The sequence below is a fragment of the Puntigrus tetrazona genome, chromosome 10, assembly GCF_018831695.1.
Source record: "Puntigrus tetrazona isolate hp1 chromosome 10, ASM1883169v1, whole genome shotgun sequence".
NCBI classification, from domain to species: Eukaryota; Metazoa; Chordata; class Actinopteri; order Cypriniformes; family Cyprinidae; genus Puntigrus; species Puntigrus tetrazona.
The window spans coordinates 5,508,556-5,580,644 of record NC_056708.1 but is presented as its reverse complement, the minus strand read 5'-3'; the positions used below and the strand labels follow the sequence as shown (position 1 = coordinate 5,580,644).

Here is a 72,089-nt window from a genome sequence, read left to right as displayed (position 1 = left end):
GCACGGACGCAAAACAAATGCATTTTTACATCAGTTTTGCATTTGTTAACACTATCTGGTAGGTTTAGGGTTGTGTTTCGGTGGTGTAGGGCATTTTCCAATATGATGGCGAATTAACTTTTATTAACAGTCTGCATATATTTTAATTCTGAACCACCGCAGTACATATCTATGTTAAAGTAATACAAATGTGCCAGGGTTCACATGTGCTTGAGCACCACTTAGTGGACACTTCTCTTTAAAACTGCGGCAAAATGTGCATTAGTAGTGCATATTTTTATGAGACCAGGTTGTTCTGGGTTTTTGTTTTCATTAATATTGTTTCCTAAGGCAATATCTTAATTTGCTTACCTTACACTTGACTTTTATGCATAATATGGTGCTATTACTTTAAATGATTGTATATATTATTTTCATCTGCAAGACAATATAGATTCCCACAGTCCAAATTTCCCAACCCCGACCAATCGAGATCAGCATGATTTTAGCGGCAATCAAATAACTTGCTTTATAAAGTTGGAAACGTAATTTTCGTGTTCTAAAAAGACCAGAGGGGAGTCCACACAGGAGTTCGGTTGCTCTGTATTTCAAAAGTTTATCTATGTACATATGTCAGACTGGTGTATTGGTCTTTGTCATGTCTTGCAGTTTATTTTTTATCTTGCTCAGTTTAAGATATTGTGTCAAGTTCAAAAACAGTTCAGCTGTGAACATGTGTCTCGAGACCCCTGTGTTCTGTTCCATTCCATTGCGCTTCATCTAACTGGTTCAAATGCAAGAAAGCGTCCTGTGTAAACAGCGGTTTAATAGATCAAAAAGCCATGGCTAAGTACAAATATAGCACTAGTCATAAATAAAGTACTCTGTTGTATCCTGATTTAGGGGCCAGAATATCAGGTGTGTGACATTTAATTGAGAAAAATAAATAAAATAATTTGAATAGAGGTATATCAAGCAGGATTAAAAAATTAATGTAAAAAATGTAATTTAATCTGCTAGGCCACAATTATAATGCAGTTTTTGATGACCAGTTCCAGTTTGTGGAGTATATCTGATTACCAGCTTACATTTTCTTTTAAAAGTGACCCAGATCCAATACCTGCATTTACACGAAACAACCCAGGGTGAATGCACTAACAGGTTGCCAGGTCTGCATGACAAAACCAGCCCAGTTGCTATTTAAAACAGGCCCAATTTTTGCATAGTTTTTCCCCTTTGGAGATGGGAGGGCCTGTTTCCTCTCCGTCTAAATCACTTTAACCTGCAGACTTAAAAACAACCTGGCAACAGTGTAAAAGTAGCACAATTCTATGGGAAAACCACAGATTTGGCAACACTGACTGAAAGCGTCCACCTGAGTCTGTCATCATCATCATCATCGCATTTTCCATTATGTGCAACTCACATTAACAGGGGACTACCCCATGTCTGCTTACATGGAAGAAGCAGATGCAATATAAATAAGACCTGAAAGTGAAATGAGAATATCAGAATCCATGTGATTTTCTTCCTGCTTACACGTTTGTGGGTCATATCCAATCTGTGCCACATGGGAGGAAAATATTTCAGTTGGGTCACTTAAACCATGTAATGAAAATTCAGCCTTAAAATTAATTAAAATGTAAGGAAATTCATGTGACTGTATAATCATTTATTACAAAAGAAAAGATTTTTCAGGAAAAACTGAATGATGGCTTAACAAATTGAAAGTTTTGAGAAAGATAGATAGATATATTTTTCTAATAATTTGTTAGTCTGCACAGCATGAACACCTATTTGAGAAATTACAGCTATTATTTTCCCATTCAAAATAAAAAATCCTTAATTTATGGATGATTTAGGCAGTCACTCCTGACACGTTGTTACTTAGCAGCACAAAAAACAAAACTTTATTCAAATCCTAAATGGACAGGTATGTGCGCTAAAAAGTGTCACTTTAGTTCACGTAATCTCAGAAAGTTCCTTTATAATAAATGAATCTTTTATTTACATTGTGTTAGACAGAGATGATTTGCAAACATGCAGGAGAAGAAAGTCAAAAAAACATTGTAAAGAATCTTCACGCTTTCCAGAGCGCAAAAACAAATGTGAGCAGGAGCCAAATTTGTTTTGCCGATATCCTCTTATTATAGCTTTAACTGAAGGTGCTTTTGATTGCATGGGAAAATCAAAGTGTACCGTGATAATGTGAGAAAAGTGTCAGTTGCATGAGTCTCACAATGAATGCGTGACAGTTGGCAGCCCTACATAGATAGATATGAACATTCTTGACATTGTGATGGTGAATTTTGAATGGACAAGCACCACTTAACATTTCTTTTAAAGCATTACTTCAGTGGTAGATATGGTAACTCCTGCTCTCTCATTCCTGCCCAGCACATACACCAGCTCCAAATTTAGTCTAACTGGAACAGGACAGCAGCAGGAGGGGGATGAATTTCAGGCTGAGATCTAAGAAAGGTTGCAAGAGGTGAGCCAGTCGGTACAGGAATGAAAGTTTTATGGTGAGTAATTAGCGGAGAGGCTGTGAAGCAAATTTTATCGTGAGCCACTCCTTTCATCTAGCTTCAAGTTCTTGTACATGAAAGGCCAAATGTGTTTGCGTCTCTTAGCATTGGTAAACGGTGCACAGGTATCTCAGTGGAATATCAGTTTCCAAGTCTGACATATAACAAGGGTTAGTGTTTGTACCTTGAGAGATGTCAAATATCCCTCTGCGGGCGAATGGGGAAATAGTATTCTGCACCTTGCTCTCTCTCATGGGAGCAAATACACGGCGAGGCCTCCTATTTCAAAAAGAATAAGCAATGATTTCCCTCAAGGAAGCACCTCCTGTGCTCTTCCTTATGGAGGATGCTATGCTAGGAGACATATGGGAGGGGGAATATAAACAGAGGAGAGAGAGCATATGAGTCACTAGCTCACTAGAAGAGAATTCTGTCAGAAGGAGGGACAGGGGAAATGGGAGAGGAAGAGGTGAGGTGAGATGAGGAGAAAATGAAATTGCAAGTAAATCCCTCCCAGGACTGGCATGTCACAGGGCAGAGGAAGAGGAAGGATGGGTGGGACGAAAAAGGAGGATGGGAGGGACAAATAGAAAGGGGAAGGAGGAGGGGTGTGATTGAAAGATGGTGGCGAGACGGTTCCCTGAGCCAGCTGCGGAGTTAATCCGTTTAGGGGCCTGGAGATGGGGGGAATTGCGTAGAGGTGTGTCTGGGTCAGGAAAGGCTTCTATGGCAGTCCTGCAGGTCTCCGACAAGCTCTGGTCTGACACGGACACTCCTACAAATTGATGCCACACTGCCTCCGATCCGAACCGAAGGCCTGGTGAACAGGGGTCTGTGTGTGTTTGTGTGTATGTAGGGCCCTTGACCCTCTTTAGCGGAGTATAATCCAAAACCCTCAGTGGGTCGACTCCTCGACAGCACCAGATGTGAGCCTGAAACCAGGCTGATACTCAACAGCCAGCCCGATAAACACTCACGCGTTGACAGACTCTTAGAGGACATCCAATCAAATGACAACATCTAGTTTAATTCTGCCAGTATCGTATCTGTCAAAATAAGCTGTGTCAGTGAGTTATTGTTATGTGAAGTCCAAGTACACAAGTTGGTACTGACGCAATAAAGGAATAGTTTACAGAAAAAAATAATATTCTGTCATCATTTACACATAAGATGATACTTCAAAGAGTAAAATAAAAGTTGGGGGTCCAACGTACATAAACACTTTTTTGGTCGAAAAAAAAAAGTCTTAACACGTTTGACTCAACAATTGTTTCGTGGTTAGCATGTTAATTTTCAAAGCAAGAAGATCCCCCATTCAACTTCATGCATTTCTGTATGAAGTTTGTGTCTTTCCTTGTGGGTTTCCTTCGGGTGCTTTGGTCTTCCCCCAATCCAAATCTAAAACCTATAGACAAGGACACTGGGATATGCTTCAAGATCCTTGAGACCCAACCTAAGACAAATAGTTTGAAGGTTAGATGGATGAATATATGTTTCCGGCAAATATGTCAGACTGCATCTGTAGGAAAATGAGCTACAAACTACATTTCACATTGACTTTAGGAAAGCTCAGCCCTGTGCTGCAGGATTATGTTAAATCAAAATTTACAGCCGGAAATGTATTTACCACTGAACAGACAAACTTGGCCGCAGAGGACGTCTGCTTAACATAAGAACTGGGGATGAAGCAATCACTTGGGGTAATTGAGAAAACATCTAAGGCCAGTGGTGCTTAATGGACATATGACTCTGCGCATGAAAAAGCTAGCCTTGCTCATTTGCAAAATCTCTCTCTTCTCTGGTTTGCTGTTTACCCCCCAGGTGCCACATCGCTCCCAATCTGGTTGTCTTAGTCTAGGGTAAACCCTATTAAAGGCATTCGGTCCCAGAGGGAATGCAGAGCTCCCTGTGCTCTAACACACAAACTCAAACACAGACACAGCCAGACAGCAGGCTAAATTTCTCGAACACCTCTGCTCACCAGTCGGGCTGCAGCAACACAGCATTCTATTCAGTTGTTTTGACACCGCTGTCAACATACTGTTAGTCCCCCTGTGAAACTTTGACAGTAAATATCGTTACGTGGGTAGCCAAGAGGTCCCAAAACCCATTCCCTATAATTAACTTGTGCTTTGTCTTGGTTAGCGACAGTGGTCCACAAAGAGTAGACTGTGTTAACGGAACCAGTCAACACATATCACATATAAACTGTGCAGAACAGCAGGGAGTGATGAAAGAATTAGTCAGTAGGTGTGGTATTATTCTGATAAAATCTGACGAAAACAGCAGCAATAATAAAAGATTACACGAGGGAGTTGGAGGTCTTTATTCTGGATGGGTTTAAAGCAGGGGCGCAATAACGGGAGGTAGGTTAGGACAGTTCAAGGGGCTATGATTAGAGAGTAGGTCCTGTTGCAGCCCCCCAGAATACGATTTGGAAGAAGGTCAAAGCAATAAACTGTTCAGGGGCTCAAAACTGTAGCGGCACCCATTGGGTTAAAGGAATGGTTTACCTCTAAATAAAAATTCTGTCATCATTTACTCAGTCTTGTCTCATACTAAACCTTCAAAAAGTTTTTAAGAACCATTTTTATCCATGCAATAAAAGTCAATAGGGTCCAGTGTTGTTTTATAACATACTTAAATACCTGGGCAATATCCACATTCATTTAATGGAAAAGAGCAGCACTCTTAGTGAAACCTCTTCTTTTAAGTTTCACAGAAGAAGGTCAGTCATGCAAGAATATGTACACAAAGATTCATAGCTTTTATTGCTGTTTACCTACATTTCCCAAGAAAAGTTGCTTGAGGTGAGTTCTTTTACACATAAGAGGGATGAACTACAAATTTCACAGTCTTTTTCTCCAAGGAAAATGGCTTGTGTGATTGGAAAGAAAACTCATCTCGGCTCACCAGCAGCCCTATGGTGGAAGGTCAGGTCTCAGCCAAAGCAATCCCAAAGACTGCATTTGGCTCATCATCTCGAAACACAATTCTCAAATAAGCAAGGTTCCACTGCTATTGCGGTTTATCTCGGCAATGACCAAAGTCATCATGACGTGGAGCGAAGGAAAAAAAACGTATTTACGAATCCAATTACTCAAAGAATACTTTCTTTCAAGAGGTGAGGGGTTGCAAAAGTGGCCCAGGCTTGTGGCGGAATCAAAGTGGACGATATTCATTCCAAGAGCCAATTGCATTTTCAAGTCAATAGATCTGCGCCAAAGACTGCCGTTGGCCAGGGAGAACAATGACTTGGCATGCTTGTCCTGTGACTGATAGCTATGAATCATTGTCTCCAGTCTTTGGATAGTCAGTGCATTTGTCACACACAATCGCCACACCTAATTGGCCTAGGCTGCTATGCAACAAAACGAGTCATAGCAAATATACTGTATCTGCAACCACTGTGAGTGTACAGTTTGGTTTAAGAACACTGGAGAGACATTACAACCTAGCACACCTTGCATGTATTCGCACTTTCTAGAAGAACATGTCTCACCAGGAAAAAGTCATCATTCAAAAGGTTCACAAGGTAACAGGACTTTCTTTGTACCTTGAAGGACTGATATGTGCTCACAAAAGAGCTCTCTGACAGGAATAACACTAAGTCGAATTTGCTTTCTTTTTCTTATTCTGTACTTTGACTCGCCTCTGCTGTCAGAGTGCATCGATGTACTATGAAGCATGATCAGGTGCTGCCTGATTGCCTGGCTATGGTCGTGATTGGCATGTTAAGGACAACATGCCTCCTTCTGTTAGCTACATAGATCAGGTCTGGTTAACTTTGACAGGTTGCCAATTTTCAATATAAGTCTTAGGACTTTTTTAAATTAGCTGACGGACAAACCAATTCCAGACTGAGCTGTAATCCTTCTTTTCTTGATTGGTGTTGTTGTATGTATTAGGTGTGCACTTTTAAAACTAACTAAAAGTAATTGAAAAAAGCTGGTAACATTTTGGTATATAAAGACCAGTTCTCACTATTAAGCATTGTGCATTAGTATTTATTATTAGTTTATTATTAACATATTATCTGTACTTATAAAGCAAATATTCTGCATGACCATATTATATATTTATAATACCCAATAGCTAAGCTTAAGATTTATCTTACTAACTATTAATAAACAGCAAATTAGCTGTTAATTGAAGGAAACGTCGTAGTTAATGGTTGTTCACAGTAAGAATTGGACATTAAAATAAAATGTGGCATTAAAGGCATTTATAAAAGGTACTCAGAGTCCCTTTAAGATGCTTTTAAGGTTTGTGTCACTCTTAATGTGTCATAAAACTAAATGTGCTTGGTTTGAAAGCACATTTGAAAATAGTTCGACAGGGAACAATTGTGCTTCTAACGCAAAACCTATGCTGAAAAAGTAGGCATCTTGAATGATGCTGAATTTTAAGGCAGAAAATAAGGCCAATGGCAGAAATGTTGATTATGCATATTGAATATACATATTTTATCAGTTTATCACTTTAATCTGTTTATTCTCGTAATTTTTTTATTAAATAAATTATTCGCTTAAATCATTCATTTTCCTTTGGTCAAGGACTGCGGATTAAACATGCATATAGATTATACCAAACTATTGATAAAAATATTGATTTAAAATAATCAAAACTGGGTGTTTTAGCCAATATATTTGTGTTCTGTGTATATTTATGCTAAAATCATGTCGCGTCACACTTAGCTCTTGGCAACACGCAACAGGGATATTTACTCCATGAGCAGTTGTCACTGATATATTTCTTTATTTACTAGGAAACCATTTTGTTTGGAAAACGTACAGGTCCTCTGGCATGCTCTCTGTTTTGGTTTTCTGCAAGAGCCCCTCGTGAAGCTCCTTTAGGAGACTCTTAATGGAGCAACAGCTGTGCTATAGCAGTTCCTCATTTAGATCACTTAGGGCCTGTTCCCTCTCTCGGCCCTCGAGAACAGCACAGCATAACTGTTCTCTCACTGTCTCCTACCCCCTGACCTGATTGCCAAACTTTTGTAAATAGTAGGAAGTACATGATATTCTTCTTCATTTGTCACGTTCTCGCAGTAATGAGGACACCATCTAATACACTCCCAGATAAAGGGCTGGTCAGGCCTGTCCAGTGTGAGTAATTCAGTTCTACTGTAGCTATAGGTTTTGGTTCACATTCAAGGAGGCCATTGAAAACATACAAGGGCCACAAGGTGATTTAAAAATAATCTTTTTAAACAATTTGACTTAAAGTGGAAAAGTTGGTGAGGGGGGGTGCTAAATAGGTTTATGATATTATTTTTCACTCTGTGAAAATACAGTGTTGTCTCTATCAGACCGTTTAAATCTTTTTTACAGCAGAAAGGTCTGTGTTTTATTTTTTTTTTTTTTTCAATTTTTGCAAATCTCATTCCACACCTGCCCACTTCCACCGAGTGGTACACAAGGTCCCTGTTCACAATAAATGTGTTCCTGGCTGAACCTGCTTTTTAGGTCCAATTATTGCAATCCCTTTCCTTCTTTTCAACTGAACAAACCAAATAAATTGTCGAGGGTACATACAAAAGCTGTCGGTGGGGCAGTACTTTTGTATCACGTTTATAACATTTTGCATTTTTTATACCCTTTAAAAGGGTAAAGCTTTTTCTAAGGGGGGTAGATTTACATCGTAGTAATATGTATTGGGGACGATACATTATTTATAGAAATGTGTAGATTAAATGAATACATTAAATCTTAAAATTGCATTTCATGATTAAACAGCAGATTAAATCACATAATTGCAGTGGCAGATACATGTATATATATGATCTATGTTTTTGAAAATTATTTCGGGCTACGTGTCCTGTCCCTTTAAAAAAAACGTCAGAAGAAAATGTAAACCATGCTTACAAACAGTGCACAAAGGATGTCATTACGGAAACCAGTTATCAAGTATTGTTGAAAGCCGTTTTAAGGATTGCACCCGCTCATTGAAAATGAATTGTGTCCTAGACCTGTAGATAGCTCATTCTGAGCATCTCCCTGTGCTATACATCCCCTCTCACTTCTGCAGCTGTCTGCCCATGAGAAAAGCCTCCTCACCTGCTGGAAGTCAGAAGCGAAGGAGGAATGAATGTTAACGTGTGGGGGTGTACAAGGTTTAATTGCAAAACAAAATCCAACCTAATGATCTACTACTCTCGATTATTAAAAAAAAAAAAAAATTAATAAAAATTGAATAAAAAACATGAAGACTATGTTAAAATTAGATTTTATTTATTTTAAGTGGTTATTTATATATGGTTTATCGTAAAAGTGGACCGATTAAACAGTATGTTAAATGCTTATGTATTTATTGGGAATAAAAACACACACACATATATATATATATATATATATATATATATATATATATAACAATGACAAAATTTTCATATGACAATTTATATTATTTATATATTTATTTATTTTATTTTGCTTAGTAATTACACTTACACAATATTAAGAGTGTGTATGCAAATAAAACGATTTATATGTTGTTGGTGTATTTTTAATAAACCAATTAAATATAAATGTGACTTCAACATTTTAAGTTCAATTTTAAAGGTCATACTCCGATGAGAAAATATTACCTCTATTAAAGCATGGAACAAATAAATAAGCAAACAAGCATTTGATTTATCATTTTAAGCTATTTCTTCAGTAAAACAAATGAACAAAAATAATAGTTTGAAAACACCAACACTTAATATGTGTAACTGTTAACATAACATAAATAAACATAAATAATTACATGGAATGTTCATGTCATGGATATATATATATATATATATATATATATATATATATATATATATACCATAACTAACCATATATTAAATGCTGCTCTATTGTAAATATTGTATTAAATGGGATCTCTGTGTATATTTTTATAAGTGATCATTTATTGTAATTTACTGCATGAGAGTATAGGGTTAGAACATAGCCGACCATGAGAGACTTCCAACACCAGTTTGTTCATATCCATATAACTTTAAGTATTAAATAGTTTAAGAAGTCTTGCTTTTTATTACATTGTTGTTAATGAGTCACTGGAATGAGTTCAAAGGAACACGGCCAGCACAAAATAAAATTCAATACCAACATGCAGCAAAGACAAAAATGCTTAGGCAGAATGATTGAAATCTTTTCACAGCGAGAATAAAAATCTAAGTCACAACCAATTTCTTCTGTATCCTCCTCTGCACTCAGCCTTTTTAGCTCGTGTATGAGTGCGGGAGACTCAAGGCCCCTACTGAGGTTCACCTGGACCTTTAGTAACTCTCGGCCGCGGTTTCATTCACAGCCCTTGAACACAACCCTCAGTTAGTACTCAATGGCAGTCACTCAACAGACATAAAGGAAGTGCCTTCAGAAAGAGCTTTCGCACTTTCCTCAAGTAAATGGAAAGAACTTCTGTTCCTTCTTGACTTTTCCTTTGGGTCAATTTTAACCCCAAGTCCATTGAGTGTCTGAAAAACCATTGTAAACACACCAGAAGCTACTCAGTGTGCTCAAAAACCAAGTCCCATACATCTGCCAAAGTCCGATTAGCACATTTCTCACTTCCTCAGCAGCCATATGTTCTCACGCAAATGAATTTATGTATAATATCGGTCCAATGATCTTATAATAAAGATTTGTAAGTGGAGGTTTGCACTGCTGGAAAACAACCCCCGAATGGTTCCTATCGAATTTCAGTTCACAATAAACACTGCTCTCATTTCTCAAGCAATTAAATGCTTCATCGTTTAAAACCGACAGAATGCGATTTCACTGTTATCGTTTAAAAAAAAAACAGATGAAATTTCTGGTCCCTCTGGTTTTGAGATTCATTTTGAGATAATCTCATTACCTGTTCGGAAAAAAAACACTTTGTTTGAAAGCAAAAATTGAAAGATGTTTCTCAGAGGATGAAGAGAAAAGAGTCTGGAAGATGCTAGGCAGTAAAGCTGAAAATAAGTGGTCTTCACAACTAGCAATTGAGGGCTAAGCACTATTTGCCGGGGCGACTTACAGTATACTTATTACAAGGATCGTTCCCTTCAGAGCAACTTGAGGTTAAGTGTGATGCTCGAGGGTTCAACGGTTCATAGATCAACACTTGCCGGATCTGAACCTTCAGCTCTTCCGTTAGATCATTAACTGCTACGCTTTGCTAATTTCTTTGACCTGTCGCTTGTTGGCATCCCTGTGCTGCTGATATTGTACAAAAGGAGACCGGTCAAAGTGATGTAAGATTTCCTTTCAAACAGAAATGATCAAACAGCTGCCAAGGTTTACATAAAGAGTGAGGGCGCAAAATGAGCTGTGATTTCCCAGAGTGCTTCGCTAACATGCTAATGAAGGGCAAATTCCAAATGGCATTTCTTTTTTTCATGCACAGAAAGCACTGTGATTCTCCAACTCAAAGAGCGAACAATGAAGGGTCCTTCGACAAGGCCTTATGGGCATAATTGTTTTTAAGACAAGCTGAGAAGAGCGGTTGTCTTTTCTACTCTGACATTACCTTTTTAAACAGGAAGCCGTGGTGAGGCTTATTGAAAGTGTCACTTAAAAAAAAAATAAAAATCCGACAGAGAATCACATACCATCGTTAATTAAGAAGGTGATATTAGTGGGAGGGGCATATACTTGCACTTGATTGGACAATATATGGACACGCCCCCAAGTGCAGGATGACTTGTCAATATTTGACGAGTATTTGTCTGTTTTCAGGAAAAAAAAAAAACCATTTTAAATGCATTAATAAGTTAATCTGCTTAACTTTTCAGTGTACAATAAGTATTATTGTATTATGAGTGTACAGTAAGTACTATTGTGTTATTGTACACTTTTCAGTGTGCAATAATACAATAGTGCAATAGACACAAACCATAATCATTCATTTAGCTGCTGTTGTCAAGGTAACATTTCAAAATGGAAACGGCAGAATATTTACATAACTATATATCTGAGTAGGGTGTACCAAAAAAAAGTCCGCATCTCATCTTTGGTAAACAATCAGTCTAGATGCAGCACAGCTGTGACCAAGAGAGGCAAGGGATTTCGTTTCAGCATTTCATCGGGTTCAAATCTACCATGGATGCCTCCTGAAATCTTTAATGCCAATTTAATTAAATAAAAACTGCTTTAACCGGCATTTTTAAAGACGTCAGACGCTTTCAGTGTGTCAAGTTCACACAGGTGTGTGACTCACTTGGGAAAATGCAAGGCATCTGTTTGCAGTGGCTACTTATTTAAATCCAATACGTTATGAAATCTGATTCCACGAAGCATAAACTTTCCAGTTGACACTAATCAGGCGTAAATACAACGTAAGCTAACCGCCTTTGTGTTAAATAAGAAAACGGCTAGCTGTATCTTCCAAGACAGTTGGCAATAACGTCTCGCTCTTCAGGTTCTATCTCTTAGTGCTTATTATATCACAGCCGTGAACATCTGAATTCAGCTCATGATGCTTCTGTGAAACACATCTGTGCTGAACCACAAAGATTTGATCCACTTTTCACAGGGTACTGCAATCAATCAACTCATCCATCTGATCTATTCTCTAAAAATGGATCGCGTAGCACAGTTTTCCTATTTTGAGGGAACCTCAGTTTTACGAGCCAGAAAAGAAGCATAGGCTAGCATATTTATTCGTTGATTAAGATGATGGATTTTCCAGGCAGTTGATATTGTGTTTCTCGTACTGCACTGCAGGTTGAAAGTGAACAGGCGCACTTAAATATTATCTGGTGCTTTGCTGCCATCATGTGGTTACACATTGACATTCGTTGGTTGTGAACCAATGAAGATCTTGATGCCCTTATAGATTTCCTCAAAGTATCTGAGCAACAGAAACAATAAAAACTAAAAGATATTAAGCTTAATGAAACGATCCCAAATCTGACCCACTGAGAATTTAAAGTAAACTGATGTGACGCATCCATGTGACACTGGTTGTCGCTATAATGCAAACATCTATGGTCTTGTTTCTAAAGAGCAAGTTGCCCAATCCTGTTTCTTAGGGATCTACCTAACCTGCTAAATTCTGCTCCAGGCTCAAAGGCTGAACTGTTTGGACTTAAAAGTTTCAGTTGTTGAATAAAAAATATACACCATTTAGGCGAATAAAAAAAAGAGCAAACAGAGAGAGAGGGAAAAAGAAAAAGAAACATTTTATCTGTAGTAGTCATAGATCCGGTATGGTGCAAATATAGCATGCTGAACCAAAAACTGATTCATTGATTAGTTTGGCAAATTAATGATTTTTGGGCATAGCCCAGACTGACTAAGTGGCCTGTTTCGTTTCCAACAATCAGTTTTGCAGCAATCAATTTTTTGGACATTTTGAGGACACACAACCAGTTTGCTCAAACTTTTGGCTTAAACTTTGCAGACACTTTATATTCACCACACTTAGAATACACCCTAATACAAATCTAGAAACTGTTCCTAGTAAAAAAAAAAATATACATATTATTATTATTACATTTATTATTCACATTGATCTTACTTGTATGTCGCTTTGGGTAAAAGCATCTGTTAAATGACTAAATATCAGACAGACAGTGTACCTGATGTATACTTGGAATAGTTCCACTTTAGCTCAATCTTATATCTTTAGTTGGCTTTCTTCCGCACATTCAAAATGCATTAAGATCAAAATTAGTTCCAGTTTAGCAGACTTTAAGTATACTGGTTTAGTACACCAACAGTACAGTTGCAGAGTATTTTTATAACCACATACATATTAAAAATGAATTTAGTAGTATACTAAGAATACAATAAACGTATTTCAAATGCATTAAAGTATGTTTTCTTTTCTTACTAGGGGTGGTACTTTTCTCATTTTTTCCCCAGTTTCCCCCAGTGATGTTGTGTTGCAAATATAAAAGAAAGAAAAATCGTTACATAATCTGACCTACAACGCCTTAGACAACCCGTTCTACATAATCATCCACATTCCATATTCAGGAGTGATACGCAATGAACTAGTTGTTCAATTACATAAATTAAGCTGCATATCAAGTCTGCAATAAATAATGGCAAAAAAGTTTTTGTTTCGGTAGAAGAAAGTTTTCAGCGTGGGACATTATGGAACGATGCTAATGTGATGCTAATATGTTTTGTTATTTCAGACCATGAACGCAAGGGAAAGCATTAACCTTCCCGTGGTCTTTCTCCAGTCTAACTGGAAGACTGAAACCGATCAAAGTGTGCACAAAGGTCCAGCATCTGCACAGATCAATGCACAGATTAGTAGCGGAATTGGAGAGCAGAGATGGTGACATTTGCTTTGCCTGCGCTGCCTTTCCAATAAATGAGAATTCCCAGATAACAGTCTACCTGTTGAGGAGAATTGATCACCTGAGTTTGCTGAGGCAATCCTTATTGATTTCGTTCAATCAGCGCACATGCAGTGGTTTTACAGACTAAGATGATAGATTTGGTGAAGTCCACACAGCCAATTACCACTTCGATTTTGTGTGCGTGTGTGTGTGTGTGTGTGTGTGTGTGTGTGTGTGTGTGTACTATATTTTTGTCAGGGAGAGCTGCAGGAAGTTTAAGGCACGTATAGATGCAGAACCGAGAGAATTAATTTTTTTTTGGAGAAATTCAGCTTTACATCGCTTGTTCACCGACGGATCCTCTGCAGTGAATGGGTGCCGTCAGAACGAGAGTACAGCAGCTGATGAAATGCATTACAATTGCATATATTCGATTTCTCAAGGATCATATGACACTGAATTGTTCAAAAGAATACGTTACATTTTTACGTAAAATTAAATGACAAAACAATGATTTAAATTACAATGCTATTTTACAATATTGCTGTTGTTTAGCAAATAAATGCAGTCTAGTTTAGTAGAATGAGAGCACAGCAGCCGATGAAAAATATTACAGTTATCCACAAGTAATCCAATTTAACTTAAAATCGTCATGTTTTTCTCAGCTGTTTGGGCTCTCATTCTGACGGCACCCATTCACTACAGGTGATGCACATCACACAATGCAAAATGTCTCCAAATCTTACAAAACTGTAACTAGGAGTTCTTGGTTGCAAAAACCGCAGATCCACCGTACTGCTTCACCTTATTGTGATGCTATGAAACAAGAATGCACACACCCCTGCCGAAGCCAAAGTTTTTGTTTTGTTGTGAAGGCTTGACTCAAGACAAGTTATGCCAAACATTTTCATTGTGAGTGTGTGAAAAACTGCTTTCAGATATTTAAATTCAAAATCAGCGGTATATGCGGTTGCGCATTTTATGCAAATTGCTTCTTCAACAGTTTTGGATCCTAGACGCTTTTTTTTTTTTTTTTTTTTTAGGAGCACTTTCACATAAGAAACCCCTTTGAAACCTTTACTGCTAAAAAAGAAACAGTCACAGCCACAAAAGGGCTTTGACTGAAACAAGAAGAAAAATTTAACTTTTTATTTGTGATTGTGCATCTTGTTTATCGCGACTATTACAATAATGATAGACATTCGCCACTGCTGGCTTTTATAAATGCTGTTCTTTTCAACTTTCTATTCATTGACGTATCCTGAAAAAGAAAACAGTTTCCACTCTTCACCTCTGGCGCTTGGGCCCCTAATAATAAGAAATGTTTAATGAGCATCAAATCAGAACATATATTTGATTTCTCAAGGATCGTATGACGCTGAATTGTTCAAAAGAATACATAACATTTTTAAATTACAAAACAATGATTTAAATTACAATGCTATTTTACAATATTGCTGTAGTTTAGGAAATAAATGCAGTCTAGTTGACTTTTGACCAGTGTAGTGTAACCTTTAATTAAATTTGCATGCATTTTTGTAGCACTTTACATGATGTACAGTATTTTTTTCACCCATATTGCACCATATCATGCACACCCAATTCTCTTGAAGAAATGCGTCAAGATTTCTGTTTGATTTCACTGATACAATCTCACAGGAGGGTTTCGCCCAGTTCACAGATGATAATATTTACAGTATAAAGTGACGCCTACATTAATCATGGTTTTGTGGAGCAGCAATATCATTTTAGTCAAGCTATCCCAGTTGTTCGATTTTAGCTGCTAATACGTTTAAAATGTAAAATGAAATGCAAATTTAAAAAGACTCTGAGTTTTCGAAAAGTCTAAACATAAGATGTGCCTATATTTATTAGTTTTTATACGTATTAACCGTTTGAATTGCATTTGTACATTAACCCTGCTAGCAATTATTACATAATCTACGCTTGACAACCAGTTTCCACCAACTGCAGATAAACAGTGGAAAACTTTAAGTATAATTAATGTTTAGATCATCAGGCTACATTCATAGTCTATTAGGGAGAGGTTTTTTTCCAGAGCTTTTGGAGATTTGGCTTTTTCACCTGTGCAGGTAACTTCATGACACAAATCGTCCTGCCAGTTTATGACCTCAACTAGGCCTATGTGTTGTATAAACCTCATGATCTCAACTCCAAATATGTAACAGGTCTTATTATGTCTGTGATCTACAGCCGATTTAGTATTTTTAAGTAAATGATAACACATTTGGGACTTTTAGTGACTTACTGTTTTTTTATAACATCGTTCATGCTGTCACTTTTAGAAAACAGCAAGTGTCTTATTTGAATTTTTCAGTGACCTCAAATGTAGCTCATATAATCAGAAATGAATTATCTAATCAAAATGGCATCTATCTGTTTTATATTAATAGTTTCGCTAATCCAAATTATGTAATGTAGTGCAATCACGCATTGTGTGTAAAGATTGCAGGACTATTGTTTATCTGAAAAGTCAAGAGCAGTCATTGTTTTAAATATAGCTAAAGCATTCTTTCACATACTTTGTACATATATGGAAGAGTTCACATTCTTTAACTACACCACTTTTTTTGTCAGAGGGGTAGATCTTTATTAAATTCATTAAATACCGTAAATTCTGGACTATAAAGCGCACCTGCATATAAACCGCATCCGCTCTATTTAAAAGTTTTGCAAGCCACAGATATGTATGTTTTTAGATTAGATATTTACTACAGGAACAGAACGATTTTGAATTGTAAATGTACATGTATGTACCTAAGTAGTACCTAAATTTCCTTACCTGTATTTTAACACGGCAGCAACTTTGCAGATTAAAACGCTCTTCCCGCGGCCTCCTCCAGCGTCTCACCATAGACTCATTGACGCTAAGCTTCTTGTATCGCGAGATCGATGGCCTTCAACTTAAAACTTGCATCATACGAACTTCTTCGTGTGGGTTCCATGATGAAGGGGTGAGGATTTGAAAAGATAGAGTTTGACAGGATTGGTAATTTGTCGTCCTTCTATCCGCTTCTACCGACTTATATCTGCTAAAGAGGAACTAGCGTATTCTTCTTTGCATTTATTTTGTCTTAGTTTTGATTCTAATTCCAGTTAGAGCGCCCCTAGCGGTGGAAAAAAATCTGCAGAATAGCCGCACCTTTGTATGAGCCGCATGGATCAAAACCTATGAAAAAAGTAGCGGCTTATAGTCCAGAATTTACGGTACATCATTTTGAAGCCTTATTATGTTTAGGATTGATTGCAAATTGTTATACACAAATTGGTGTCATTTCCAACGTGGTGTTATTTCCATAACCTATATATATAATCAAATGATTAATCGTAGTTAATCTCATTCAAAATAAAAGTTTTCATTGACACAAGGTGTGTGTGCTGTGTATATTGTGGGATTTATGTTTTAAAGGATTCATGTTTTACAGGTTTTACTCAATAGAAGCACTGTGCCCAGGCCTCATAAAGGCTCTGTGTTTTTCCATTTGATATTATGTGTTTTTCCATTTTGATATTATGTGCTGTACAAAATGTCTTATCTACAGAAACAAGATACAAGATACTGGTCGAGAAGAAACAACTGCACCTGGTTCTGTGAAGGACACCCTGAATGGGAGGAAGACCCAAGCACAAGAATATAAATATTGTGTGAAATGTAGTGTGAGCATACAGGACTGCCCTGCATGCCTTGATGCTGTTGTTCTGTATCCTGAGCTCAGTCTCAATTATTCTGACTTTATTAAACTTATTAAGATTTTAAATTTAAGAGTAGGTCTCATCATTGACAGACCTGAACCTGGGAGGGAAACAACAAAGATTTTTCCCAACAATATTTATTATGTAAAAGACACACACATACAGCATATGTTTACTGGTATATATTTCTATTCATAAAATGTATTTATAATTATATTTAATAATTAATTTTAATATATATATATATATATATAATATATATATATATATATATTAATATATATATATATATATATATATATATATATATATTGTTTTGTTTTGTTGCCTCTTGTTTCTCATTCAATGGGAAACCATTAATCAGAACTAACGGCTGAATTCATTCGTTCGCTCTTCTCGTGTGACGTCACGGCCGGTCCTTTAAAAGCGCGTGAGAAACAGCAGCGCCTCAGAACACGCGCTCGAGTTTGAGCGAGGCTGCGAGGGAAGGCTGGATGGATGGCAAGCAGTAGACTAATGTTTACTTCTCATAACTACTTCTAGCGCGCTTTCGTTTGGCACTGACTACACTTCTGCATTTAAAGTGCAACTGCGATCAATATCAGCGCACCTTTCGTCGCCAGAGGTGAGTAAAAAGCCTAATTCTGCATGTTTTAGGACTGAAGTGTACATGAACTGTAAACATATTCAGTCGCAGGTGTAATATTTTTTCGCGTGACTTATTTCAACTTTTCTTTTTTTTTTCCAATAGACATTTCACCACCAGCAGTCGTCTTCATCAGACGTTCATCTGTTTGCCAAAAATGAGCAACACAAAGTAAGTTCTGTCATTTTTCACCACACTGTCTGAGGCCACAGATAAAATAGTATTTTATAATTGAAATTTTAATTAATTTACCATTGCGTTGTTATTAAAACATACATACTTCTTGTTTAAAACCTTAGTAAAGTAATTAGATTTGCCTAAACTAGATTTTGGGAAAAAACGGGATCTCACGTTCTCTACATTTTCCGACTTGTCTAACATAGCTTCTCCTCCATGTGTTTTCATAGAAGCTTTGGATTCAGCATCTACTCTTTCCCTGATCGTGTAATGCCGGTGGATCTGGCCATGCATGCACAGATTAGCTCACCGCTGTCTCAGCTCCTAGGCATGTCTGCTCTCAGGGCATCTCCACCCAACGTGCCCTCACCAGAGCTCCAACGTGCCAGGCTTACACCCCCTTCACCCACGTCTTCACTATCTTCGTCCAGCTCTGCCAGCTCCCTGTGCTCGTACTCTCCAGGCACCGGCACGTTGCGCAAGAAGAAGCGAGTCGTGTTTGCAGACACTAAAGGTCACGCTCTAACATCCGTGCGCATCTTCACCGCTGACCCCTCGGAGTCCGAACCAGAAGATGCCCCTCAACCTGAGGAGCATGTGAAGCCTAAAGCACCCATGCAGAGCGCTAGACTGCGACTCAAACTTGACTTTCCGCAGCCCGTTGCGGACCGTGCAAGCTTGAAGGAAACCTTGGTGCAACTAGAGAGCTGTAGCCTGAGCGAAAAGGCGCTGAGCGGGACGGTACGGGTCTGCAACATTAAATTCGACAAGACCGTCTTCATCCGCATAACGTTTGACTCGTGGCGAAGCTATAAAGACATTGCGTGCACGTATGTGAGGCAACCAAACGCAGGTTTGGAGACTGATTTGTATTCTTTTAATGTGTCTCTGCCGTCTGATCTGGACCCGAAGGAGCGCCTGGAGTTTGTGCTTGTGTTCCGACCCGGCAACAGCAAACTGCAGCTCGTGGACAACAACAAAGGGAAGAACTACCACGTTCTGGTGGAAAACGTGGCGCCCGAACCTCGTCTGGTGACGAAAAGCAGGCGAACCTTTGTCATACCAAGTCCTCAGCGTTATTCCGCGTGGCCCGGGGTCAGAGGTCATGAACTGCAGAGGACGAGACACCTGGCATGCAAAGGCCTGCCCTACACAGACCACCTGTTAAGCAGGACCTGGGGAAGGATGGCCAATGTTCCTCCGTTATGTTAAGATGGGACTGAGGCGCTTGTGCGGTCGACATTTCTACAGTACTTGACTTAATTGATTTTCTGCCCCGTTTTATACACAAAACTTGAATAGACAGTGCTTGCTGGTTTGCACATGCTGCTGAAGCGGTGAAATGTGAATGTTTACTTTGTTTTGTACATTTATATATATATATATATATATATATATATTATATATAATATATATATATATATATATATATATATATATATATATATATATATATATGGGATTTAATTTGCACATTATGCATTATCTCTACAGCTAAAATATGTATATGTGTATATGTGTGTATATATATGAATATATATATATATATATATATATATATATATATATATATATATATATAGGCTTGTAAAAGTGGTGTAAACAATGAATCCTTGTGTATATGTATATATGATTATGTATTTATTTTGAACTCTTTCATTAAAAAGAATCCGCTTTCCATGAACTCTTGCATGATTTACTCGTGCTGCTGGAACTGTGTCACTCTGTCAAGTGCTACTGAACAACACTGAAGCAATAACAAGCACTGGGTGTAAGTCAGTACATGCCAGAGGCTTTTTTCATGCCTGAACCGGTCTCATAACTTAATGTATTATATCAAGGCACTCCTCGGGTCCATTATTTAACTCAAACCACACCTAGCAACCAGCAAAACAATTAGTGCGCAAGAATGTTCCAGATGTTCGAATGGAGAAGAACATTTCATACCTGCAGCTTTTTGAGAATGTGAACAACACCGTGACATTATTTCCCAGACACGACAGCTGAAAAATCGAAATTTGATAATAACACGGTAATATACAAAACTAAAAATAGTAATATTGTGAAATGCTTTTTTTTTCTATGAATGTAATTTATTTACAGTATCCATTATTGCAGAATATATATATATATATATATATATATATATATATATATATATATATATATATATATATATATATATATATATGTAGTAAATGAGTTAAATGTTTATTCAGTGACCGCTCTGTTGCATCCAATGTGTACATAATTTCTACGCTGATTCAAAATTAGTTTGTCAGTCTTTTGACAAATTTAACAGTGTTTAATTAGCCATAAAACATACAGTTGGATCAACATCTTTGTTGTTTCTGGAACAGCATTCTCATGCATTCGTTGCCTTAGGGATGAAGTGAGAGTTTATAATAGGTTTAAAGTTGAAAGAATGTTGTGTGGGTTTAGATAAGAAAAAATAAATCATGTTTAACATGGTAGTTATTGCCTCTGTCCTTACTTATATCACAGTGAAAATATGACAAGGGTGTTAATGTATATAATATTTATATGATCTAATATTACAATATTATTTATTTAGTACACTTCAAAAGTGTTAATGTGTACCTTTAAAGTAAGTAATATACCATTTAGGGGTAAATAAGGTGCAAAAGTACTCTTTTAGCTTTAGGGTAACTGCCCAAGTGACAACTTTGTACTTTTTTTTCTCAGGGCGTATCACTTTCACAACATGTTTCTGTTAACATTATTGACATCTAACTGTCAGTCAAGCACATCTCCTGGCATCTACTTGTCATGAGTCAATTTGGCCAAACGCTGCCTAAGCCTACGCTTGGCCCTGTTAAGCGGCGGCTGTCCCGAGGATACCTCTGCTGTGAGTCTTCCTCAGTCGCATTCTTTCCTCTCCCGCATGTTCTGCGCTTAGGCAATACTGAGAATTAGAGGTTTCATGCACCGACCGACACAAGCGTTAGGAGGTGAACACCCCTCTCTGTTCTCCACCTCAACTCTGCAGCGTTCATTCCATGAGTTCTGACTTTATGGTGATTTGTCCGGCCCAGAGAAGTGAGACGAACACGCTGGAATGCTGTAGGCGTGAGAGTCCGTCATGCAAACCTATCCCTAGTAGTCTCTTATGAAAACCGGTTCACAAGCTTAATGATGTAAGAAGCTAACCTGTTCTATCTGTGAACAACCTCATCCCACCCCTGAACACATGATCTCTCCTACTCACAGCATGGAGAGGAAGGTGGGAATATTTCTGGGACTTGTGAGTGTCTTGAAGGAAAGTGCAATGGAAATGCTTCATCCCTTCACAAAGGGCCGTCTTCAAGCCTGTTAAAAACAGACAGGGATGCTCTGTGGCGTCTCGCGATGAGGAGGTTCTCCATTGGGCCTGCAGGAGTTAAGATCCGTTTAATCAATTTTGGAAATGTATTTGTAAATAACAGTTCATTAAAAATATTTGTATATTCTTATAAATGTATTTCTCTCCGATAATGTTGCGCAAACAAGTACGCTAATAACTCTTGAATGTAAAAAATGTAAATTAATTTTTTTTTAAAAATACAGAAATCGATCCAGCTTATTTCAGTTATTATTATTAATCATAATTTTAATTGTGATGAATTGCTTCCAAATGATTTTTTACATAATATGTGTACTGCGTACATTTATGATGTACATATAAATACAGACACATGCATGTATGGAATTAGGTAAATATTATGGTTTTTATATCTGTGTGTGTGTGTGTGTGTGTGTGTGTGTGTGTGTGTGAAATCAAATAAATGCAGCCATGGCAAAAGGCATTAAATAACTACACTCTGAATAATAAGACTGCTCATCACCGAACAGAGGTTTGTGGATTTTGGCGAGAAATCAAATCTCATAACACTCTGTATAACCTCATGGTCTCATACCACGTCTCTGAGTATGACATGATTCACATGATGATATCTGAGCTGATGAAATATGAAGCGCGTCACCGTGTTTTTCTTCAGCGGGGAACCAGGGTAAATACAAGGACGGGGGAAATGCTATCTTTAAGACATGATCACATATTTTCATTTTTAGTCCTGAGGTACAACAGGCATGCCGGGAAAGCCTCCCTAAACTTTGCTTTCACCGAAACGTTTTTTCTCCACTCTAGTGAATGAAGCAACAGACCGGAATGTCCTAGTGCGAGAGTTTATCACACTGTTCCTCTCCCTTGCCGTCTTGAGGTGATTTATGTAATTCAAAGGTGTTTCCCCTCCAAACTGTAGCTTGCATTTTCGATATCCCACCTCTTAGTGGACCGAATGAATGAATATTACGTGATTCATGATTATATGACGGTGTGTTAGCACCAGCGGCACAACGCAGATTCTTCCTTACAAACGTCTTGTCTCCTGTCTTTATGTGTAGGGCTGTTCTTAGACAGCGCTTCGTTCTGACAGAACGACGTGTTATTATGCGACGTCTTCTGGGGAGAGGAAGTAATGCTGACGTTCATCATAAATACGTGCTGGGATGTCGGCGTCCCTTGGGTTTAGCCCGAGCGCCAGATCTTCTTGTTCTTGGCACATGTGATTCTTTGAATGAGCTTTAAGAATTTCTATGAAAAGAAGAGACGCTCTCAGGGTTTTTGGTGCAGTAAGTTGATAGCACCGGGGGAATCGGGGGCTTTGTTGCAAACAGGAAAGGAGAGGGGCCGGGGAAAGGGACGGTGAAAGCAAAGCTGTTTTTGTTAGCATGTCCTGTAGGCTACACATGTTCTGTAACGCAGGACGTAATGTATTATATGACACTATAACATAAAATGTGTCACGTTTAAAGACCTAAATGTTTTGAATTATTGAAACGCTGGTGACTGAACCAAGCAGATATGGTTGGTTATGTTTTTTTTTTATATATATATACATTTTATTCAGTCTCCATATGAAAAGCATAATAAAAATATTAATTAAAATGATTATATAAAATAGGTTCTAAAATAAAAATAAGTTATATCAAATATCTATAGCATAATACAATCTTTTTTTCACACACAATTACTATTTTAACTTTTTATTATTTTACATTGACCTTTTTCAGATTTTATTATAGAGATTAAAATGGCAATATAATTATGCTACATTATAGTAATTATAATTTAGATATTTAAAAAAGTTTGTTTATATATACATACATAAATGCATTAACATTTATATATTTTTTACATAATAAAGCATTTTATTTAAAAAATATGTTTCTTTTAAAATGAATTGAATTGTAAAGTAAGAAATCAAAATGTAAAAAAATCCATAGTGTTATGTTTAAAATATGTGTGCGCACGTATGAAATTACTAATAAATGTATGAAAAATAGTAGTATAACTGCATTGTAATAGTTATAATAACGTGTAGCTATAAAAAGTATTTTGTGTATACATAAATACAATAACTGTTTAGCTGAGATTTTTCTGTTCATTTTTATGGCTTAAAATATTAAAGGTTTATATTCTAAAATCTAAATTACAAAAATGAAAAGTGTATGTTATCAGAAAGAGGTTAATACGCGTGAATAAAATATTTTTGTCAAATGAATGACAGTAAGACTTTAATTCCGCAAGGATGCATTAAACTGATCAATGCATATCATATTATATTTATCGAAGCAAGGATTTTGTCATACTCGCCCGTGGCCGACCTGAAGGAGAGTCACGTGACTCAGTGACAATGCATTTTTCCTCTCTGATAAATCTGCCTTACCTTCTCCTTTTGTTTACGGGACGGTATCAATTCTATTTTCCGTCTGTTGTCAGAGAACGGTCTCCTCTCCACCTTTTATATTACAAACTCATGCATTCACCCTGCTTTGGAATGCCATTGACGCAGTTGGAAAGGTTATTCATAAATTCAAATTCTTTTTAAGGTCAGGACATTTACTTCTGGACAGTATGCTAATGCGCGTAAAATGGCAGAACATCTGGCTGATGCTACTATAATCAAACCACGGTTATAATACCAACAGAGATTAAATATCATGCAATAACCTAATATCGGTTTTCTTGCAATGACGAGGTATTACTTTTATCATTTAAACTGTGCTGAAACTTGAGAGTTGCATTGATGTTGGGATCATAATCAGCGTCGATGCATAAATCGACAAAGAAAACTAAATATGCCACAATCTGTCAACTCATTTTGGAGATATTTCCCCTCCGGTCAAAAGAATTCCTGTCGTTTTTTTGAAAGCGGATGTCTTACGGGAGAATAACCCCAAACAAGAGTTAAAAGTCATCTTACTGTCAGCATGAGCTCAAGCATAATCTCAACAAATACAATCAATCAAATCACTTAAAATCGCCCCCCAAAAAAATAAAAAAAAGACAGCATCAGACAGTCTTCCTCCCAATTTAAACATAATTTAGTTTAGAAAGTCCTGTTGATTTTAAAACAATGTATTTTTTCAATTATAAACGATTAAATCAGACCTTTAGTAGAATATCAGTGCACATTATTTATTACTTAGATTAAATGAAATAACTACGTTCATCGTTTTTTTCAATATAGGCCTAAATATTGCATCAGGTTGTAAACCTCATTTAAAACATGAGGATAAAGTTGATTATAGCGCCTCCTAGTGGTGGATTTAAAAAAATGAGACTATTTAACCTGAGAAGTGAAAACTTGCCAACCTTGTTTTTACACACACACACACACACACACACACACACACACACACACACACACACAAAGGCAAGGTAATGTAAATACATCTGAAGAAATGTCTTTAACAGGCATGCAGAAATAAAAATCTATACACATTTTCCAAATGCCCAACCGCTGACCTACTTAAACCTGTTTAACTCAGGAAAAGGGATAAAATCCACGAACGAGACCTCAAAGTACACCAGTTTCAAATGACTCACAAACAATTGCATTATGTTCTTGGCACTTGACGCTTTCACTTCTGCAAAAGCCGCGTTGCAAGAAACTTGGAATGTTCGGGAATCCGAACATTCTTGCTTTTTAGATCTTTGACGTCCGTGTTTGTTTCTTCTTTAGAGACCATTCTAGAACAATCGCGTGCCTTTCTGGGCTCATTATGCTTGTAATGAGGAAATGTGTCCAATTTAGCCGTTAAACCTCAAGCAGTTTTATTGAATAATTAGGGCTATGGTTTGTCCTTTGTCTTAGGTTCTTAGAAAATAGAGGACAAGGGCATCCAATCGGGTCATTCTGTGACCGGACGTTGTGTATTAATCCTTTCTAGTTGTGAGGAACAACAAAAAAGATTAATCAAAATATAAAAGTAAAAGCATTCAAACAACATATCCAGCGTGAAATGCATTTTTTAAAATCATGAGCAAAAAGCATTGATTGCTTGTCAAAGAAATATATGAATCAATGAATCGAAAAGCACTATTTAATGACACACCACCAGTTAAAAGTTTGGAAACCACTGGCTAAATTTATACAGTAATTCTCATTACTTTAACAACCTTTTGATAAAATATTATAATATACATTTTACAACATACACACCCCTTTTTTCGATTTGAATTGCTTAATATATTTTTATTAATTTATTACAATATTTTTTGATACAATAATTAGCTACAATTTGTTCATTCGCAGCATTAGACGTACATTAAATATTTATTCATCTGTATTAACACGTGTAAATAAAAGCGCTATTGGTAATTGCTAGCTCTTGATGGATCAGGTTTCATTCAAAATATAAATGGAAGCAAGTTTGGATTTTAATCATGTTCATGTAGATGTTTCAATTAAATTAGTTTCTATAAATGCATCAAACATTGCATGAACCACGCAAGCCTTGCATAAAAGACATACATTTTACATTTTTAACTTTTTTATGATTCCATTTATTGGTGTAATTATATATATATATATATATATATATATATATATATATATATTTTTTTTTTTTTTTATTACTATTATTATTAAGCCACGTAATTGACAACACGTCAAAGACACCAAACAGAACTTTAAATGCACAATGGTATTCACGTGGCCTGATTGGATGATTTGTACTGGCTCTGCTGATCATAAAACCATTTTACGCTTTTTAACTGCAATTTTCATTTTTGAATTACACCTATATTGTAGACAGACCTGTCTGTACTGCACAACTTGCGTCATGAGTGACCTAAATATGAGTATTTTAAATCCATCTACTGTGCTAATAGTCCAGAACACTTTATGGTTGTCATTTTCTTAAGCCTACATACGACTGTGTAATTACATGAGTAACTACTGAGTAATAGCATAAATTGTTCTCACTTTTTTCACTAATCTAGCAACGTGATGCTGTAAGTAGGCCAGGACGTACTGCGCCTTCTTTCCCGGCTTTGCAGGACATGTTGTATGGATGGTTTTACACGGGCTAGCGTGTATATATTTCATAATATTGTGATAAACTCGGCAGCATCTGTAGAGGAATATGACAAACTGTTAGCTTGCTTATTAGCCATTTAGCATTACCCAGCAGTTTACGCAATAACAGATTAAGTCTAATCCTTCAAAGTCAACCTGATCCTGTGTGATATGACTATAATCCTCAAAATCATCATGGGCAGAGATTATGTACAGCTGCCCGAGGTATTTCACGCATCTCGAACGCTAAAATGCATTTATTTCAGCATTAGATATAAAATATAACGGCATCTGGGAACAACTGATGCTTTATCGGAACTAACTTCACTTTTCTGTGCAGAAATTAATTTTAATTAGATTTTGAGGTCGTTTCAGTGGATCTTCTACTGTTTGACAACCTGAAGTGCGCAAATACGTCGATTTTTGTACTTTTCAGACACTCTCAGGTGAATTACAGGAGCTCTATCACTTCTAACAATGACAGATCCATTATTATGCCACAATATAAACAATCAAGGACGATATAACGGTCAACTTGCGCATATCGCAAGGATTTCAAAACATCAAGATGATTTTCGAATCACTTTTGAAGGCCCAAGGACTGTTAATACGATACATTCGAATAAAACTTAAAATCGGGTGAATCGTTTATTCAAAGTAACAACTTCAAATAATTTCAAATCACCGTAACGGATATTAAGAGTTACATAAAGTTCCGTTCTAATAAAAATGCAGAACATAACAGACATTACAATCTTTTTCCAAAAAAAAATCTAATAAAATGGAATCAGTTTCTCAAGTAAATCGCAGTCTCTTAAACACTCTTTATATTTGGCCCCCCAAAAAACTGGCCATTTATATTAATATTTATCTACACACACACATATAATTATTTAAACATTAAATTCACGCTTTATTTACACTATTCAAGAACACAACTGATTTGGCCCAGGATTTAAAACTGTACCAACCTCTAAAAGAGCAGATATGTGCTTAACTGTCCAGAGCTAATACTACGTGTATGCTTAGTTTATACCCCTTAAGGTGGGATTTGCCTATAAAGTGCATCTCTGTACATTTCTATTTACAGTAGTACGTACTATATAAAACAGCCAAATCAGACGGAGGTCGCGTGAGTTGAGTGTTGAGATGGCCATGTCTCTCAGATCGGTTTGTACAGCAGAGTTGTGACATATTTCTTCTTGTACCGATGCGTGGCGCTCAGGACCATAACACCGTCCTGTCAGAGAGCCAGAGGAGATACAGTCCTCAGAACGGACCTGAAATCAATAACAGCTCACTCGTAGAGCCTTTACGTCGGTTTCTTACCTTAATGGAGAGAGCGTAGAGATGATTAAGCATGACGTGATTGGGCTCAGGGAGCAGAGCTGGATCGCACTGTGAGGAAAGAGCGGTTTTTCCATTAGCCCGGACTCTATTTTGGGCCTTAGAATGTAATTATTCAAATGAAACGCTCGAAGTGAAAAAAATGAAACAGTTATTCTATTTAGATCAAAGCTCAGAGTCTGGGTGTCTCTGTCCCCAAAAGAAGTCATATGGCCGACGTTATTTTTATACATTCTGATTCTATTATTTAAATTGAAATCAATTCATTAGAAACCAGTTGACCGATTCACTCACACACACACACACACACACACACACACACACACACACACACACACACACACACACACACACACACACACACACACACAAAAGAATGACTCATTCACAAATCAAGCATCGTTATTCCTTGCTAGAACGTTGTACTTGATAAAAGGGAAATATTATTAAATCAAGCAATATACATTACAATAACACTTGTTATTATCATTGTAACACATATAATAGATGATACATGTGTTTTTGTCCTTTCCTAACAAACCATAAACGGAGAAAGAACTCAGTTACCCTTATGACCAGGGTCACATATTTTTGAGCAATATGAAATATGAAATACAACTAAATTGTTGTTCCCCCAAAATTAAATTTTATTCGAATTCCAGCTCTTGCGATAAAGTTCATGTGAACCTCATATTGTGAGATGAATTTTTGCAGTTTAATAATCTCAGACATTAGTCCAAATATAATAATTCGATTTTTTTTTTTTTATAAAACTTACTTCTGTGCCATTCCATATAGAAAATTCCATTCAACCATCCCTTCTGCATTTTCCACATTTGGGAAATCATAGGGTCCCATACATAAATAATTTACTAAAACGCTAATCAACATGAATGCGATGTCTTCCGTAGATACTCACAGAGATGCCCGTGTCCTTATTTAAGATGACCTGCAGGAGATGTGGAGGCAGAATGGGTGGAGATTTGAACTTCTCCTCCTGTTTAGGTACATAAGCGTCCTGATGGTACGGCCCAGGAGGAGAGCTGGACAGGTCTATAATCAATAAAAACAAGGTGTCACAGCAACCCATAACTGACTATTAAAACCAAATGTTTTAATAGCTTGCGATTAAATGGCTGTAGAAAAGATGACAAGATATGTTGCTTGTGTTTCTACCTGACATGTCAGAACATTTCTGTGAATCCACCATGAGCGCGTCGAACACCTCAAAGTCCGTCTTCTTCACCTGGATGATGTTGTTGACCGTGCCGAGCTGGTTGGTCACCACAGGCTAAAGAGAAGAAAAGGTCAGTGTTGTTACGGTTTTAAAGTACCGATGGAGGACGGTGATGATTGATGTCTCCGTCACCTCTGTTGGGTCATGGGTCCACTGTCCATCCACAAAGAATTTATACTGGTGCTCACCCTCAGGCAAATCCACAATCGCCACAAAGTTGTTTTGACTATTGAAAAAGAAACAAGTAAAAATAACCTGTGAACTGGATTTTAGGTATATATTATATATAAATATTATATAAAATATATACTATATTTTTTCCTTCATTTATTTTTATTATTATTTAGTAGGGCTGTCAAATTTAACACATTGATTAGGTGTGATTATTTAAGGAAATCGTGCATTTAAAATGATTAACATATTTATTGAATTCAATGCTTTTCTCGTTTACCACAATAACGACTTTAGGTTTTTTTTTGGGGGTAGTTTCTCAATCAGAATAGATGTGTGATTGATTCATGATGAATCATTTCATTAATTCCATTTTTAAATTGTAAATGTCTGACAACCCTAGTATTTAGGTAATATTTATTTCTGTTTATCTTCACTTTTACTTCATTTATTTATTCTCAGCTAGTCATTTTAGTGCTCCAGTTGTTTCATTTCTCATTTTCATGTCGTCTTCAAAATTTCTTTCATTTACTTAATAGTTTTAGTTAACCTTAACGCTTGCGTACCTCCTTATCAAAGGAATCTTATTGGTCCAATTATTAAAAGAGCCCGAAATATAGACTTCTCTTCCAGCTCCTGTCCACCGAAATACAGTGGGTCGATCTAAAGCGTCGACCTTTTCGCTGGTCTCCAGGTCTGGTCTCCACTCAATGAACTCCTCTTTTTCTAATGGTGCCTGATATAAGATATGAAGGACAGAACGCATTACCATCAATCATATTCTTAATAAACGAATATCTAATGTGAGCCAACACACACTTTGATGTCCTCGCCGTGAAAAATATCAGCATCCTCTGGGCTGTCCATCAGGATTTTAGGACGGTCTCCTTCCTTGGTTCCTCGACTATCCCTCCTGTGGGCCTTTTCCTGGCCCATGCCGGCCCTCTCACTGCTTGTGTTCCCCATAGTGCTCCTGACAAGCCTTTCCAGAGGTCACACAGTGTGAGCGGCCAGCTGGCTGAGCTTAAAATTATCTGTAAAACAAAACAAACACCACAACAGTGAAAGAAACATTGCGATCTCAAAGTGGATTGCACAAAGCTGAATCTGAAAGTCCAGCATGATTTTGAACTCACTCGTTATTTTCTTTTTCTTTGTATTTCATCTTCAGACTCCAATCAGTCTGGCCTCATTAAATGATTTGACAGAAATAAAAAAAATAAAATAATAATAATAATCTGGGCGTACTGCTTTTTAAAACCATAAGCTACTTGCTAACACTGTTGCCGACTACTTTCAATGAAAAGCAGCTAAAGCCTGCTTGCTAAATGTTACTAGGCTTGTCCAAGAAAACTCTAGAGCCATTTATTTTTTTAATTTATTCACTAAAGGGGTCTGAAAAGTTGCTAATGTTGGCAACAGTGGCGGGTGATGCTTGTAAATTTGGGAAAGAAACGTTTCCATTCAATTGGATAGTTTTATTTTCTAAACATTTTGTGTATGCTTATGAATGCTAAACATCATAAACCGCATCAAATACGAGGTTTCAAACTAATATTTTAGGTCCATTTTGAAAGAAGAGAAAGAACAAGCCATGCTTAGCCATGCTAAGGTTTATTTGGATTTTGAAACATTAGCATATAGTTTTAATCTTCACTGACTAATAGTTGAACGGAACCTCTAGCCGTCTGTTGTTGTGATATTTGCATACTAAACAGTCTCCCAAACATCTTAGTTTGTAATTCAATTGGTTCGAAAGTATTGTAGGTCATTTATCTTCAAGCAGTGGCATTTATTTTGAAATTATGCGAGTCTAATTTACACGTACTCAAAAAAAAAACATTTAAAAGCGTCGTGAGCTCCATTAATTTAACTGCGCGTTTCTTTCCTAAAGCCTGAGACCTCAGCAACCTCAAGGCACAGTTTCCACAGCTGTATTTTTCCACATGGTTTTAGAAAACCGTACTCCACTGCAAGGTCAAGAGATCTCAAAGGACGCCTGACAAGAAAAGATAGCGGACAGCCGTAACAGCTTCAAGTTCAGACGTCTTAAAGGAGGTCGTTCTGATAACGCAGATCTATTCATTTTTAATGACAGCAGACGTCATGTCAATTTTAATAAACGTCTTCAATATGATGTGAAAATGTTGCAATCGGTTTGACCGTGCACCAATGCACAACCTTAATAAACAACCTTAATATGCTACCGCGCCAGGCTGCAACAACATACTGTATGGCGCTAACGTTATATAGTTAGCCGCATCGAACATTCTTATCTACTGCAAGATTGTTACTATTTTGTCGTGTTTGAAATAAATTATTTTCGGGTGCACGTTGTCTTAATGTGACAAAACTTACATTTGCGCAGTGCCGTATGAATTCGCGACCGCTACTTGCCCCAGATCACAGATATTTCGTCATTTTTCTTTTTTTTAATTCACGTTGCTTATCGTCATAAACTCAACATCCTCGCATCCACTCCGCCCACCGCCGACTTCAACTCCGCTGCGCATGCGCGTCTTCAACTACTACTCCCGTTAGGGGGAGACAAACCGGTGTTTCTCTGCGCATGCGCACGAAAACCTTTTCGAACGCGTTATAAAACGATGTCAGGTTGAAAAAGAACACCCTTGAAAGGGTAAGTTCATAAATGTGCAGCAATTACAACCTTTATCTTCCACGCGTTGCCTTTGTGTTGTTTTAAACGATGTGACGATGGGAATATGTGCAGTGTCCATTAACCGCCACGCGATGGCGACATTTATCCGTCACTCCAACGCCACTTTTCCCAAACAAAAGCTTAGAAGATATGTTTGTCTCAGGAATTAAATGGGCCGCATGCTCTTTGTAATTGTTTTTTGGTTTTTTTTGGAGATCCCAATGATATTGTTGTCTGTTTGTGCATTCATTAACAACCATTTAAAGTGGAGTGTGCACATGTATCTGAGCTTTTCACCGTTAATGCTTTTCCTCAGTCACAGTGTGTCATCAAATTCATTGTGTGTGTCATGCAAAGTGCAATTACTCCCCCACTGGTTTTCCCTCTGTCATAGCCAGTGTTACAGACCAACCACCTCAAACACACACTCGTCCTTTCTCCTCTTTCTCACCCACCCACTTAAACATTCGGCGATAAAAATGTGTTTTGAGTGCATTAAAAAGGAACACTGCAGTGCAAGAACAAGAATACATAACATCTTATGCTTTGCGATGCTTTCTCTGTGCTTGTCTGTTGAGCGGCCGGCTTACGATCTGACATGGCAACATTTGAATATCAGAATTTGCATTTGTGATCCCCTTCAAGTTCATCCTATTAGACAGCACACAGTTTTGCTTTATATGCGTACACACAAGACATAAAAACCGGGGGAAGATAGTGGGAGACTAGCTGTGTGCGATCAAACAAACAGGACTTGAAAGTCAGGAAATGAAGCATTTTTTAAATATAAATGTTATTTAATTTCATGCAAATCTTCATTGACAATCGCCGTAAGCACTATAACTTTATTTCTTAATGCTGCCTAATAGCAAAAGCAGATTGTTAATATTGAAACTGCAGTGCAGACTCTCTATGTCTGATTTCTTTATAGACTTGCACTACTGGATCTGCAGTAGCCTACTATTTATATTATTTATGATGATAACCAAGGTATACCTCAGTATATACTGATTGCTCCTCTTTGTTTTAGCAATACGATAACAACCTGACTGGTAAGAGTTTGGGATGATAAATGGTCTATTGCAACTTCTAAGATAAAAGAGGTATTGCATGCTTCTGTCCAAAGAAGGAAATTAAAGAAAACTCTGTGGTGCTGAATTCATGATCAGCATGTGAAGGTGAAGAGCATTTTTGAGGTTACTGTGTTTGTCTGCTGCATAGACAAAAGGAGGTCATGAGAGTGCATTATAGCTGAAATGCTAAAAGAACTGGTTGAATATTTCATGAAATGTGGTTTTAAAAATAAAGACAGTGATGTGAGGCTAGACCACGTAGACTCCATCTTGAAACCAAATGTATTGTTGAAGAACATATCAAAAACATTGGCATATTACATCCTAAAATCAAAAGCAAAAAAAAATATTTTGCACAAATTAAATTTATATTTTACATCATAACTGATGCGTAATAGATTTTATGTTGAATCAAAAAAATATTTAAAAAGTGGTTTAAATTTATTTTGAAATTAATTGCAGTTCATTTAGATGAATTAACCAAAATATAATTTACATAATTAATTTGATTAATATTTTAATCGCCTGACAACCCAGTTATCATTTTAGTTGTTTTTTGCTTTTTTGTTTTCTTTATTAAAAAAGCTAACTGCAGTTTGACTGAGATTAACTGGAATGCACAATGAAGAAAAAAACATTAATTTCGAGAATTTTGAAAAACCAAGTTATCCGTTTTTTGCAAATAAACTCTTCATTAGTTTCTTTAGTAATAAAAAAAAAATGGCATAACTGTCATCAAAACAATGCAAAATATCGGAATGTTCCTAACTTCTCGAAAAGTGTTTGCAAAATATGGTTTCACGTTGATTAGTTGATTTTCTTTCTTTTTTTTCCCTCTTGGTCTTTTGCTCCTTCGAAAGTAAGCGTGACAAGTGTACAGCTGCCCACATTTTCCCTCTCTTTACTAGGATTTACACTAACGACAAATTGGCTTCCGCTCTTGAATCTACTTCGCCCAGTGACGTTCCAAGCTGGTGCATGAGAGCGTCAGATGAGCGCGACCTTACAGAGCGACGAGGCTCGGCGTCCTTCCAGACCGTCCTCCTTCTCATCGCCTGAGCGGCTGATGAGTGATGCCATGCACCGCGCTGAGGCGTCTTCATCTCAGTGGATCGCCGCTCGTGATTCAACCTCCCACGGAAACCTCAGGTGTTCTCAGGTGCCGGATTCCAGACTGACGTCAGCGTGATAACGCGTTTACAGTACTTGATGTGGAAAACCTAAATATCCAGACATAAGAGTGGACTGACCTCATAACATACGCTAAGTGTCGTACAGGATAATGCAAATAAGCACGGTAAACGCAAAGTGTTTACTTGGAGTTCTTCAGCATAGCGTGTGGTGTTTCCAAGCGATCGTCAGATGCGGGACAGGTCCCATGGGGCCGTGCGTAGGCAGTGGTGCCGTGCATTCACAGATGTGTAAAAAGCTCCCTGCCGGGGGCTATGTCTGGCACACCTGCTACTGCAACTTCTCTTTCTGCTCTGAGCTCAACTTTTATTAGTTTTATCAGGGCCGTCACCAGATCCAGCTGTTCCGTTACAACGAATACTCCGCGTGTCACGAGGGACGGCGTCGCACATCGCAGTTTTTAATGGCATTTCACATGATTGAAATTGTGAATGTGTTTTGAACTCCCTGTGGTAAAGAGCATACAGAGGGAAAATGGGAAATTAGCTGAGCAATTTGTGTCCCAATTGTTCAGTCTAGAGTGTGAGGTTGTTTAGGGTGCTATGAATGGTTTTATAGATTGGATGGACGGATGGACGGAAAGAAAAAAAGACAGACAGACAGATAGATAGATAGATAGATAGATAGATAGATAGATAGATAGATAGATAGATAGATAGATAGTAAATGACTCAGATGCACACACCTTGAGCGTAATTTTTGAAGTTAACATCATGCATTTATTTTCAGCACTACCAGCAAAACTCAGAGTATTGCACAGTCCCTTCAAATAACCGCCTTGAGCAATCCAACCCAACACAAACGTTCTATAAGCAAATACAGTACAGTGGATATGACCACATAAACAAGAGCGGACATGTTTCATATCCCTCATACAGTTTGATATAATGAGTGTAAAGCCAGGTGGCATTTTACCGAAGTGTGCATGATTAACAACTATGAATAAAAGGTTTTAGATATTAGAAAGTGTTTTCATCTGCACCAGATCTAAGAACAAATTCAACATAAATAAAAACAAGGGAGGAAGGTCTCTGGGTCAGCTTTGTTTAGACAGTCAGTCCTAAACACGGTTATCAACATTTTGAGGCCTTTAAATTAGAATTTGAGTGTGTGTTTGGGAAGGTTATATGTTTGCATCAGCTGTTTTAGCTCAACACTGAATAATGTCACTTCTACAGGTGTTACATTTTTTTTACAGACCCAGTAAAGTGTAATAACAAGCAAGTTAAAAAAAAATAAAATGAAAATAAAACAACAGGTCATGACACAAGGTATGCAAGGATGGATTATGGACCTACTAGCCCCACTTTGTTACCTTTTCCCCAGGGATTAAAGAAATACTAAATGAGATCTTATTTATTGTAATAGCAGCTTTGCATTCCAAAATTGCTACTTTAATACTTTATTATTTTTTTTATTTCAGCCCAGTGAGCTGCTTTAAGACATAATTCTGACATGATACCTTAAAAGTGACCAATCTGACTTTATTTTCAATCATGATTGAATTTATTTTCAATTATGAATAATGAAGCACGTAGGATTTAGACGACTCGGTTGATTTTAGAGTTTGGCATTAGCATGATGCTATGTTAACAACACTTAGGTAGAAAAATATACAACAAATATTTGGGCAATCCATACTTATCCATACTTGAAGGTCAAAATGAGTTATCATAGAAAGAAGATAATTATGCAGAAACTTGATTCAAAATCAATTTTAATAGTTTTGCAACATAGTTTTAGCAACATGCTAAGCTAATGAAACAGCACTCTAAAACGCAAAAAAACACTCATATTGGGTGAAATAATAAATAAGTTAGATATTTAATTCGATTTTAAAATAGTGTTAATCAAAATAAAGTACCTTAAAAGTATCAGAATTATGACTCGATTGAATTAGTTTCAATAGAAATTGGTTTGTAATTAAAATGTAGCTTATGCTAACAATGCAACTCTCTAATAACCCCATACACACAAACAAATATGGGTTAACATAATTAATTTTAATTATGTTTAATTAAAGTCATTTTATTTAATTAATCATAAGTATTATAAGTTAAAATGATTTACCTTAAAGAGTATGATAATTATAATAAGACCTATCTCAGTTAAATTTCAATGGAATTTGGAATTAACGTTTGCTAGCTAACAAATCAAAACTCAACTAGCTATAAATATACAAATACTGGGTAAAATCGCATTTTTAAAATTACATACAAATATTTTTTATACGATTTTCACTATTAATTTGCTAATATATGCTGCCTATACAGATTTTGCATCAGAAACATTCCCACGTTGCCTTGAAATACTGCCTAAACTGGCAGCTCACTGAATTTTAGAAATGAAGATCGTACTTCACAATCTAGCTAAAATTAAGTTCCGCCTCCTTATCATGTTTCACATAGAAATACAATATAAAATACAATATAAAAAAAAAAATTACAGCTTCTGATAATTCTGACACGCACGTTGTCAAGTGAAAATTCAAACTGATGCAAACCTTTTTAGTATATCCAGTATCTTAGTTAGTGGTAGTGGTTGTCTGTCAACAATTTCAATTGTTTTCCTATGTCACAGCTTTAGGCCCCTGGCAGTCTGGAAGCTCCTTGGCCTAGTCCATAATCCATCCCTGAAAGTATGGGAATAAATACATTTTGTATGTATATAGACTGTATATAGTATATCATAGCATCTCACTTTAATTCCTGTATGGCACAACTGCTGCCCACTATATTATATTCATATTTTGTGGTGACTGAAATTAGATCAGCAATGATTCAACCACTGCTCTCGCATGGATCCATCGATCGCAACTCACCCAACTCAAAAATGATACAACACGTTAACATCAAAAACACAATGCTTGACGGTGTTTCTTGCAGCAGCTTCTCTGATCAAAACAGTTACTTTGTCACAAAAACGGAAACCATACAAGCTCGTAAAAAGCTCAAGAAGTGGTGACAGATGTGCTATTCAGTAGCGTTGAATTTGTCAGTGTCGCTATTAGATTGTGTCGTTAGAGGAAGAATCCGTCGATGCCTTGTACAGTCTTAGCGTGTGGTGGCGTACTCTTTAGCGTTTGACTCTCGTGTGACTTTCAGTTTAGTCCTCAGCGCCGCTCTCTTGTGAATCTGGACCCGGGAAGCCCCTCTGGAAGTCTCAGGCTATGTGGCCAGGGTTAGAGTGGTAAGCGGATGTGCATGGCTGGGCTGTTGGGCCTCGCAGCAAGGATGTAGATGGCGCTCTCCCGCAGGAAGTTGGCCCAGGTAACGGGTCTGGAAAACGTTACCGTAAGATATCAACCCACAAAGTCAAATTATAAACAGCCACAAGACGTGTGTTATAAGTATTTACCTAAAGCTGTTTCACGCCATGTCGTAATTAGCAAAATTTCTAAATTTAGCTGCGTGAATGCCGGTCTGAGAGCTCCACTCCAGAACTGTCAGAACTATTGTTGCTACGCTGTTACTAGATGGTTGCTGGGACATTGCTAGATGACTACTGGAGAGTTTGGCAGGGCATTGTTATCCGAGTTTACTGAGTGGTTTCTATGCTGTTACTTAGCAGTTGGTAGGGTGTTCTGGATGGTTGGTAGTGTGATTCTAGGTGATGCCTAGAGTATTCTAGGTGGATACTAAGATATTGCTAGGTAATAACTACAGAGTTCTGGTTGATTTACAGGGCATTATTTAGTGTATGGTGTTTTGGGTGGTTTTTATGCCATATTTGCTATTTGTTAGCTAATGGCAAGCTAACACATGATTTAAAGACTTGCCGAATCATTGAGTTGCTCACACTACACAACAAGATTTCTTCTTATCTGTCATTGTCTTTTCATAGCTGCGCTCATACTACACAACACAACTCATGTAGTATGTAACCTGCAGTTGGTAGGATGCGCCTACATGGCTCAAATCTCTTCTTTATTGTATGTGATTTTTTTATTTTATCACATACTTCATTGTATGAGATTGAGCAACACATTTGTAGTTTACAAGCAAACACACACACACCCACCAACCTGTTATCATTTTCCAAGGCTTTATCTCTGCTTCGCTCGCTGCTGGAACTGGCAGGACTGCTCTCAGATATTGGACCTACATGGCTGATACTGCAGATGAAGAAAGCAAGCTGAAACACACGCGATTTCATTCAGTTTCTCCCACACAGACATACACACACTAACGGACAGCTCACAGCAGGCGGCACTTCTACAGTCTCTGGGATTTCAAACTCTAATTCGTCGTTCTCATGACACCTCACAGCCCCAAGAGATGACACCCAAGCACTGGCAAGACAAAACTAGTTCACTCATGAGCAGAAACATGCATTCAGGACTTGAATTGGAATTAGAAATGCATTCTCAATTCAATTCTGAATGGCCCACAACCCTTGTATGGTATATATACAGTTGTCTCACAAATATTGCATGCCATTCTGTACACTGAAATGATCTGACAAACTTTGCTGACTGAAATAAATTCATTTGAAACAAGAACTTCCTGCAATTAAGTTCAATGGCATGTGAAGCAAAACTGAGTGCAACCGTGACCAGAGCACTGAACGGCGACCCAAACATGTTGTCCAGAACTGGGACCGCTCAGAGTCGAGACTGTCTGCTTTGATCTCAAGCCCTCAGTTGATTTTAATGAGCGTAAATTAGGATGCAAGCTTAGTCATGCCATAAAAGCACCAAAACATACACACAAACACCCACAACCCCATGCACCCGCACACTCAGGCGCTCATTTAACCTGCTGTGCTCCTTAAAACTGATGAAAAAAATCCTTAAGGGCTTCTCTAAGGGGAATGAAAGCCCCTCTTTTTGATCTTGATAATGGGAGGGCAAGATCTCATTTAATACGGCAATAGCGGCTGAGAGAACGGCCATTACAGTCAAAAACTACCCAATTCTGCTCTGATATTTTTAGCCTCTGATTCCTTGGCCTCCATTATGGAATATTTAGCAATTGAGGTGATAATGAATATAATGAGTATAATGATGATGGCAGGGAACGGTGTGAGATGTTTCCAGGGGAGGCCCATGCAGATCGAGTGACTTACCCCATACTGAACAAAGGGGAACACAATCCCATGAGTCTGCAGGGCAAATGGACATTCAGCAGTGGTGAAAAGGATGGGATGATTGGTTAAAAAAAAGAAAAAAACAATAGCATGGAGGATGACGTCAAAAAAAGACTGTCCAAATATTGAATTCAGAAATATGTTGATAAGTCAGTCAATCAAACCATTTATATATTTAAAGCTTTGGGGTATGTATGATTTTTTTAAAGAAATTGCATTAAAATTATTTTAAAATTACATTCTTTACATCTTTATTTTGGATGTGATTAATCACAATTATCAAAATAAATCAAGCATATTTCTTTCTAACACTTTTTTTCATTTACCAGTATATTTCCCAGAAGTTGTTACTTATAGCTCATGAATTTAAAAGAAACAATTATGAGAATTCTAGAAATGTCAGATTTATCTGTTTCTCCTAAATTCATTAGGATAAACAAAAATAGACACAAGTAAGGCAACTGTTGACATAAAACATATGCACATAATGTTTCTAATTCTTTAATAATGAATTTAGTTAAATAGAAATATACATAAACACAAGTTAGTGATTAAATGAAATATTAAAACGTATATAAATGAAAGATTTAACTTAAGGTCCCCATTTAAACTCACTGCTATCTAGGAGAAAGATTTGATCTATTAAAGCCATCACATTTGTGACATTTCTTTCTGGGTGATGGTGCTTGAGGAATGAAGGATTCAGAAGGACAAATGATCCATTCGAAGTACCTGGCTCAATTTTACACCACAAATCACTGCAAAAATACATCATTCTGACTTTTGGGCTCTCGGAGCAAGGTTTGAATTATGATATTACTGGCATAGAGCGCTTTGTCAAAGTCAGTACTTGTCCCTGATTTTAGCCTGTCATTGAGAAACTTTCCTCTTCCCTTCCACAGATGACTTACCCCACCAGTTATATCATCTCATTTACGTTATGCATTAATCCCATAGTCAGAACTGTCAGCAAATGGACTGCGTAAATGATTTATACTCTCTCGGCAGAGTTCCTGAATGCAAAGTTAGCCAGTAATTCATGAGAAGAGATGAGGGATACATGCTAATAAAGTGATGGCGGTTAGCATTGGCTAGCGGCTCGTGGAGGCATTGGCAGCTAGACATGGCTATAAAAACTGCCAAGCTCGATCCGATTTGTTGCTCCCAGAGGCCAGGCAAATTGGACGAGTCTCTGAAATGGTTTTCAAGTGTCTGAAGTTTATTGTTGATTATGTAAGTGGCTGTGATTGAGAATCGTTCAGAAATGTCGCGCTAACTATGATTAGCCTCAATAGCTCTCATATATTCAGCTCACCTGACACTGCAGGACTGGGATTCTTTGTTAATCTTGTGGAACCAGGAGGTTTGGGCTTTTCTGGCTTCTCCAGCAGTAATGATCCCATCTTTGTCCTGGTCTATACTCTGAAACACGGCCCGTGCTCGATCCTTCTCCTTCGCTGTGAGGATTCTCACCAGCGAATTCTGGATTGAAGAAAAAACGGAATCATTTCCACTGTGTTTTTGAACAATTTCAATAGTTACACAATTAGTTGTATAAAGCCTTCCTTTAGTGTGTACTGTAATAAAATGCTGTTTCCAAAAACACAACAAGCTAAATTTGTTCATGTCCCACATTACCTCGGTCCGGAACTTCTGCAGCACTGAAAGTGACTCGTGGTAGAGGAAGTCCGACCACTCGATCTGACCCTTCTTGTCTGGATCCAGAGCTGCAAACTGGGCCAGAACCTCCTCTTCCTCCTCATCGGTCAAATCTCTTTCGAAGAGCTGCTTGGTCACAAAGTGCCTGTACTGCAGGAGTTCATCTGACACCAGGCACGACTCTGAGCAGAAAGTAGGTGAGAAGAGAGTTGCTGCATCATCAATCAATGAAAACAGGTCAGGCTTAATTACAGTACTGACGTGATGAATTAGTAAATCTAGCTTCCTTAATTTACTGCACAAAGACATATTTAAACACCTGGGATGATCTTGCACTGCTTGAAGGTTTCCATCAGACTGTACATCTCTTCTTCGGTAAGCAGCAGGTTCACATTATCCTGAGGGAGGAAGAGGAAGAGTCTTTTGCTTCTGGTAGAACAGACACTTCACTTTAAAGAGAATATTTGATTATAACTGCTTCCTTGCTATCGAAACAACTGTATCAACGGGAAATTCATTTTCAGTATTGGTACAAATACAGGAAGATGCATTGTGCATTAACACAAATATAGGATAATAAAACATAATTGAAAATCGTGAAAAGATTAAAAAGCCATCTGCCTATATCAGCTGAATGTCCTGTGGACAGATGAGACAAAAATCGAAGTTTTTGTGACCTGTGTTGCATATCAAGAAAAGAAAGTCTTTACCACTGTTGCCGTGGGTTGAAGCAGTCCTGATTAACATGATATTTAGCCCCTTATTTAGGTAAACAACGTTTTATTTTAGGTACCCATAGAATTCTGGGTATAGAATGAGCAACTGGGCTAGATTTTGAGTAGCAATTGGGTGGGTTTTGTTGTGAAAACCTGGCAACCCTGCCAGTGACTTGTATATTAGTTTGTTTGTTCAATTGTAAACATTTTTCATTTGTTTGTTTGTTTAACGAGTGTAATACCTACATTAAATATTTAAGATTTTTTATTGATTCAAATCACTATTATCCAGCACCAGAACATATCATTTAGACTAAGAACTAGATTTAAAAAAACATTTATTCAATCTCAAAAATGTTAATGTTCAGTTAGAGACATAGTTGTCAATCACTACTATTCACAATATTTACTGCGTAATCCAATTCTCAGTCACATTAATATTTGAAGAGAAAAGCCCTTTCTTATAATTGCAAAAAAAAACATTATTCCGATGAATAAATCATAGAATGGATATTGCAAAACGTGGCCTGTTTCTTGATAATGTTTCTAAATGAACACACTGACAACCCTAATAAAAAGATGTAAGAAAAAAAGGCTTAATGAGAAAAACATCCTGCACAAAGCCTCAGGGCCCTTCAGACTGAGCCTTAAAACACAGTTACATTAATTATCTCCAGCAGCAGGTGTTTCAATCTCTCTCTCCCTCCTTTATCTTTCTAAAAAGGCTAACAATCTCTAAACCAAGGGTAATGAACGACCTGACTAACTCGGCTTTTAAGGAAACCTAATGAGTTTGAGGTGTAAGAAGTGCAGGAAGAAGCTCTCACAGATCAAATGACGGCTTGTCCTTTCATATCAAATTCAGAGCGAGATTTCTTTCCTGGCTCAAGCTCTGCCTTCAAATGAACGCTGTCAGAGCCCAGCAGCGTTGGGAATAGCTGTATTTTCAATCAGCTTTCCCCAGCCTGATGAGAACTCATCTGAACAATGGCGCTAGAGCAGATGGGAAGGGTACATCTCAGAGGTACCTCCATTTCCTGTCAGTGGGGACTGTGGGAACCACCCCCTTCTAAAGATGTTCATTGAAATGAGATTTTATGTACGTTGCGTTATCCACGAGCCATTCTCATCAGGTCAGAGACCCCAAAATGAGGAACAGGTGTTATAAACAACGCTTAGCGTGTGGTGGGATACATGGTGGTCTCTGCAGGTACACAGATGCAATGTCTTGCCTTCGCATCTCAGTTGTAGCTTCTCTGATGTCCTGGAGGGATGTGATTTGAAATCTGCTATCTTTGTTCACGGGTGCATGGTTATGGGCACTTTTTTGGAGCCAGTAAACACCATGTGACTATGCAGCCTCAGGAAAATTACATCATGTCGACATAAATTTGCTGATGGCACCACAACAATGTCCAGTCCTAAATCATGAAATGAAATGCACAAATTTGCGTCATCTTGAAATGTGTCGCAATGCAAAATACCGTACAGCCTTTCAGTGAAATTCTCAATCAAATTCCTGTTAAAGTAACTTGTGAAAATTCACCAAATAATTATAAATCTGACCTTTGTTTCACCATGACAGTATGGTTAGGTTCAGAAAAATGTAGTTACTAGTGTGCAATACCTGGTTTTAAGCTAGCAATCTATTCTAAACACACAACTTAAAGATTCTACCAAAAGTAGTTCTACCAAAAATGAACATTCTGTCAATAATTATTTAATTCTCATGTCGTTCCAAATCTGTAAGACCTTCGTTGATCTTCAAAACACAAATTTTCCGATCCTGCATAAACAGCAACACAGCTGAAATGTTCCCAGACCCAGAAATACAGTAAGTAAATATACACATGCTTTGCGCTTTGTTTACATGCAGTGGATCATGCTTCATTCTCTTTAATGGAGGAATATGCGATTTGTAACAGAAAAAGAAAAAGGTTATATATTGACAGTCAACTTTCTACTAACTATAAATAACTTTGCAGTAGAATAAGTTGATATAAGTTAAAGCTTGTGTAAATGTTTTGGGTCATTTTGTACCACAAGGATGACTAAATGACGCCAGAACTTTCAGTTTTAAATGGACTATCCCTTTAAGTTTCAGTTTGCTGAAACTCCAAGAGATTTGAATTTTCACAGGAAATCCAAAAGATGAAACTAGCATAAAGAACACAAGCACAGTTGGAGAAGCAAGAGACCAGACAGAGAAAACAACACCGCAGTTTCCACACAAAGCTTCGCTGCTGGGTGACATTTTCGAACCACAAACCTTGAAAGATGTCAGAACAAGACAGGGAGAAAATCACCTAATTATCTTCACACGAATAGTACAGCTAGCTAGCTATTTAGCAAAACAATACACAGCATATCCCTATTGGCTGTATCTATGTTGCCTTAGCACAATTATCATTGTTGACGTTCCCCATCATCCATGGCATCATCTTTATGAGCGTATCTTCACACCAGGTGCATGTCATATCAGTTTGAGCTCTTTTATTGTTGTTTTTGGATGGGTAAGGTCTGCAATTATCTAAATTGTCACATGGCTAATCACAGTGCTGATTCCATTGAATGGCAAAGCCTGCGTTTGACGCCAAGTGCCAAAATCAGTTTGACAACCTGGCCTGGACTCTTAATTAATTTTACACCACGGTCTTCTCGCTAACACTCACTGATGCTAAATTTCATGCTTACAGTTCTCCATGCCGACTATAATTTCCAATTAAGTCTTAGCTCGTCCCAATGCGCCGAAATACACTTGAAGATATCGAATGGTTTTACATAAAACAAAACATCAGTGTCCCTTGAAAGCATTATTCTACAGTGCAATTCCCAGCTTGAACATACACACGCTTACGCGCACATGTGGATTAGGTCGTAGCGAGGGCAGAGTGAGAAAAACAGACACATAAGCTGTGAATGAACCCTCCAAGGAAACGCGAGCCAGACAACAACCGGGTGCTTCCCATATTGTTTCAAGGGATGTGTCCACAGCTGTTAACGTTTGCAATGCAGCATGGGATGCAACCAATTTGAGGGGTGCGAGTCTAGCTGGAAACCAGCGAGGGCATCTGGAGCGCGTGTGGCAGCAGCAGCCTCGAAAAATGTCTTACACTCTCGACAAATGATTTAAGCATCAGCAGCCTGCACGACTGAGATAAGCGCTCTACTTCACTTTGAAGGACGCTCGTATGCTTTGACAGCCCACTCTGTAATTTTAGTGCCAGACTCCTCTGACGCAGAGAGAAAGAGCACTTCGAACAGAGCCCAGACTCTCTAGCATAACACAATCATCTTGACATGCTCATCTTCACCCTGACCTTTGGGAGGAGCTCTGTGGGGTAAGGATCTGTGGATATACGCTAACCAACAGGTGGTCTATATACTGGTGATTACTCTGTCAGCACTTCTTGCTGTATAGGTATATAAAAAAAGAGGAAAACCTGCAGATATTTAGTTAAGAAAATGTTACAAATACGTTCATTTCATCAAAAATCCATAGCCAATTTTGCACCTTCGTGCCAAGCGGTAACTGTAAGCTATGTTTCGGCTTGAGTTTGGTTCGGCGCCGCATGATTACAACCGTCTCGGCCCAGAATTCTCAGAGTGGCAAGGACTGGAGTATTTGTATTGCAAGCTCTGTTATCAGCCCAACAGTGGAAAATTAAACCATACCCGCTGGGCTGGATTGGCTTGTAGTGGCACGGTTAAGAAATTAGAAAAGTTTGGGCCGAAGGTGGAAAGGGGCTCATGCGATAGGGAATTTTGCATGGGGCTAAAACATTTCCCCTTGTAGATGCACAAACGGGTTCAAGTTGGTCACGCTAATTCGTCACGTTGGCCGACATAAAACCGATTATACATTTATTGACATTTTTGCTCACAAAACTTTTGCATGAGTTTGCAGGAAGAGAAGAAATTGTTGAATACCTTATAAAAGGTGCACAGTGTCATTCACGCAAACCCTAAATAACAACATGGTAAGATATTAAAATGAAATAAACATTAATTGAACAAGATGTAACATACAACCCTAATAAACTGCTAAGAAAAACTAAGAGGAATCATGAAACTGCAAAAGAAATTAAACGTAACATCAGTTTACTTTTTCCCTGTAAATTCTGTTACATTCTTTTGCGCTTCCAAAAATGGTATTTTACTGTAAAATTGTCCGAAATGTCTCTTGAAGAGTTTTTACTGTAGAATTTTCAGTTGTTTTACAGTTAAAATTCTTTTTAACCGTGTAGGTCACTGCAATTTCTGTTTCTTTAAGCCAGCCACACAGATAAATATAAATAAAGCCGCTCTTCCCGCTCTTATCTTTGCCGCGGACTGAAAGACATTTATTGTAATAACTAGGAGACAGCTGCACACAGCTAGTAATTGGAAATGTGCTTGTAAGTATATCTGTATGCACGTATTCGTGAAGGAGGGCACTCACGCAGTAATAGCAGCTCCAGCCGGTGGTGGTGTGGGCCGTCTCTCTCATTTCCTGCAGGGCTTCAGAGCTCAGGTAACCCATCTCCCGCAGACAGCCGTCGTGGAAGACCCTCGTGCACGTTCGGCAGGGAAACAGATCGTCTGCCGTCCAAACCTCACACACCTCGCACATCTCGTCGTTCACGGGCTGGCGGCAGAACACAGATAAATCACCCTAACTCTGAAAATGCAAACATGTGACAGGAAGTGTGGTGACTCAACACCTCTACAATCAAACTTCTATACCTCCCTCTATTAGCTGTTTTCCCTTAAAGGTCACCAAATATAGCAATAATCTCCCTTGACATTCCCTGCTCATTTAAAGTCTCCTATGGTGCAGCTGAATCTGCATGTGGTTTACTTTTATGTCATGATATGTGGATGTCATGCTGCTTGGATGAATGCAGCTCAAGAAAAGGTTCTACTGATGGCACAAGGGAAATTAATCGCAAGTTTCATAAATACTAAACTGTGACAGAATCAAACCGTATAGGCAGAATTAACATCTACCTCTTTTTCATAGGATAATGTATTTATTTATTCATGCTTTTCTTTTTTTGAACCATTATAATCACAAGCTAATAACAAAATGTGACCTACATTGAAGCTACTTATATATAAATACATTCTGATCAAATGTTAATTTAATCAAAATTAATTTACAGCAAATAGCAAATAAAATATGGCATCATTTATAAACATTAATGTGCAGCAATAACTTTAAAATAAAATAAAAATAAAATCGAATCTCATTCCTACAAAGATCATGCCACAGGACAAGTCAAATTGATGTTGTTAAAATAAAATAAAAATTAAATTATTTAATGGGAAGACAATTTGGTTGTTGTTATTGTATTATTTTTTTATTTAAATAAAATACAAAATAAATGTAGAAAATTAAATAATAAAAAAATTGATAGATACATTTAAAAAATGGTTTAAAGGGAAGTCAAACTGATGACTAAAATAATATAAATACAAAAAATAAACTAAGATAAAAAAAAAAGGTTTTAAATGGAAGACAAACTGATTTCTTCTTGTTGTTATTGTAATCTATTTAAATAAAATAAAAAATAATGTTTGAAAATATGTACAAAAAATAAACAGAAATTAAAAACAGGTAACTAATTTTTTATTAAATTCAATTATGAAATTAAATTAAATTAAATGAAGAAACTAGAGAACTAAAGAACTATTGAAGAACTAAAATCACCAAAAATGCCAAAAAACGTATAGAAGCATTTATAAAAATTAAATTGAAATATATTTTTAATTTAATGCAAATATTGCATAACAAAATAACTAAAATGTAAGCTAAATATAAAATGAGAACTGAAAAAATATAAAAATAAAAGCTTACTCAATATATGAATGAATATAATTGTTTACAAATAATACTAAAATAACAATATTATATAAATATTATATAAAAAAGTTTTTGATGCTACAAATGAGAGAATTTAGAAAGTTAGCTTGGCTAGGATATCATAAAAAAAAAAACTTGTTTACACTATTTCCAAAACAACACTGCTAAAATATTACTAGCATTGCTCCTTTTTACTTAGTTAGTTAGTGTTTAACAAACGTGGTCCATCACGGATGGAGTCTACTGTCTAACAAACTCATCTCATTCCGTGCTGTTCTTCCTCTCTGTCCGACAGAGGCAGACCGTGGAGACCGAACATAACTATTGACGAGCTGTCACATTAATGCAACTCAGGGTCAGACATTTTAAAGCCCCGTAAACGCGCAGATACAAAACTGTAGTTTAGTTTAGATCATTTCCGAGGACTTTTGTTGCAGTCCCGAGCGTCTCTACAGGAGCTGTGATGACTCACGGACGGTTGCTTCTCCTGGAGTGGGTGACGCAAACTCACAATCACAGCTAAAAATTCAAATGTGAAAGTACGTGGAACGTGGAAACCGAGCGTTAAAATTAGCTTTAGCTCCAGAACCACTGCTGCCTAATCAGCTTGAAGTAACTCGCTAATTTGCTTCTTAAATTGGATTTTTAAACATCTCTTTTAAGGATCGTGTGCACTAGGAAAGCAGGAATCAAACGCTTGTCAGATATTCCAGATGAATAATTCACCCTATTCTGGCGTAGGCACCAGACACACTCAGTCTTTGCTCTTCAGATTGTGACATGTGTCTCTGAGGAGGGTGAGGACTGTGATATGAGCACGGGGGAGAGCTGCTGTATTTAGAAGCGGGACGATCACAAGAGCCAAAGGACGTCACCTTGCTACTGAGCCTCTGAATCTGAATCAGTACGACCCATTGGTATTTAACTGCTGCATTGGAAGTGAACCTCTACTGTCTGTGAACGATAAAAATAGCTCTTTGGCATTTATGGATTGCCTTATTATTTTGAAATTATTTTTTAAATGTTTTTTTTAGAAATCTTGCCTTGGCAACTTTTGAAAAAGATTTAAACTGAAAAACTATATTTTAACACACTTTTTTAACACCCTAGCAACCAGTCCAAAATTTAGCAACTGATTACAATGAAGAGAAAATATTTTTGGACCGACAAATACTTAATTATGGCCAAATTAATTAGTTTTCCGAAATTATATCTATGGTTTGGTTCAAACTTATTTATTATCATTCAAAAATATTTATTGATAATAATAATTGTTATTTGTAAACACAAATTTAAAAAAATTATTAACATACAATAAATATAAAAATTATTATTTAATTTAATTGTAAATATAATTTAAATTAATTATTAAAATAAATAATATTTAATTATAAGTCATACAATACCTAATATATTTTCTTTAGATATTAAAATGTTAAATAATGTAGCCCAATAAAAGAATATTTTAAATTATTTTAAAATATTTTAAATATTTAAAAGAGTATAAAAAGTAGAAAATAAAAAGTGGAATTTTAAAACTTATAAATAATATACTCTCTCTCTCTGTCTCACTCTCATATATATCTGTGTGTGTAACAAAAAATACTCTTTGAAAAGCCTTAATATTTATTATGATGCATTTACAAAAAGCATTTTAAATAAATTGCAAGTTCATTTCACTTATTTCAGTAACAGCGACCACAATTTACAATGCTACCATTCTATCTCTCCATTCCTGTAATCTCAACATTTTCTTAAAATGTGCTCAATTTCTTCCCAAAATCAAACTGATGCTAAGTAGCATTATAGTTCTTGACGTTCTCCTACTCTTGATGGATGGTAAAACCAAATCAATTTGGTTTCGATAAAACCTAAATTTTTATTTCTACTCAATCTAAGAAAATCTAAGATGAAGTGTATTCCCCTTTGCTTTTTTTTTTCTTTCTTTCTCACAATTATATTCACCGGCTGTTCAATTTTTTATTCATGTCAGTGCTGCCTGTTGGTTTATTCGTTTTCCTGAACCATATTTCAACGTCGGCAAATGCATCTAGACATAACTCGCAAAGATGAGCCAAATTGCATCTCATTCTGCCTGCTCTTATGTCTTTTATTTCCGCTGAGAGAGAGAGACTGCAGGTAAACAAAAGCATTCTGTTGAGTGGAGTTGTGTGGAGAGGCTCTTCTACAGCTTGCGATGAGGCCTGGCCCCGTCACCGCAAGCTTCGGTGACCCCAATTAATTTCGGACTGATCCCAGACGCCAGCGCAGCTCGCCCAGCCGGGTTTCTCCAGCACTGCCTATACCCGCTGCCCACGCACTGTCAACAAACCTGAGCTGCCATTTAGGCTGAGCTGGGATCAGCTTGCTGACATTTTCTCACATATGTGCAACACAGAGCTCAGAATGAAAGGATAACCTCCAAACGGAACCACTCCACTTTCTGACAGAAGGATAGCCAGACTATTTTGTTAATATTTTAGGTGAGCTATTCAATCTCAGGTACGATATAGTACAGTTATGGTATAAGTATAGGGTTTTTTTTGTTTGTTTGTTTGTTTGTTTTTTATAAATGACCAGATATGAAGACTAAGAGAGTTGATTTGTTGCTATAATATCTTTTTGAGATCTGGTGTATACAGAATAGAATAATAGTAATTATAATAAATGTACAGTATATTTAACTAAGACAATAATTAAATGTAATAATGATAATAATGATTGTTATTATACTCCACCAAATTCCAAAAAAAATTATGTTAATATATACCCCTCCCAAAAACTATAAAACTTATACATTTCTAAATTATAACATTAAATTATGCTGTCAGAAAAAGAATTCCATTCTACAGTAAACCCACTCATGATGGGCTGCAATGTGTACAAAGCAAATTGTTCAAATAATTTTATTTCAGCCATATTACCTGCTCTCTTTGCCCAAGCGGCACGTCTACTGGTTGGTCGTCATTGACCTCTCTCTTTGGCCTCACAAAGGCGGGAGGAGTGAGCTGATGTGCCTTCTTTAGATCCTCGGGCTCCACCCCCTTCCCATCGCGGAGCCGCCCCCAAGCCTCCTGATTGGCCTTCTGCTCCTCTCTGAGCGGAGCTGAGGCCTGTTGATTTGGTAATGAGCCTGCTTTGCTGTCCTTGTCTTTCTGTTCAGTACGCTCCTTGTTCGCCTGTTGGGATCCTTCGGCAGATTCGTCCCCGTTCTCAGCTACGACCTCTTCGGCCGCCGGGGCCGCCCGGTCCTTCAGACCGTCTTTAAACGCCGACACCACCGCGCTGCACTTCTGCACCTTCTCCACCTGCTGCTTCTTGGACATCAGCACACCCATGGCTGCAATATAGTAACACAACAAAGGCTATTTTTACCATAAGACATTATTGATTCATCTCAGGCTAAGCAATCAGCAGTGCTGCTGTTTTCAGCGGGTTAAGCTTCAAATCCTACATTATATTAATATAGCAAAGGGAGGCAGTTCTCGTGCTTGTGCGTCGGTGTTAGCACCCCATTGCATAACAAATATTAAGGTTGAAAACAAGACATGTTCTATCGACTTTGTCTCTAAATCACTGCTCTGGCAAAATACGCCCACATGCTGGATCAAGCAGATTTCGTGAACCACAGCAAATGTGTTGCAAACCACCTCGCTAGCGTTTTCTTCACACAGATCTCTGATATGATTGATCACTGGAAGGCTTGGTGTGTCTCGTATTGGTCTGCTGCCATCACAGATCATCAATCTTAACTAATGGAAACATGTGGTGACTTGAGATTGCGGCAGAACCAATGCAGACTTGTTCGATCGCTAGGTTTTGTGATTCACGAGCAGGGCTGTTTGACGTTCAAAACTCTTTAGAATTTAATTCCTAAAACGTTTTGCAATTTTTAGACCAATTCCTAGAACACAGAATAATAGTTTGATTTTAGGAAAGTAGAATTAAAACTTCAAATAAATTCATATAATAGCCATATTGGCAGTTTTTATGAATACAAAATAACTTTCAGTATTAATTAACTATTATTAATATCTATTTGTAAATAAATAAATTATACATTTAATGAAATACAATAATTACACTACAACAAATGCGTTCTTGGCTTAGGACAAGTTTGTTGAACTTTTTTGATCCACTTGTTGACTACTGCATTGTGAATAATATTATTACAATTTAAAATAACCATTCATTATTAATTATATATTAAATTCTAATTTCTTCCTATGATGATCAGCATCATAACTCCAGTCTTCAGAATTACATGACCTTTCAAAAATATTTATATTTATCAATGTTTAAAATAGTTGTGCTGCTTCATAGAAACCATATATTTCCATATATTTTCTTTCAAGATTTTCTGATGAATAGAAAGTTTAAAGCATTTATTTGAAATATTTTTTCCTAAAAATTTAATAGCATTTACTGTCATTGCGTATCAATCTAATGCATCCTTGCTGAATTTAATAATTGTAATAATGTCATTTAATTTTAATTGTTATATACAAATAAGTGCCGTCAATCAATTAAAAAGAAATGAATCATGATTAATCTCAATGAATCCCACCTTACGTTGAAGTTTTTACTTATATAATTTCACATTCAAATGAAAGTGTAAACCACGGCAGACGCTATATTTTTACTATCTGTTTAATGACATCTTTTTTATTACATCAGTGCTACTGATGTCTTTAGGAAATTGTCTTTGACCAAATATCAATAAAACACTACTGGCTGTTTTAAGAGGGCGAGCTTTTCAAAATGTCCCACCCCATCTTCCATCGAACAACGCTGTGGCTTTCAGGGTGCTTCAGGGGACCTCTAGCACTCATTAACTACAGGCAAGACAATTCTCGAATTCAACTTTTTCCGACCCTGTTCGAAACACACAAAAAAGGAAAATCTGATGCATTTGATTTGGTCCAATCCATCTTCTCCTGAAGATGTGGTTTAGCCTGTCCAGACATCAGATAATCTCGAATGCTCGCCCCATCCATTCAGCCTTTAATCAGGGTAATGGTGTGAAACTGCTTCCGTTGGCATTCTCTCGCCTTCTTAACGCAAAGCACAGCATGCTTCTGAATTTCAATGGATATTTCCTTTCCCCATTTACTCTTAACCATCAACCCAAGCTTTGACCCATCGCGTTCTCTCTCTCTCTGCACCCTCCTAAACAAGCCACGCTGTAATATTGCTTTTGTCCCTATAGGCAGCGTCTGAGAATGAACTTTAATTATGAGGGAAATCAAGGAGGTGGCGCTGAGCCTCGTCTCATCAAAGGCCTGGGTGTGACACAGATTTCTGCAGTAATTACCCCAGGCTGTACGATGTATTTTACCCTGTTACAGCTCGGCGTGTTCTGATAGATGTCACATCAGCTGGCTGAGGGAGGTGTGGTTTAATGTCTTGTCACCGAATTAATTAATGCGTATCTTTGAGGCACAAACTCAAAGCCGGCAAGCAAACTGCATATATTACTGTCTGGGAACAGCATTATATCTCTATTAAATCGATGAAAAGAAATTGCAATCTATGTGGAAAAGCTACTTTAAAGCTACTTTAAAAGGGTAGCTTGGCAAAATGATCATTTTTAGCTAAATTACAGTCAGGCAACCGTTCAGAAAACAGTCAGGATTTAGGGTGATAGAATAAACATTCAAAAATATTTATTTAAATCGGGTACCAACTAAAAGTGGAATTTCACTCATTTTATTGGTTGTGTTGTGAACAGAAATATAAATGCACTATTCTGATGAATCAGACGTCAGAATTAAAGGATAAAATTATTTTATTGTTATTCCATGGTGGAAACCAGCTTCTGTAGCAACGTAAATATCTATATTCCATAATCCAGTCAATCCAAATGGATAAAACACTTTAATATTTAAGCTTGTCATGCAAATAATAATTTTATGCTCAAGCAATCTCTCAGAAAAAAATCAGGATTGCCATTTATGATGACAGAAGAAAAACATATTTTTTAATTGCCATTTAAATTGTAATGTTAATAATGTCATATTATGTCGTCTTAAAATTATTGTAACAAATGCATATAAATAAAAGAATCTTATCTCTATCTTTTTTGATTCTTAAAATCAACATATCAACATATATCTGATTTATTTCTAAACTGATTTCTTTATTTTTAATCATGTTAGATAGCTGATTTATTTAGCGCTGGTTGATTTAAATAAACTGAACGAGACCACTGACTGTCAAACTTCGCAAAGCTTCATACGCGGCTGTAATCTGTGTGTTCAAGTAATGTTACCAAAATACCCATTTTTGATATTACAAAAATCTTACAATGTTACAAAGTCTCCATGAAGCCTGGTCCACTTTGGCAGCTTATGCAACAACACTGACCACAGGTTATTTTTGGTGATTCTCACAGGTGAATCTGAAAGCATGCATTCCTCATTGGAAGAGCTCATTGCATCAGCCTGGAAAAAGTGTGAGCGCAATATTTTTTCCCAGCAGACCTGAACACCCAAGGGGAGGTAACTGCGAGAAGCCAGACAATCGGTTCACAGAACTGGTGATTTCAGACAGCAATATGCATCAGACCATGCGTGAACAGACTGATGCTAGAACTAAAACTGTGACACAGAAGTAAAACTGTGACTATACAGTGATGGATGAAGAGTCCTCAGAGTCAAGAGGCAAAGGAAGAACGAGAGGTCATCACGGGTCGCCTCGAGGAGAATAAAAGATGAGAATCTCTTCCCCTGTAATAACGTCTGAGTCAATCCCTTCGTGAAACCCTTATGAAAATGACTTCTGGCTAGAAATCCCACTGCACCCTAAATTCTCAGCACAGATTATAACATGCTCATTCCATTGATGCCCAATGCTTTCAGACGCATGGGAAGCAATTACTGCCGAACAGTGGAATTACTCAATGAAAATAATTGACAAAACTGAGAACTAGACTTTTTATTTATATATTTAGCGTTTTCATGCAAATACATCATTTTAAAATAAATTAAACGCTTTTGGGCTCTCTTTATAATGCCAGTGTCGCGTGCCACTTTTGAAGAAAAAAAAAATAGGCTCATTTTCCAACTTACCTAGAGTTAACCATTTGAGTTTTGCCATTTTAAATCCATTTCGAGACTATATCGAGACTTCTGTAATTACATCGTGTTCCAAGATCCACAAGAAATGAAAAGTTGAGATTTTCTAGGCTGATATGGCTTTTCATTTTCCGTCCGTCTTAGTACACAATGTTACTACAGAAGAGTTGAGTTTAAATAGGAAAAATGTAATTTTAGAGCTAGATGGTACTGGTCTGATTGGATTCAATGATCTATGCTAAGCTACGCTAAAAGTGTTATTGCCAGACCCAAAGATCAGCTGAATGTATTCGATAAAACTGAACTGTTTAACTCTGCGTTGAAAAATAGTAGTAGTTGGAAAATTAACCTATTTAAAAAAAAAAAAAGTGGTGTGTTCCTTCCTGTTTAATATTGTGTATGATATAAAGTAAAGTTGCCTATAGCAAAAAAAAAAAATTATTAAGTTAATTATATGTATTACGGCAGAAAAAGAACCAAAAATAAATACAAAATAAAATAATTACAAAAATAAAATTTTGAAGCAAAATGTCCAATAAACAATCAGATACTGACTATTTTCTCTTCTTAAAGGATAGTTCACTCAAAATTAAAATTGCCTCATAACTTATGTTATATATGCCTACGTCAACCATTTTTTACGATGATGGAAGTACTTTTTGGGGCTTCAAAATCCCGACCACTGTCATCATAAGAGCTTAGAAGAGCCAGGCCAGCCTGGTCTCATTTTTATAAGTAGGTATTAATTTACAAGCATAAAACATACATTTTCATCATTTTATCAATAAGCTATTTAGATTTTTAGACCCCTTAAAGCAATAGCTCACCCAAAAATGAAAATTACGGCATATTTTACTCCAAACAATCCTAGGTGTATACGACTTTCTTCTTTCAGACGACAATCAGAGTTTTTAAGAATTTATGACTTATGACTCGACTTATGACATGACTTACGTCGTATGTCGTATGTTGAGTCTGAAGTCATCCAAGAAACGGAACTCGGCACTCGCACAGAAAAAAAATAATGAAAGTCGGTTATTTCTGTAATAATTTTAAAACTAGAAATATTTTTCTGTCACAAACCCATTGATCTATTCAGAGGACATATGATAAGCCCCAGAATACGCACAGGTTAGTTTCATGACAGATATATCCAATTTATGGAGCTTCAAAATAACGGCCTCTATCCACAAGCATTACCAAGTAACCCAAATGACAATGTTTTGCAGCCGTAGTCCTCTCTGGCAGAACACATTAGGTTTGTGTAAGGTGCAGAGCAGAATTTATGTTGTTAATCTGTGAAAATATTATCCAGATTATTTTCCCAATCCTCTCTTTGTGAACTCATGCATCATTTGTACACCTCACCGGAAACGACAAGTAAAGGATAAACTTTTGCAGAAATATCATTTAAGGGCTTAAAGCGAAGTCTTGTTTAACAATATAAAGGTCTATTTTTGGAAACGAGCTGGAAGCGGAAATCACACAGAATGAAATGTTATCATTTCACATTAAGTAAACAGTTTAATAATGCAGTTGCAAACAGGATCATTGGTTTGACAACAAATATATTTGAAATATTTGAAAACTAAAAACAACAAATATAATTAAATCAATGCCCCAATTGCAATATTCATAAGGATCTATTTCAAATGATCAACATGTCAGATCTGTACGTTGAAGCGCTGAAAATATTCGCATGTTTAGGCGCTGGAAGCATATCAGTATTATATGCGTTTTAGTGCCTGTAAATAGTAAGTAATCGTACATTTTATATAACAACATTTTGCGTAAAATGCTTATGAATGATCATGAATTCACTTTGGTCAGGCAGGACATTTTTTTAAATGACTACGATCGTATTCATTTGAAAGAAGAAAGTCATATATACCTAAGATGGCGTTTTCATTTCTGTGACTATCACTTTAAATCTCTGCAAGGATGTTGCCTCTGGAAATAGAAAGAACGCTATTTGTATTCCGAACCACACTTGCGAATTGTAAATGAAAGATTCGCTAATGTTTTATTACGTGGCGAGTTTGACACAAAAGCTGTAACCACTTAGTCAGAACTGAGGAGAACTAAATGTAATAATTAGAGAATCAGCCACCGAAAAAGCCCACATTGGTCGATCGCTCATTTGAATATGGAGATGGAGGTCTGTAGCGATTGGCACCTGAGGAAGTGCTTTTTCAGTAACAGATGGGCTCCTCGAGGTTAGTGATTCACAGAATGGATTTTATTAAACTGACGTAAATGCTGTCCTACATCCACTGGTAAAGTAACTTGTCATTGTACTCTTCTACATTATACTGTACAGTGCTTTGATGCAACTTGTGTTGTTAAAAGCGCTATATAAATAAAAATGATTGATTGATTGAAAGATTTCAATTGTATCCGCTGAATATCAAGATACCGTACTACCAATTAAAATAAAGCATCACGATAGTTCATGAAGGTTGAGTAAAAAGCCTTACAGGTGGAGACCTCTAAGAAAACATCAAATACATTTTTCTTTATTAAAATGCCTACACAAGAAAATACAATATTCACTGAACTGAATTCATACATAAGGCTGTCTATTTTTATTCCTCAGGGGAAAATCGAGGTCCCTGCGCTAAAGGTTGCACCAAGTCAGCAAATCTCACAGAAATAAAAGAGTGGGTATATCTTTCCCATGAGCTCAAAGGATGCAGCGTATTTTGGGCAGCGGCTGTCTCACTAACGCAGCTCGCTAACAGGCCAGCTATATTTCCCTGAAACATTTAGACGACTCTCCTGAAAAAGAAATGAATTAGGGGGCTGAGGGGAGACGCGTATGTACACGGCTCCGTCTCTCTACTTGGCTTTTGACTCAGACTCGGCACGTCCCATCACATGGTCCTGAACTTAAGCAGAGATAGTTTGCGTCAATGAATAACTGATTTTACCTATATACTATTTTTTTTTTAAATGTGTAGTGTTTTTGATACGTAGATTGTGTCGGTGTTCGAAATATACAGTGTGGCCCATCTGTAGACAGATTACTCTTTTATGATAATTAAATCGCATTCATCCTGAGAAGCGCCGGTTATTATATCTGCGCTTGTTTTCAATATCAGCTTGACGTATACGTGTGCTGTGTGAAATCGCGTCTCGTAAAGCGAAGCTGCGAATTGGAGTTTATAGGCAATTTATGTGAGGACACCGGGGACACTGTGGCGTCTAATTATCATTCTGTGTGAGGCATCTGTCTGTACAGATGTTCAGTAGAATATGCTTTAGCGCATTTACGTATGAAAGTAACCATTGCTTCTTCTAAGAGTTCAATTAAATTAATGCATATGTTTTTTTTATTCCTTAAATATTCACTCACCCTCTTATATAATATAAAAATATCATAAACTTTGATTTAGTGAGCCATCTTATTTAGAAAAGCTCATTTAAATTAAGAATCTTACTTAAATCTATATATCTGTCGTTCCATCGTTCTAATGTTCTATCATTCTGTTGATCTATCTATCATTCTGTCTTTCATTCTATTATTCTATTTATCATTCTATCTATCTCTGCACAGATATCGGTGCGTCATTTGCCAATATACCAAAAATGTCAACAAAAAATAAAAAAGAAAGAATAACATCTACAATACATCATTTTATTAGTAGCTTATAAGCTAAATATTTTGTCAACGTGGCAGCGAGCTGATTTGCGAGCAAATAACTCCTTTGAGTCAGTTTTTTTTTTTTTTAAATTTGGTTCGGAAAGGCAATCGGAATAAATAATTCATGAATCTGAATAATCCTCACATGCTTACACAGTTTTAAATATGGGAGGAAATCACGTACATGCGTGAAAACATCTCCTTTGTCGAAGAAAGGAATGCTGCAAGACAAAGATGACTAAATTAACACAGAAAGTTGAACTATCCGTTTAAATGATTAATTAGTTGTAGTCTTTCAACAACTGAAACATTTCAGAAGCTTGTTTCCTACAGCAAAACTTCTGAATGCTAATGTTTCGGATGCTTTGCACCTACACGTTCGCCAGCCGTTGTTTTTTCCTTTAATATTATTGTAATGCCATGTTTCACAAATCGGCTTCGCACTGTCAAGCTGTCCCTGACTTGAATCCCAACAAACCCTGTCTTTCATGCGCTGCTCCTGTGGGGAACCGTTCCGTGAATAGGACAGCGACAAAGCATTCTTTTTTTTCCATGGGAATGCTTCCCATTGACGTGAATATCCCATCCCCAAAAGCCTGGAACTAATCACACTAACGAGTTCACTAAGGCCACCTTCTGCCAGTGATTGGAATCACAAACACCCACCGAGGAGGAAAAAAAAACAGCCAAACTTCAAAAATGAAATCGCCAACGCTCTTTGCAAACACTAATGAGCAACGAAGTGATAAAACACATAATCTGCGCAATGTTGGCTTGTGCACTTCGGGGACATTGATGAACGCATATATGCAATCGCATCTTATAAAGCGTAACATTGGACACTCGGTGGCCCAAAAGCAAAGTACGCTGGCCCGACTATGAGTACGGGGAGTTGAGATTCCTCTCGCACACTGGCCTATGGGCACGGAGGCGTTGCAATGTGGAGGAATTTGAATGTAAATGCCTCTAGAGAGAGGAGCCCCCACGTTGGCATTCAGTTCCTGTCAGGCACTGAGTCTGTGCCAGGCACTCTTCTGAGAGGAGGTGACAATGAGCGCTGTGAGAGAGACGAGGGAACCTGGAGTGTCTGCTGGGTTCCAGAGCTGACACTCATGGTGCATTGTGGGTAGGAGGGCAGACAGGAGAGAACTGAGCACCGAAAGGTGGAGAAGTAGGACAAGGCTAATAGTGGGGGTTCGTGTCAAATAGATTTACTGAGCAATGGTAATATTGCACCATAGTGATTAACAAGCGTGTATGGTACTAGAAAGGCCAAGAATAGAATATGATGAAATATTTCAAATGTGAAATAACAGAGAAAGTGTCATAAACATGCAAAGTGTGATTTTGAAAAGGTTCAAAAGATAAAATGCAGAATGATCAAATTCAGTCACCCCTGGATTATACCAGCTTTATTTTCATTATGTTTTTATTATTATTATTATTATTATTATTAGCATAAGCATTAGCATTATCATCACTGTCATCAAGTGCTGGTTAAATCCGCTTTAAATTCATAAAACAAAGTATTATTATTGTTATTATTATTAATATTATAAATGATATTCAACTCAAGATGTTAAATACAAATCATTAACTAATTAACTGATATGAATAGCTTGTTCATAATATCAAAAATATTATTATTGTTATTGTGGTTGTTGCTGTTGCTGTTGTTGATGATAGTATAGCAGTAAGACTAGTATAATCTAATTCATTGCTATTAATATTATTATTATTATTTTGCAGGAAGTAATATTTACAAAACTATTTAAATCTGCAATAATATTATTTATTTATAAAACAATGTTACATTTGGTAATACAAAATATTTAAAATCAGATTATTAATTATTAAAAACGATTGTTTGTTGTTGTTATTGTTGATGATGATGATAATGATGCAATTGTTATTATTTATTACTATTATGCAGGTATTATATATATATATATATATATATATATATATATATATATATATATATATTAATATTAATATTAATGATTAAAATGCGGTAATAAAGAAAATTTGACAGTTTCAATTCTATGGAATCTATAAAATTTATATAAATGATGTTGGGAAATATTACTTGATTTTCCCCAAGTGTGCGAGTTTCCTGGACGCAGGCACCTGACTTCCTCTCCTCAATGACTACTACATAACACCCTGCTCGTTCCTGGACTGTGACGTCAGAAGTGATGCACAAGGGTCTCACAAAGAGACTGCAATTGATCCAGAAAAACTTACCTCTGCAGTACTGCTCAGAGGAGCGCGCACAAGTTACCGCGCGAAACATTTGACCGCGCATCCAGCGTTCTAAATACGTCACGTGCGACATTCGGTGTCAGCGTAACAAAAGTTACCGCGTAAAGTCTGGCACCTGGCTATCAGACCCCAGCCTCGTTACATTTCACAGTGGGAAATGATGCAATATAATGCACGGCTCTCATCCACGCCCGCCAAAACGGCGCTGACCTAGATCGGGTGTTACAGACGGGGGGTATTTTTCTACACCCACACGAAACTGATGCGTGAATGATCCGTCTCGTGAAATTTACGTCCGTGCAAGTTGCGCGCGTTCACGTCAAGCGATCTAAACGCGCGTTGCGTTCGACACGCGTCCCGCAAGACTGCAAAAACCACGTCTTGATTTAGTTAGTACTCACAGTTAGAATAGAACTAAGACCAACCTGAAGGAAATGGGATGGTGCTCCGGTACTCGGGACTCGATTTCTTCTTCTCCCCTCACGCGCTGCCGGCGGTCATTTCAAGGCTCGCTTCCGTCAATGAACGCTATGCGCGTAGTGTGATCGCGGCGGTCAGTGTGTGCACGGTGTGTGTAACCCAGTCAAACAAATATTCCGCAGCCGAGAAAACAGCGTCGTTTTGAGGCGCGAGCTGAGAAGCTGGACAGCTCCGGTGCTGAATTCTGGAGCGTAAACTTCGCTCTGGGCGCCGTACAGCTCGCGTAAATAAACACAAGCCTGGGGGGAAAAAAAGTTGCGCCTGCTGCTTCAGCTGACCAGCCCGCTAGATTCGCGAGAATCCAATATTCTTCGATCCTCTTCGTGGAACTTGTTTTCAGCCTGCGAAAGGAGACGTTTCATTGGTCTGTTCAAATGACGTTGGCGCTGGGAAACGAGACGAGCCAATACACTGAATATGGAAGCAAAACTGCTTTAATGTGCATACATCGTCTAGTTGATTTCAGGGTTGTGATCATTACATTGCAATATTTTCACTAATCGACTAAGAATATCTAAGAAAACAGGATGTGCACGAGCTTATATTAAATCACTATACCGATTTGGCTACAAAAACGAGTCCCATTATATATTGTTCATTTGACATACTTGCATTTGACATGCAGTCGAAGCTGTCTTATAGAACTTAGTCAGAACTTAGTCATACATTATATATGTGTAATTAGTACGCCAAATAAAAAGTGAAAATCTAAATTCTAGGCCTAAACTACGCATAATTTGACTTTGACGTGTGCATATAATACATAATACACAACCCTTGTCCTACCAGTTGAGTATTATATGCACGCCAAAGTACATTTCTGCGGGCCAAATCAAAACAAAAACCTCGTCCTATTGATACGCACTTAAATTAATGTGGCGTCTAACCTAATTACCCCTTTTTAATTTAAAAATAAAAACAAAAACAAAAAAAAATGGTCAAACAGACATTGCAAATAATTAGTTACGTGCATTCACACAACAAATAAAACTGTTCAACTCAGTTCTCAGAATTTCTCAAAGGACCAATCGGAATCAAGTATTCCAGAGAGCTCGATACTTAATAAAAGTTAATATCATATAAAATATATTTAACGTTTATTTGACAAAACTCGCTTTTTGATATTCAAAGTTTTTGGCCAATAGGGGAAACCTAATGTTGATGTTTATAATTAAAAATGATCAAGGTGGGAAGTGAAGCAATTAATACATTTCTACCCCTTACAATTATGCAATAACAATAGTTACTTTTTTATACTGTTGTATTATTGTTGTACATAGCATGACAAAAAAAAAATATGCTGTATTGATGCGCACATGCCCAGTAGTTTTAGCTGTAATCTTAATCCTTCCTGTCTAAATTAAATGAGGTCATACAATCTGTATGTAATAACAATTCAGTCTGCATATCAATAATAATAAGCGGAAAAAAACACGTTTATCACTAATAATTCTCATGTGCAGAATTAGGCTTTACCAAATGAAGCTTAAATAATTAATGATCCCCTAATTTGCCACATGTTGTTTTTGTTTGTACGGGTTATAATTATGACCACCAAAATTTCATGGGATTCTTTTTAAACCAATAAATATTTCCATACACCTTCATCAAGATCGCAAATACTTACGCACACGTAATACTGCGTAGGCAGTCATGTTCAACAGTTCCCAGTATGAGGTCCCAGTGCATGCTGGGTCAAATGGAGACACATTCATAATTAATGCTGAGGTAAATGCGCATTGAACGATGGATACCCTAGGGTCCACTGCACCTTACTGTCAAAAAGGAAATGAAAGAGAAGATTGTGCGCTTATAAATTAGACCCTGTAGCAAGCCCAGACTCATGTACAAATGAACATTACCGTTATTGATATTACAGGCAAAACAGGGCATTTTTAGCTGATAATTAAAAGGCCTCTAGGGTTATTTTTGGCCCTGTTTAAAAAATAAATAAATAAAACAATACACCTTAGTTAGGGTAGTGCCGTATTTAAATTTTGACAGGAATGAAAATGAGGCTGTGAGAGACTGAAATACAGAGTGTTCAATGGGCTATACTGGTGTTTAACAACAAACTGATCGTATTTTTAAAAAAAACAACTTTTTTGTTGTTTTGAAAAGTTCTGAAAGTTGTGAATTGTGCATATTTTAATGGTTTAGGACCTTAAAACAGAAGGATGTCAATGATACAAATACAATGATCCAAATCTAGTTGAATGGTAAAGTGTATTGGCGTCAAACTGTCTTCGGTCAAACCGTCTTTTGTCCAAATCCTGGGGTACTGCCTGAGGACGAAGACAGGGAACGACCCTATCATTGTTGGACGCACAAGGTCCAATGGAGGGGATCATCGGCACTGTCAACTAAACGCCTGTAATATGTTAATATTAACACTTTTTACACACTCCAAGTGTCAAGCAGTGATTACCCAAAGCCAGCTGTTCTGAATAAATAACGTGACTTCCTGGTAGAGCCTTCACTGAAGCTTTTATATCCTGTCATCCCTGATTTTCTTTAAAAACACAGTAAAAAAAAATGCAATTACGAGGCACTTAGAATGGAAATTAATAGGGGGGCGATTTCGGAGGATTAATAAGCACTTACATGAATTCTTCTCATAAAATGTGTGCTTTTTGTTCTTGTGTTGTAAATTTGTTCTTTTCATTTTTCTTTCAGCAGTTTTAGGAGATAAGTTCTTGTGTCAATGGAATTTAACATTTGAATATTAACCGATTTTTCCTACTGGCATCATGTTAGACGTGCGGTATGTAATAATGATAACCGCTGGTTGAAATAAGCATACAGCATACGATTGCTAAGTACTTGTAATCAATCTAAATATTCATATGGGTTGTCAGATTAAGGACGTGAATAAGCGCAACTGACAATGGAAGGCTATAAAACTATACGGATGAGTTGATTTATCTGATTTATATTTGTATAAATATTTCTAAATATTATTGATGACAACTTTTTAAAAATATATGCTCATATACATATTTATATATTTATAAATATGATTCATTATAAATGATTAAAACAAATATTTATATCTCTATCATATAAGCTCTATCGTACTGTGAAGCATAATCTGTGGAGCTTGCTTTAGGATGTGTAATAAAATTGAAGTCATTGTCAAATCTTTAAGTTTTTATATAGTTGGTATTGTATGTTTCTAATAAGTTACTAGGTAAGATAGTTTGGTGATTGTGTGACGTTCATATTGCTGTGTTGTTTAAAACCCAATTACAAAAACACCAGAACAAACCTGCGGAAAATATTTGTTTCCCGGGTTATACCATAATATACCTATATACCTATACCATCCTATTATCCCTATTTAAAATAAAAATCATCATCTATGTTTTTCAACATGTGCTTTTAGCTGTTTGTTGTCATTCTACGCGTCTAAATTTGATCGGTGTCTTTGTATTTGCTTTGCTTTAGAACGATCGCATTCATTTTAGACAAACAATCGATAGCTGGTTATGTTTTTGTGTTGTCTCGTGGCAAAAAAAGCTACATCACTGCCAAGTTCATATAGGGTGAAAAGATATCATAAACACTTCAAGGGCAGCCAAACTTCATTCTTTCAACGAGCGCTTCGTGAACCCTTTAACATAGACGAATGTTCCTGACAAGAGCGCGGGCACAGTGGAGCCAGACTCTGTGCTTTCACGTCCAATCGCAGGGAAGACAGCCGTTGCACTAGCTCCATCACCATTAGCAGCCCGTCCACAGCGTGATCTCTCGGCCATTAGTGTTCATTTGGCGGGACTCTGGGGAGGAGCTCGCCATCAGCCTCTCTGCTAAAAATCAGATGAACGAGAATGCAGTGCTGACTGACTCTAGTAATGGAGACTTCTGTTTGGCTGGCAGTTGTTGTGGACTGTATGTGACATGGTTCTGACCCAAAGGATGCATAGGACACTGTTTTAAACATTCATCTGCAGCACTGTGCTAATGAGAATCTAAGTGAACTAAATCTCCTCTAATAGGAGTTTATTAATGTTAGAAAGCAGAATTTTTTTTATATAACTTTACAAATAACCAACATTAACGTTTTTAACCTTTAAATGTAAAGCCTGAATTTGTCAAAATTCATCATGTCAGAAATGTTATGTCAAATCATGATCTGGCTTTGTTAACAGGACACAGGAAATAACAGGAAAGAGGTCCGGGTGCCCATAGATGATCTGCTTTCGCGCTTTAGCTTTGTGTACGAGCAGATCATCTACAGGACAAGCAGGAATCCACCAAAGCTTTACGAGGGCTGAAGAGCATATATCTAGGCAAGTTGCACAGCTAGAAACTTGATGAATTGCATTCAATGGGGTTATAGCTTTATTAACAGCTTTCATACTCGGTATCGTTACATGAGATACCTGTCTGTGATGCTCCATTTCTGTGTAATATTTATGGTTTCTATAGCCGTGGCATCATTATGCATTTATGTAGGACGGCCTAGGTGGAAAATGCACGGCCCACCACTGATATATACAGCAGATTTTAAATATGAATATCATCACTGTATTCAGCTTTTTTTATTTATATTATACTTTCTGTGCCATTTAAATTTCATCTGGATATATTACCATAAAAGAATCGATAAGCAGACATTCAGTGACATTCAGTCTTCACTGTACAGAAAAATCTACGTGCATAATTGAGATATTGATGCTTAATACTGCTCTGCACAGTTCCACGAAACATCAATACGATTTTCAGGCAAAATATCACATCGTGCATTCGTTAACCTGTAGAGTATATCGGTGCAATTATCAGATCTCTGGCTGAACGACATCTACAGGTCCTAGAGTATAAAACCCTAGCATGAGGGAATTTGTGCTTCGCCTAGTGTTTGTTTTGAATACTAACACCCAGCAGCGAGTGAAGGGGTTAAAGGCTATTTCACTTCACTGCCCCGTGTTTTTATCGATTTCATGAAGTGACATCATGGACGCCGTCTGTGATTACGGCGAATTGTGGCACACACAGCTTCGGCCGAGTTAAAGTAACAGAGAACAGCATCAACATAAACAAAATGCAATCTAATGTTTGCAGCATCTAAAAAAAACACATCTGCTTTTTTAAAATATTTAAAAATGCAATTGTTTACTTGTTTGGTCGCAATGTATTCATCCTATTTTTATTCTTCTAAGGTATTGAGCCAAATCCGCCTTGCATTAATTTTTCCTCCAACAAAAATATTGCTGTAAGGGTTTTAGTCTACCACCACAAAGAATACGAGCAAAACTGTAACGAAAAATGAATGAATTTAGATCTGGCACACTGTGAGGCACTGCTGCAAAAAAAAAAATCTGATGCCAAGTTTGTTGCCTAGCAACTTTCTCTCTTTCTCTCTTTTTTGCCTGGTTTAGTTCTGTCCCATTTGTGAAAATAAAGCAGATGAAAAATAAAAGTTTCACGTAGAAACAAATCTTATAAACATTAACTGGTTGACCAGTCCCTATCTTTGTTATAAAAAACTGGTAGCTGGTTTGAGAGCAGCTATAAACCAGCTACCATCGAAAATGAATGCCACACGTTGATATTCTCTGCCTCTACCAATAAAAGTGCAATTAAATTCTCCAAATGTCATTTGTTTTCTAGCACTTTATGCAGTATTTATATGCTGTGCAGTTTCCCTGCATTTTCAGAAGCAGGATATGCCTTCCTATTGCGCGTAATCGAATGGCGTCGTAATTGTATTACAGCGGCAATGCTGAAATTTGATAGAGACCATGTAATATTTCCTCCTTTCCTCTCCATCCTGATTCCTGCCACAGCAGTCGGGGCAGTACAAAAACTCTTGCGTGCTTTGTCCAGGCCACAAATTTTCTACATAGCCAGAGGTATGCTGTTTTGCTTACGTCATCAGGGACATTAAGACAATAACTAGAGAATATTAAATAATGACTGTGCTCTTGTTATGATCAGCAGATATGTCCGCTAGGCAGGGCAAGAGACCGTTCGTTTTAATGTGCACAGATACTGAAGACACACATGTCAATCATTTCAGTCATTTTTATTTATATAGCCAACTTAGCTGTCTTAGAAAGCTTTGCCATCACTTGCCACCAACATTTTTGGTCACTAATATCATGGCAGCACATTATACTATCATGTTTCTCAGGGAACTTTTCCAACAGTTAATTCAAAGACCGTCTTGGGAGCGAAAAAACCAAAGTTGTTCTGTGAGTGGGCGTTTGTCAGTGACTCATTCCAGAGATAACAACCAGAAAACCTTTAGCATTTATTTATTTAAATATGCTGTTGACTTTGTGTTTATGAGGTGTTATGTGGCACATTATTTTCCTTGGAGTAATTGGGGGCAGATGGTCGCAACGGTTACGAGTCCAGTCTCTAATTAAGACCTTTCCATAAGGTTTATAATCATTGAGAAAAGTTTACAGGACGTCGATTCATGGAAAAGGTGGAAATGGAAACAAATATCAACATTTAGCAATTTCCTTGAGCTGGTAGACTCCCCACTCCCCCCAGTTCAATCCAGCAAAGTGTTTTATTTGCACCTCTGGAGGTGGAAAGCTGTTTATAAACTCTCCGGCACAACTGCCTCCGTCATACGCTATACATCAAACCCAACGGATCTGTCTGCACTGATTTGATTGGAATGGTGACGTAAGCTGTATTTGGGAATGCATGACCTTGACTGCATTGTATGCAGAGCTTAAATGCAAGACAGTTCGGCAAGATGACCTGACATTCAGCCAGTGCCGAGCACAGATATCCATTAGAGGTGTTAAAAAGAGTGGCAGGCTAAGTCTTTGACAGCAGCAAGACTCTGTTCTTCCTTTAATTAAATGTCTGCAAAGGCCTCACAGCCTTGTAGGGCTGGAACATATAGCAGGATAGCTTTTTAAATCAGAAAATAAGGTACAATAGGTAAGGGCAATAAAAAATATGACTGTATATCGATTCCAAAGAAACAAAGAAAAAGAAAATATATTCCAGCTGTGGTAGGAAACAACACGAAGCGGATTAACCATCGCATCTCAGGGGCGCTTAAAGTAGATTTATTAGGTTTCAAAGAAGTTTAGAAATGCCTGCATTACATGAAAATGCGTTTGACCAAAAGCCTTTTAAAGACTAAGTAATACATGGTTAATAACCTACTGAGTGAAGAATTAAATGAAAATGAATGTGTTCATCGGCAGTTGATGCAATTCAGTCGATTTTGTAAATCAAGTGGTCAAATGCTGTGCCGCCTGACTGGTCTTTTTGTGAATCTCTCCAAAACTGAAAGACTTTCCAAATTCATATGCAGTAGGTTATTTTAGAACGAGTCTTTTAAAAGATAAAAAAGAGGAATTAGGGAGAAACTAAAGAGATTTTTTTCCACCTTCACTTTAACGCTAATCAATAGGTTCTTTTTTTGCCATTAAAGTAAAAATACCCAAACATAAAACAACCTGTTCTCATTAAAAAAATATGTACTATGCATTGTGCAACGCCGTTTTTACGTGCCTTACTGCACGTTTTGCTGCAATTTCAAAGTCTAATGAGTCACATTTTTATTATGTTGATGTAGTAATTGCTGTGATTCAGAATAGAAATATCCGTAGACTGCTGCTTAAAGTTCTATCATGCTGGAAATATTCCCTACACACCAAATCCAACCCTAAACCTATGTTAACAAATACCAAACTGATGTGTATGTTGATCTTGATGCCATTTCAACTCATTGATACAAAGACAGCACTTGCTGGTACGTATTTAGCGGCTTGCTAAAAAGCCATGAGACCGAGCAAACATAATAATAGAAGCCTGAGAAAAATTAGCATTTTAGAAGAACAATAGTAGTAGTACTTTGCAGTATGCTTCAGAAACCCTCCACCTTCCCCAGCTCCACCTGTATAGATCTGCTACAAGGTGATTCATGTATGCCGTGGGGGGGTTATTTCATGTATGTTATATTTCCAGCAGCAATATATTTTGTTATGCACACAGCAGCGTTCTGTGGTTGTATGGGAAGTCTCGATACTTGCGTAGCAGATCTATATCGCAAAGACCAAGTGCATTAACATCGTAGTGTACATTACCATGCCAATCCCTCCAAGAGCTGTCACGACAGAAATATGGGTCGTGACTTTTTGCAATATGGTTAACATAATAAAGCTAATAAAACAAAGAGAGAGTCCAAATTAATTTAAGAAATAACTGAGTTAAATCATTTAAAGCTGACAAAATATACATTAGGTTTCGCATTACAAAGCCTCTCCGATGCATTCGCAAAGCTGTTTATAACAGAATCAATAAAAGTTAATATGGAAATATAATTGGCCAATTTCAGCGCTGTCTGCAAATTGATTCCAATCATTAGGGACAGCACATTTGAAAGCAGAGAACCGAACAGTTTTTATTCGGGTGTTGGATGTGGGTTTGATGTGTGGCGATATAGTTTGTTTATGTTTCTGTTTGTGTGTGCATGTGTGTGTGCGCGTGTTTTTGTGACAAATCAGGACATGGATTTGTATAATGACACAGGTATTGCATAGGTATTATAAGGTATTATGCTTATAAAACACATAAAGTGATGGCTGAAAATGGCTGTAGTTTCCTGTAAGGGATAGGTTTAGGTGTAGGGCTAATAGCACATACAGTTTGTACAGCATAAAAACCATTGCACCTCTGGGATAAAACAAATGTGTGTGTGTGTGTGTGTATTACATGTATATATAACTGCATGTACTATACATAGGCTATATGACATTAATATAATGAATGGTTCACATAACCAAACATGTCTTGCATGTCTCCACATTTTCACAGTGGATGGTCATGCTGGTGTTGGGGGTGTATCAAAGCATTTCTGCAGGATTTTAGATGACTGCCTCAGGCTTAGACTGCATCAAACATAGTCATGCTCTGGATGTTTTCACAATCCTTACTTAGAGGCAGATATGTGGTTTTCAGCTCATATTTAAATGCATGGGCTTTTAAATGTATGTTTGGTTTCACTCACTGCCACTGAAATCAGATAGGGAGATAGGGCAGTGTAAGCTGTGTTGCCTCCTTAATGTATTTTTGCCATAACACATATATGATAATAATAATTAGGAAGTTACTTATTTTTCATGCATTCCTTAGTTTATAGTAGACAAATACAATTAGCTTAGATTTTTTTCTAAAGCCACATCCATCCAGATTAAACCAGATGTATATTGAAAAGCCATCCGGCACCGAAGTTTGTTTTTCTTAACTGCTTCAAAATGACCTTTGATGATACCGAGATATTATGTGACCCTGGACTACGAAACCAGTCACAAGTGTGTTTGCAAGAATGATAAAGACAATATTTGGCTGAGATACGACTACTTGTGGAAACTGAGGGTGCCAAAAAAAATGTTATATTGAGAAAACTGCCTTTAAAGTTATCCAAATGAAGTTCTTAGTAATGCATATTGCTAGAATAAGAGCAAAGATTAAGTTTTAATATACAGTTAATGTAAAAAAGATATCCCCTTTCAGAAACACCAAAATAATAACAAGATAAGATAAATAATAAAATTATAAGAGAGATCATACAAAATGCATGTTATTGTTTATTTAGTACTAACCTGAATAATATATTTCACGTAATATATGTGTACAGTCCACAAGAGAAAATAATACTTGAATAGTAGAACTGCGAACAATTACATGCTTTTTGTCTGATCCCTCTTATTTTGGTAAAATAATGAACATTTTGCCGATTCTGAAAGGAGATGTAAACTTTTAACCTCCACTGTATTTACGGTAGAAAATTAACTAAATAACTTAATGGAACATAATCTTTACTTAACATGATTTGTTGGATATTGCTATAAATATACCTGTTCAACCTGTATTTTGTGGTCCAGGGTCACATGTAAAGTTCTCACATTATTCTTCTATTATTAGTCACCATTTATTAGTGTGTCCAGGTCACAAGCTTGGTCTTATGCCTTCTATAAACTGCGCAATTTCAAAAATCGATTAAGATCATTACAAATCATAAGCGTATGATAAGCGTATATGTACCACATTTTTAAAGCCTGTATGATGATGACACCTATTAAATCATAGGCTATGACGCAAATTAGTACAACAGCCTAAACCATTAGTATTAGTACACTATTAGAAAACAAAACAAATAAAGCAAAGTGAACCAATTGTGGTTTTTTACATTCGTTTCCATGGTTTGAATACAGTGTAGACAATGTATAATGGGCATACAACACGATCTTCTGCCACATGTCAGCATTGACCTTCGAGTGGGACTGACAGGAGGTCTGACCGATAATAACACTGAAATAAAATATACACATTTGCTCCTAAAGATTAGTTCTGATTTCAACCAGCATGTCACAAAAGGTGTCTCTCAGCCGCACGGGGTGAAGAGACAGACACTGACATAACCTACTTGTGCAACCCGGGCCTCTGAAGACCTGCATGAGCTGATTAATTAGAAATGAACTGACGAGGAAGACAAACCCGCTCTCATCCGTGTTAGCCTGAGGAAGGGCTCCTGCATTGTCTCTGGCTGAACGGAACCGGAGCTTGTACATAAATCAAAACGCAATCGATGTTTTAATCTCAGGGAAATAAGAATTTGTAAAACTGCTTTTCTCATCCTTTTAGGTATTTTGCATAAAAATCACGCTGTCTGCATCTTTAATTTATCGTGACGGTGCTTCACGAAGGTTACAGTTTTAAAGCATGAGGTGCTTTTAAACGGAGAGCGAGGGAGGGAGCAAGGAAAAAGAAATGAGGAGAGACATCAACAATCATAAGCTGATGTCAATACCACAGACTGTTTACTGTAAGACACATCCCTATCTTAGTTTGGCTAAAAGCATATCTGTAATACTCATATCAAGAGCTTTCTTTCAACCCTATTAGACTACTTAGCTAATACAGACCACCACTACCCAGCTATACTTAGTTTATATTGACCGATGCCTTTGTATAT

The 72,089-nt window shown here is 37.1% G+C and overlaps 3 protein-coding genes across 7 annotated transcripts; 1 reads left to right on the top strand and 2 right to left on the bottom strand.

The window, feature by feature from the left end:
• The first annotated feature begins 18,032 nt into the window (after positions 1 to 18,032).
• ppp1r3c2a (protein phosphatase 1 regulatory subunit 3C2, duplicate a) lies at positions 18,033 to 19,720 on the top strand. Its single transcript, XM_043249979.1, has 3 exons — positions 18,033 to 18,121; positions 18,248 to 18,313; positions 18,550 to 19,720. Exons 2-3 carry the CDS (start codon positions 18,300 to 18,302, stop codon positions 19,529 to 19,531), a joined length of 996 nt encoding a protein of 331 aa, XP_043105914.1. The 5' UTR covers positions 18,033 to 18,121; positions 18,248 to 18,299; the 3' UTR covers positions 19,532 to 19,720.
• A 7,284-nt stretch (positions 19,721 to 27,004) lies between these two features.
• prkab1a (protein kinase, AMP-activated, beta 1 non-catalytic subunit, a) lies at positions 27,005 to 31,940 on the bottom strand. 3 transcript variants are annotated; one of them, XM_043251089.1, is made up of 9 exons: positions 31,799 to 31,928; positions 30,577 to 30,623; positions 30,260 to 30,474; positions 30,007 to 30,176; positions 29,402 to 29,495; positions 29,209 to 29,323; positions 28,952 to 29,085; positions 28,015 to 28,083; positions 27,005 to 27,925 (listed from the first exon to the last, which is right to left on the bottom strand). In XM_043251089.1, exons 3-9 carry the CDS (start codon positions 30,404 to 30,406, stop codon positions 27,848 to 27,850), a joined length of 807 nt encoding a protein of 268 aa, XP_043107024.1. In that variant the 5' UTR covers positions 30,407 to 30,474; positions 30,577 to 30,623; positions 31,799 to 31,928; the 3' UTR covers positions 27,005 to 27,847. The 3 variants fall into 3 exon arrangements, with proteins under 3 accessions (XP_043107024.1, XP_043107025.1, XP_043107023.1); XM_043251090.1 differs by having other exon boundaries at positions 30,577 to 30,628; positions 31,799 to 31,926; XM_043251088.1 differs by lacking the exon at positions 30,577 to 30,623 and having other exon boundaries at positions 31,799 to 31,940.
• A 3,116-nt stretch (positions 31,941 to 35,056) lies between these two features.
• Positions 35,057 to 61,477, bottom strand: phf24 (PHD finger protein 24). Of its 3 annotated transcripts, XM_043251116.1 has the most exons (9): positions 61,081 to 61,474; positions 50,596 to 51,011; positions 46,268 to 46,453; positions 41,430 to 41,508; positions 41,090 to 41,292; positions 40,767 to 40,933; positions 39,431 to 39,466; positions 38,388 to 38,477; positions 35,057 to 37,641 (listed from the first exon to the last, which is right to left on the bottom strand). In XM_043251116.1, the coding sequence occupies exons 2-9, from the start codon at positions 51,007 to 51,009 to the stop codon at positions 37,545 to 37,547; spliced, it is 1,272 nt and encodes a 423-aa protein (XP_043107051.1). In that variant the 5' UTR covers positions 51,010 to 51,011; positions 61,081 to 61,474; the 3' UTR covers positions 35,057 to 37,544. The 3 variants fall into 3 exon arrangements, with proteins under 3 accessions (XP_043107051.1, XP_043107053.1, XP_043107052.1); XM_043251118.1 differs by lacking the exon at positions 50,596 to 51,011 and having other exon boundaries at positions 61,081 to 61,477; XM_043251117.1 differs by lacking the exon at positions 39,431 to 39,466 and having other exon boundaries at positions 61,081 to 61,471.
• Between the last annotated feature and the right edge of the window lie 10,612 nt (positions 61,478 to 72,089).

What these genes read in the sequence shown, in the direction of transcription:
- phf24 (XM_043251116.1), bottom strand. Translation starts at nt 51,009, where the DNA reads ATGGGTGTGCTGATGTCCAAGAAGCAGCAGGTGGAGAAGGTGCAGAAG. An exon ending in GCTGGAGCTGCTATTACTGC is followed by an intron (nt 41,509 to 46,267) that starts GTGAGTGCCCTC and finishes TTCCTCCCTCAG; the next exon opens with GATAATGTGAACCTGCTGCT. An exon ending in GCCTTGGAAAATGATAACAG is followed by an intron (nt 37,642 to 38,387) that starts GTTGGTGGGTGT and finishes AACGTTTTCCAG; the next exon opens with ACCCGTTACCTGGGCCAACT.
- prkab1a (XM_043251088.1), bottom strand. Translation starts at nt 30,406, where the DNA reads ATGGGGAACACAAGCAGTGAGAGGGCCGGCATGGGCCAGGAAAAGGCC. An exon ending in TTCACGGCGAGGACATCAAA is followed by an intron (nt 30,177 to 30,259) that starts GTGTGTGTTGGC and finishes ATCTTATATCAG; the next exon opens with GCACCATTAGAAAAAGAGGA. An exon ending in ATAAGGACACGGGCATCTCT is followed by an intron (nt 28,084 to 28,951) that starts GTGAGTATCTAC and finishes CTTTCCTCACAG; the next exon opens with TGCGATCCAGCTCTGCTCCC.